At 36.3% G+C, this 72,089-nt stretch overlaps 3 protein-coding genes across 4 annotated transcripts in view; 1 reads left to right on the top strand and 2 right to left on the bottom strand.

Annotated features, from left to right (window-relative positions):
- LOC139143104 (uncharacterized) overlaps window positions 1-3,160 on the top strand; it is a 10,154-nt gene extending 6,994 nt beyond the window's left edge. The window contains exons 4-6 of the mRNA XM_070713260.1: window positions 814-855; window positions 1,195-1,380; window positions 1,812-3,160. Coding sequence (XP_070569361.1) covers window positions 814-855; window positions 1,195-1,380; window positions 1,812-1,901 — 318 coding nt within the window. The 3' untranslated portion in view covers window positions 1,902-3,160. The remainder of the gene's footprint in view (window positions 1-813; window positions 856-1,194; window positions 1,381-1,811) is intronic.
- A 19,583-nt stretch (window positions 3,161-22,743) lies between these two features.
- Window positions 22,744-27,436, bottom strand: LOC139143105 (CD209 antigen-like protein A). Its single transcript, XM_070713261.1, has 6 exons — window positions 27,363-27,436; window positions 26,314-26,393; window positions 25,318-25,470; window positions 24,722-24,807; window positions 23,869-24,028; window positions 22,744-23,261 (listed from the first exon to the last, which is right to left on the bottom strand). The coding sequence occupies exons 2-5, from the start codon at window positions 26,369-26,371 to the stop codon at window positions 23,882-23,884; spliced, it is 444 nt and encodes a 147-aa protein (XP_070569362.1). The 5' UTR covers window positions 26,372-26,393; window positions 27,363-27,436; the 3' UTR covers window positions 22,744-23,261; window positions 23,869-23,881.
- Window positions 27,437-45,155: 17,719 nt separating this feature from the next.
- On the bottom strand, window positions 45,156-48,857 carry LOC139143106 (C-type lectin domain family 4 member G-like). 2 transcript variants are annotated; one of them, XM_070713262.1, is made up of 6 exons: window positions 48,756-48,857; window positions 47,710-47,803; window positions 47,128-47,280; window positions 46,754-46,839; window positions 45,924-46,083; window positions 45,156-45,633 (listed from the first exon to the last, which is right to left on the bottom strand). In XM_070713262.1, exons 2-5 carry the CDS (start codon window positions 47,765-47,767, stop codon window positions 45,937-45,939), a joined length of 444 nt encoding a protein of 147 aa, XP_070569363.1. In that variant the 5' UTR covers window positions 47,768-47,803; window positions 48,756-48,857; the 3' UTR covers window positions 45,156-45,633; window positions 45,924-45,936. The 2 variants fall into 2 exon arrangements, with proteins under 2 accessions (XP_070569363.1, XP_070569364.1); XM_070713263.1 differs by having other exon boundaries at window positions 47,710-47,789; window positions 48,756-48,787.
- Window positions 48,858-72,089: the final 23,232 nt, after the last annotated feature.

The raw sequence follows: 72,089 nt of genomic DNA on the forward strand, positions 1-72,089 counted from the left end.
TTGTACAAACGTATATATAAAATAATAATTAATTATATTTTATCCTTTACGATTACTAATCATGAATCAATACAAACAACAGTTTTAATCCTGGCGCGACACCAAGGGCTGAGCCCTATATAATAATCGCAATCATACCAATCCATAATCCAATAACACTAGGTCAAAATTTGTAAGACAATAGTTGTAAACATAGACACAAAACAGCACAGAACAGACAGTAAATAGACGGTACAAACAAAGTCAAATTCATGAAAGAAAGATATATGGACCTCTGGCCAAAAGACCAAGAAGTGATGTCAGGTGTTTCGAAAATAGTAAGCGCATCCTGCCCCACATGTGGCACCCGCCATATATCAATCTGTAAGTCAGATAGGTAGTGGTCACTAACTAAGGCCCATGTCACCGATGCCATCAGTGATCATTTGTCGAAGAGAGATATTGTATTTATCTACCAGCTTGCGATACCTGCCAAAAAAGCGTTTGAATGTAGAGACAAGTCTTGCTCTGGTGTAACCTTGATTTAAGAGTTTGAAAGAGAGATGGCCATGTCTCTCTACAAAATCACCATATGAACTGCATGCTCTTGCATATCGTATAAGCTGGGAAATGTATACCCATAAGCAGGTGAGAGTGGAATATTACTGATGAGGTGTGGAAAATTAATTATACTAAAGTTGAAATCATCCTACTAATATTACTCTTTCTATATGACTCTATATTTCAATTTGCAATAAGTCTAAAGAATGGGTCAAACTCAGGCCAAATTATATTCTTTGTAAATGGCTAAATACTTTCTATCCTCTCTCACAGGGTTCTGTCATTTTTCTTGGATATGTCGCAACGAATGAAGAGGTTAGTGTCATTAAGTAATGTTTACTTGACATGAATTTGGCTGCCTAAGTCAAATAGATTTTTACATTATAGCCCTCGGCAAACTAAATATCAAACCATTCAAATTGAAATGTGTAGAGAGAAGATGGCTAGTCATATGTATACTACTGCTTAAGACAAGCAATCTTTTAAACAAAAAATCTGATCATATTTACACACTCTTCCAAAATCTGCAATCGCACTTTTCTATTCACAATTTATGTTGTTCTTGAAATAATTCTGCAGTTGAAGACGAAAGTGATGCATACTTAGATTAATTGAGGTCAGGACAGTAGTTTTTATAACTTTTTATACCATCAGATTTTGATTGTATTAAGAGTTCGATACTTTGAAAAAGACGAAGAATACAAACAGGCGTTGCAGGATTTTGAGTTTGAAGACTCTGAAAGACTCAAGATTCAGAAGGACGTATTAAGCGAAAGGGTTAAAGAAGGACGAAGGCGTCTTGAGCTTCGATTACGACGGCCACAGATTGCCGTTGTTGAGGTACGTCCATAGACAGGAAGTTGGTTATCCAAATTTCTAAATGCTCAGAGAGTTTCTTTCTGTCGGTAAACGTGTTGACATTAAAGAGGACAGTAAATAGTTTGTTAACGGGATCATGTGCCATGCTGTATTTTTATTTTAGTGCGTCGACATTAATTGATATAGAGACACGTCTTTGCGAAAGATATTATCAAAACAACAAATACCAATGTCATAGCAGTTCGAAATCATTTCATAATTTAGAGTATATTTTTAACCCACTCAGTCTCCCTTTTGCATTCCTCACTCTAATTGTTTGATAAAACGCCCCACAATATTTAATGCGGATTCCCAATACTTAATGTGAAAACAGTCATTTAGTTTTCGATGTCACTGGTGGATAATGGTTAAAGAAACATGACATATAATGTTTTGATGTTACTGCTGTAAAGGTCGGTTCTGGGACAATAAATCAAGCGTTTGAAGAGGGACACACCAGGAAGAATACCGAAAAGGAGAGAGTTGTACTAGAAGACATCTAGGACTAGAAGCATGACATTCATACCCTATGACCTGGTGATGTATGCGACACTTGTCCGTACAATTCATAGAGTGAACAGAGAAACCCTATGATTAAGCGACAATGTTTTTAACGGTACTATGGTTGAAAAGTATAGCTAATACTTTTCATGACATTGAGAAAGAACATTCAGACATCAGCCTTAGCTGATTCACGTGTTTTTATTACTGACAAAATGTTTTTCGATGAATGCACGGCATATACTATCACAATATATGCTCATATTAACATGCAAAAGAAGAGCAGGCAACAATACCCACAATTTGTTCAGTTAAAGAATATGAGTCAAGCATTATGGCTTATAATCGATTTCTTGAACGTCAATTATGACTACGTCGGCAACATGTGATACAGGTTTAGGTCAAAAATAGTTTTACTGCATTGTCACCGTGATATTGGAATTTTATAAATATTGTTTAAATTCCGACATACCTTGACGTGTAGGATGAACTATTGGCTAATGATTAAGGAAGTGTTTCTAAAGCAAAGGAATACCACTCTTCATATATCACACTGGTTTATGTTATTGACTAAATTATTTGGACGCTTTCGAGATGAATGGAGAAACATTAACAAGATTATCACGATTTCGTTTGCTTTTTCTTCCTTAACAAACGCTCTTAGGAGATCATTTTCAATGATGTACAGAAGAGGCACCGTGGGGAACATCTTGTTTAAAAAATCAATACTCTTGATAAAACCTATAAATACGTCAGTTAATACCATTGTGTTCTGGAAATGCACGTTGTCACTTTAAAGAATTCCTCATTACATTTAAAAAATGATCGTAACTATATGTAGAACAAGTAATCGACTTTTATAACGTTTAAAAAACGATTTGCTTACATGTTTATATTGTTATTCCTGCGAATGTATATTTTCATTTAGATTAGGATTGTTACAGAATGTAATGTATTTTACTTGTTGGATGTATTGTGTTAATTTTTAGCTCACGTGTGTAAACACGTGGGCTAATGTCATAGCGATGTCTGTCTGTCTGTCCGTGTGTGTGTGTGTCTGTCTGTCTGTCTGTTTACACGATAACTCAAAAACGCCTGAACGGATTCAAGTCAGATTTAATACACAGGTACCATATGCTACTTGCAAGAACTGGTTAGATTTTGATTAGTGTGGCTTGCATATTAATGAAGTTATGCAATATCATTTTTTTTCCGTACAATGGTTTCCCTATGGAGACGGTAATGACAGTGTAGACATATATCAAGAAATACTGCACAAATTTCATGAAACTTTTCACAGATGACAATCTCAGAACATTATGACGATACTGTGAGTGTCATGTCAATTATCTTCTCATTTGCATATTTAATGAATTTTTGTTATTAGTGACATAACTCTGAAATTCCTGCACCAAACTTGATGATACTTGCAACAAATATTGATCTGATATATATCTAATTATACTTAGAAGCATTAGGCAGTGTCAAGTTAATAAATAGCTCATTTGCATATTTTATGAAGGTTTGGAATTAGTCATATAACTCCAATATAACTTCACCAAATGTGATGAAATCTGCTGCAGATACTGATCAGATTGATATCTAACTGTAGTGTAAAGCATTTAGTAGTGTGAAATTAATTAAGGATTCATTTGCATATTTAATGAAATTTGTAATTAGGTATATAACTCTGAAATTACGGCACCCAAGTCAGTGAAATTGGGTACAGATATTGTTTTGATAAATATCTAATTGTACTGAGAAGCATTTGGCAGTGTCAAGTTAACAAATAGGTCATTTGCATATTTTATGAAGTTTTGTAATTAGTGATAGAACTCCAAAATAACTGCACCAAATGTGATGAAATCTGCTGCAGATACTGATCCGACAGATATCTAATTGTTGTGTAGAGCATTTAGTTGTGTGAAGTTAATTAAGGGTTCATTTGCATATTTAATGAACTTTGTAATTAGTGATATTACTCCAAAATTACAGCGTTAAATTTGATGAAACTTGCTACAGATGTTGATCTGATAAATATCCAATTGTACTGAGAAGCATTGAGCAGTGTCAAGTTAATAATTAGCTCATTTGCATATTTCATGAAGTCTTATAATTAGCCATATAACTCCGAAATAACTGCATCAAATGTGATGAAAACTGCTGCACATACTGATACGACAGATATCTAACTGTATTGTAAAGCATTTAGTAGTGTAAAGATAATTAAGGGTTCATTTGCATATTTAATAAACTTTGTAATTAGGTATATAACTCTGAAATTTCGGCACCAAAATTTTGTGAAACGTGCTACAGATATTGATTTGATAAATATTTAATTGTGCTATGAATCATTGAACAGCGTCAAGTTAATTTAGAATATATTTGCATATTTAATGAACTTTGTAATTAGTGACATTACTTTAAAATTACAGCATTAAATTAAATAAAACGTTCTACAAATGTTGATATCTAATTGTCTCATAAAGCATTGAGCAGTGTCAAGTTAATGAACAGCTCATTTGCATATTAAATAAAGTTTTGTAATTAGTGATTAAACTCTGAGAGTACTGTGCGAAGTTGAAAAAAACCTGCTACATATAGTGATAACATATATCTCATTGTTCTGTGAAGCGCACTACTATTAATGAACCTGTTGTAAAACACGTGAGCATATTCATGTCTGGTTATACTTTGTGCTTTCCTATCGCTGTTTTTGTATCGATACCGCTTTAAGATTACATTTAAGAGATGCATTATACACAGATCAATACCTAGACAATAATGCACCATCATTTAGCCCAATTAGATAATTTCTAAGTGACTTTTCATTAAATAATTAATGTTACACATGGTGAAAATTATTTTAGAAGAAAGTATTGATTAAACACGATTGGAACTACTTTAGGATAATTGGATTTTCATATTTTTCAAATTTCTCAAAGGTGTGAGGTGCCGTATATCTGAATGTTGCGACATTACAAAATATTCATAAAAACAAGTGTGTAACCGAAAAAGAAAAGCAGATGAGATTTAATTTGAAGATTGAATAGACATTACTTCATCATCCAATTATCCCAAATTAGTTCCAATCGTGTTATTATCATTTTCAACAAATTCGACGATTTGTATACTTGATTTTAGGAACATTTTTACCTTATCATCTCTTTTTACATAGACAAGATATCACTACGGGTACGTAATATTTTGTTAAAATGTCTTACAAGGTATGGAAGAAACAGGTGAAAGGATGCTGAAGTATTTGTTAGAAAGAGGAGACTCTCACGAATATAGCAAACGCTAATTGTGTGAGATAGCAGAAGGAGAAATGCCTAAGTAGGGGAATATTTGGTCGGAAGAAAATATGGAAAAGGTGGAAGTTTTGGGTTTAGGAAATCAGAGATTATCAGGATCGCAGGAGTAGAATGATTGAGAGTACTACATTTTAATTTTTTATGAATGACATGCTCTAATACTTCACTGCATTTAACGTCAAATTTATTAAATTTGGGGATAGGTTAACAGAGCTATTTTAAAGTTTGTCAACAAAATAAAGTCTAGGTATCTTTTGTATCGACTAAGACTTAATCATGTAATCAATACTGTGTTAAAGACCCATTTTCACCGTTTGTCGTGTAATAAAACAAACGCACCAACCAGAATAGTGTTATTTTCCTCTTCTTTCAAGGTCCTTGTACTTCATACAAGTTACCAAAATCTGTTTGACTTAAATTATCGCTCATTGGTACCATAATAGCGTGAAGTCTCGTTTTGCTCTATTTTTGCTTCAATTATTAAAATTGCCTTGCCAACCTTTACCGGAAATCCCTGCATTCATTTGCAATTTAATAATTGTATTGCATTGGAAAGTTCGCCTCGAAAACGTCCTGAATATGCGTCGTTTGCAACACACAGAGAAAATCACTACAAGAGCTTTGTCCCCCATGATTATAACCTAACTCAATATCACCTCGATTAAGGATTTTCAATCCTAATCGGAACCAAAGTTAGCTCCATTCGGTATATTTTTATGTGAAGGGTTGAACTGGCTTCGATTATAGCCAGCGCAGTCATAACCATCCTGCTGAATTTGTCACTTAGAACTGCGTTTAACAGCTGTAACACTATAGCTCGTTACTCGGTGTTAAATCGTTTGCCAACTGTAATTTTCACATAAACGCGATGACATGTACTTCAATTCAGGAGTTTTGCTTGATCACCACAAGATGGCGCTTTAAGTGAATTACGTGATTGGTGTTCCATGGGAATTTTCCAGGCTTATGCCTACTCTAATTTTTACGATAGTAGACCAAGGAAGTATCAAACCCCCACATAATAAGGTGTTTCCAATCAGGTTCGAAATCATAACGCACGGCATCCAGTCATCTACCGAAGAGGCATCAGACAAAACCCCTCGGCAAAATCCCCACTCTCAAAAAGAGTGCTTCAATAACCTAGCTTAAAGTTGTTAGAGTTTATCCACTCCACATGCAAATGCTCTTTTGCGAAAAAGTCCTCGGATTCATTGAACGTAATGTAAATCAGGATATCTTGAAACGGTTTAGCACTCAGAAGGTATTATTTATGAGGGAACATCCAGTATTACATCTTGTAATGCCGAGGCAGAGAAATTCTTCTTTTTTGCTCTGTTCAAAGTTACTAGCAAACCAAATGCACTAAAAATTAGTCTTCTGGTGGAAGAAAAAATTGTCGATATTTTTGTTCTTTTTTGTTGAAATGAGAAAGGTTTTGCATGTTTTGCATGATTTCTATTCTTTCTTATTCCCTTTTGCTGTCATATCCAAACCACATTCAATGAACCCTCTGTTGATCAGCCACTAGGGCTCACTTTTGAACAAAAGTGAGAACTTTCACACAGAGCTCGAGAAGTGTGGCCATGAAGGGCCCATGCAAATACGTCAGTTACGAAGATATAGGTACCTACTGCTCCTGGGTAAGAGAGAAGCGTACGCATGTGCAATGCGTTTGTTTGTTTGTTTTTGGTAAAACTATCCTTTTCCCTAAGTGCCCATGAACTGAATTGAAACAACACAATTTTGACCATAATAATATTATAAATGACGTTTCGGAATGTCATAAGTCAGGTTCGCTCAGCTGTTTAGCCTGCTGTTCAATGATCTATTTGAACATAACCAGCGAAGGTCACGCGTACGCCTTGCTGTACGTAGTTCCGGTTACAGTGAAAGTACAATTATTTGTATTTTAATAAATTAAAATACGGGTTCATATCAGTACCCACTAAACAATAGGAGAATTGCAATACAGGCATAGCGTGTATGATAATTTTGTATATTTTTCCTCGATATGCCGCATAAATTTTAAATTCCAACAACAAAGATATACTGTGACTCACCTTTGATCCATCATTCCACTCCCAACTTCCTTCCATGTCAAAGTCATTTAGACCGATCCAAATGTACTATATGTTCTGTGTGTATTCTAAAGAATAGATGTATTTATAAATATGTAAGTGAAAGACAAAATAAGGAGAAGAACATAGAGTAACATACGAAAGTGACTATATCCTTTCTGCACCTCTTCCTTTAAAAACTTACGTTTCAGAAACAGGTTCTCTTCTGCATCGTCAACTACTAGCAAGTTGGCGCGCATACCTTCACAAGTAGACTGGGCTTCGGCATACAGATTCATAACAAACGGATATCCGAAATAACAACTAGTCAGACTGACATGCTACGGATTGGATGAAGCAAGATGTAAACCTGTTTTGTGATCATTGTTTTTTGAACTCTATCAAAAAAATAGACTGGATTAAATCTCACTCCTACGAGTGTAGGCATTCATGTGGTTAAAACACAATATTCATTTCCTATAGGTCACTTAGGGAGTGCATTGACAAGTGTTAAATCAATTTAATGACCGTGTAAAAAGTAAATTAAATAGTTATGAAAATAGAAATCCCCTTCGAAACACAACAATACTTGACGAAGATGTACTCACTGCCAGCAAAAAGAACATCATGCAGAAAATGAGAGCGACGACTACTCACATATTGCTATGTCAGTTAAGGTTCCAAGAAAAGAAATTTACCTTTTAAGCTAACTATTCTGTAGTGATTAATAAGGTAAGAACCCCCGTAAATTATATATTTTCGGAAAGCCTAGATAGAACTACCATAGTGTCACCCTTGTTTACATAACTATCACGTGACAAGTAATTTGCATAATCTTTCAAAAATTTGTTTTCTCTATGTTTTGTTTCAATGCTTTGAGATATGTGGCTGAAATTTGTGTGAATGCAAGCTGACCTAAGGGTCTTCCGAAGTATGTCTCAGAATATTTTACACCTTCTTAAACAATTTCCATGCCAGAAAAACGTCCAGAGCGGTGACTTTAACCCCTAGTTGATTTCCCGAAAATTGTGCTCCAAAAGACTAAGCAAGATATAATAAATCATAGACACTCTTCGGAAGAGCGTTCTGACAGCTTGCATTCCAGCAAGTTTGAGTCCGATATTTGGACGTATTGAGACAAAACATAGAAGGGGAAAACCGATTTTTGAAAGGTTTTGCCAATTATCTCTCACGTGAAAGTTATATAAACAATGGCGTCACTGAGTTTACGAAACTGTTTTCTTATATCTATGCTGTCAGAAAATATAGTTTACGGGGGTTCTGAGCTTGTTAACCACTAGAGAATTGTTAGCTTTAAAAAGTCAATTTCTTGTCTTGGAATCTTAAGTTCTCTGTTCACTAGAAAACATAAAAACGCTAAGTCAGTGTTTTAAGAAGTCTGGGTATTAGTAGTTATCTCTAAGAAGTCTTGTAATCAAATGTTTTATGGCTCTGACAATTGAATAGAACACAACGTAGTAAACATTGCCCAAAGGAAATGGCCTGCATGATGTTCTCATGCCTGCATGATAATCTCATCTTGTTTTTCTGGCAGTGAGTACAACTTTATTCCACCCTCCTCAAGTGTCATGGTATTTCGAAGGGGATTTTTATTTTTTAGTATATCTGGACTCTGAAGAAAGCATTAAGCTGTCAGTAAAATTGCTAACTACTTGATTTTCTCTCTCTCATATTCTCCAAGATATACTTATTTTGTTATTTTGCATGCGGAAAGCGAACCACTGAGACCTTTTTCGAAAATAATATTTATAAAACAATATTCAAACTTTATCGAATACAAACTAATGATCTTCAAAATTGTATAAATTAATGTAGCTACTTGTTTTTGGGTTTGACAAGTCAAAGCACATTTGATTTTGCATAAAGTATTTGCTTATTCGTGTAAATCGGCCTCTTAAGTACTACAGAAGAAGCTTTTATTTAAAGAAGAAAATCAATGTGTTTTCACATGTCATAACGCACATTTTAATTGGTATACACAATATGATTAGCGTCACCCTCGTTTTGATAAGTCTATAAACTGGATCTTTTATTGACTCAGGCTGTTTCTACAAAAATGTCATTTTGAATTTAATTGGTTGTCGTAATGAAAGACTTTCCAAGCCCTTTGAAATCGAACAAAAGAAATTTCAGAGCATAAACTGTAACAATGCATATGATTAATTTGAGATTTTTCTTGGTCGCGCTAGAATATTATTTCACGGTAAACACGATTGGAACTTATTAGGGATAATTGGATAGTGAAGTAAGGTCGTCTAAACCTGCAAATGGAGCTCAACTGGTTTTCCTTTTAAGTTAGGACTTACACACTTGTTTTTAAGAGTAATTTGTAATATAAAACATTCAGCTAAAGGAAACCTGACACATTAACGAAAGTTGAAAAATATGAAGATCCAATTATCCAAAATAATTTCCAATCGTATTAATTTCGTACTTGATACTTCAAAACGCAAATCGAAAATAATGATTTCCACCGACAAGATTTCTTAAAATATTCGAAAAATGATCTGCTGATAAAAAGTTTATTTGTCTGCTTTCGCGTGCAATTTCAATGTATATGCGGAGAGAAATACAATTAAGTCTTTAAACTCTTGTAAATACCTTGGCTTGAATTCAATCAAAGGGGATCCTTACCCCTTCAAGGTAGATTTTTTTAAAGGCTGGATACAGGTGGATACTTGGGTTTATACTATTTACGTAAGTATCATTTTGCAGAACACTGAATAAACTCACGAAAATAAGCTTTCACATGTACCTTCCCATGTTATAACTCTTCAGTGTTTTTTGTCAGAATTTCTTTAATAATCAAATGCTGTTGTAAAAGTCTTGCAGTGTATGACTCTTATTTTTCATGAGCTGATCTCGTCATACTGTGCCACGTTTTAGACTGGTGATTTTTCCCGAGTCTAACTCCTAAGAGTCCGTATCACAAAATAAGAAAGGTAAAATGTGCGAGCCATACACCTTTCCTGAGTTGCCGTCCAGTGTTCGTGCAAATTTTGGCCAGAAACACTGCAGCATTTGTACAAGGAAATGTAAAACCCAATTTCATGAGATAATCAAAATTCATTGTCAAATGATCATTGTTTAAAACAATTTTAGAAATTCAAAACAGAACATTTGCATATATGTGCTTCCGGAAAATGTGTTCTTTATGGGATTTCTAGCAACGGTTGTGTAACGATATTTCAATGTTTTGAAATGCTTGTACTGGAACATTAAGCGTTAATGGAATTATTCTTTTAAGGTTCCAAAACAAGTAATTGACCTGTTTAAGCTAACAATTCTCTACTGGATAATAAGCTCAGAACTCTCGAACATTATATATTTTTGGGAAGCCTAGATAAAGAGAAACATTTTCGGTGCCATCGTGTCACCATTGTTTACATAACTATCACGCGACAAATAATTTGCATTACCTTTCAAAAATTGGTTATCCCTCTGTATTGTTTCAATGCTTCGAGACATGTGGCTGAAATTTGTGTGAGTGCAAGCTTACCTAAGGATCTTCCGAAGAATCTGTCTAAGAATTTTTTAAACGGTCTAAAAAAATTTTATGCCAAAAAAAATCAAGAGCGGTAAATATAGCCCCAGTTGATCTCTTGAAAATTTTGCTCCGAATGAAACTAAGCAAGACATAAAAAATCTGCGACACGCTTCGGTTGAGCGTTGTGACAGCTTGCTTTCAAGCACGTTTGAGGAGTTTTGTGACAAAACATAGGAAAAACCAATTTTTGAAATGTTACACGAATTACCTTTCACGTGACAGTTATGCAAACAACGGTGGCGCTGTGGTTGCAAGAATGTTCCCCAATATCTAGGCTTAAAATCATAATTTACGGGGGGTTCTGAGCTTATTAACCACCAGAAAATTGATAGATTAAAAAGGTCAATTACTTATCTTGGAATCTTAAACCATTGGTTTATGAGTATGCCATGCGAATGTAAATTTATCCCCTCGAAAGCGACGAATTGTTTCCATATTCGTTGCAGAATTTCAGTTAGTTCAGCGTTGAATGACAGAACACAAAAACCAATCTATGCTAATTCTTTTATGTTTTTTACATTGTAACCCAACCGTAATATTTATTCATTGCCCGAACTCCACCATGCTTGGCTACTGAGACTATATGCATGTCAATTCAAAGGAAAGACAAAACCTCTTCTTCAGGATGAGAGTGCAGAAAACGTGTATGTCAAGATACAACTTTCCTCTGTTTTAAATATAGGGTCGTATGGTGTTATCTGCATTTAAAACTAAACGACTATGCGCTGTCATTGTTCACACATAAAGTAATCAGCTTATACAATATAATTGAAAAAAACTCATGAGCAAATTCCCGATTGTTTACTCTAAAAATTCACATAGCAGTAATTGTGAGGGTTGACTGATTGGACCAAATTTACCGTCTAGAACATAGGGTTACTTGAATTATTCTTTTAAACTAAAAAACATGTTAAGCGTGTCATACAAAATAATTTTGTTTTTGCGAAAGCGAAGAATTCTTTGCAAACTTTCACACTAAGAATTTCATTTACATTATTATTGAATGACAAGCCAAATAGTACTAACGCTTATGTTTTTTACACTGTAGCCCACTCGTAATATTCATGCATCGCTCGAACGCCATCATGCTTGGTTAGTGAGATCATGTTAAGCATGTGAATTCAAAGTAAAGACGAAACCCCCTCCGAAGTGGGAAGATCTGCTTTAGAATAAGAAAACACAGAACGCGGATGTCAAGATACAATTTTTTTCTGCTTTTGAAGAAAGGGTCGTATGATGTCATCTGCATTTACTATTAAACGGCCTAGCACTGCCATTGTTCAGCCATCAAGTAATCAGCTCACACAACATAATTGAAAAAAAAACCTCATGAATAAAATTTCCGATCGTTTACTCTACGAATTCATATAGCAGTATTTGTGAGGGTTGATCGATGAGACAAAATTTACTGTCGCGAACATTAAGCGTTGCTGGAATTATTCTTTTCAAAAAATACAATGAGTATGTCAAGCGAATTTATTTTTTTCCCAGCGAAAGCGACGCTTTCTTTCCTCTCTTTTACATTTAGGAATTTAATTCAGTACAGTATAGCGTTGATTGAGATAACGCAGAAACGAAACTCTGCTAACTCTTATGTTTTTCACCTGTATCCCACCCGTAGTATTTATGCATCGCTCAAACGCCATCATGCTTGGTTACGTGGACCATGATATGCATGTCAATTCAAAGAAAAGACGAAACCGCCCTTGAAGTGAGAGGAACTTATATACAGGATAAGAGTGCATAAAACATGGAAATCAAGATATAAAGTTTCTCTCTTTTGAATATAAGGTCGTATGATGTTATCTGCATTTTAAATTAAACGACTTTGCGCTGTCATTGTTCACCCATAAAGTAATCAGCTTACACGACATAATTGAAAAAAAAAACTCTCCGATCGTTTACCCCTCCGATCGTTTACCCTGAAAATTAATATAGCAGTAATTGTGAAGGTTGATGGATTGGACCAAATCTACTGTCTGGAACATTAAGCATTACTGGAATGATTCTTTTAAACTAAAAAACATATTTAGTATGTCATGCGAATGCAATTTTATCACTGCGAAATCGACGAATTCTTTGCAACATTTCACATCAAGAATTTCATTCGGTTTAGCATTTAATGGCAATCTAAACCGTGCTAACTCTTATGCTTTTTTTAAACGGTAGCCCACCATGTAATCATACGGCGCGCCAAATGTTTCAAAAATATTTATCGATTCAGTGCAAAAATAAACTGTCTTTCTCGATTGAAATAAAAATTAGGTGTCATTACGGAAGGAAATAAGTAAGGAAAGTATAATTAAAAACCAAAAGACAGAAATGTCATTTTATACTTCATTTTAACTTGAGAATATTCTTTAAAGCGTAATTAGGAAATAAACAATTTTCAACGATTTGAAAAAGTCATACATCCATACCTATCGACATAAATACACGTATAATAGTTCGCGTAAAAGGTGCAATTAGTGCTGATTTTACGAAAAAAGAATAAGATGTTTACAGTGGTACGTACACAAAAATCACGGGAAAATCACTAAAAAACCACTAGTACCACTCGGGAAAAAAATTACAAAAAATTAAAATGTGAACCACATACAGAAAATCATTATAAAAGAATCAGACAAAAAAGCCATGCATACATAAAAAAATTATTTATGTACCTAAGAAAATTAAAAAGCAGTACGTCTCATAAAAAACGTATTGAAGATAATCAAAAATATAATATGAACCACCAGCCGCTTTTAACAGTAAAGAGAGAAAATCACAGAAAAAATTCGGCAGTGATGGCTCTAGACAAAAGTGGACATCATCGACTAAAAAATAAATAAATAAATAAATAAAATAAAATAAAAATAAAAAATGCCATGGACACAGCGAATACAAAAAAAAACGCGTGGGCCTGTGGAAAGAAAAAACAAATGAGTACTCGCCACAGCAAAAAAAAAAAGAACAAACGGAAAAAAAAGAAAAAAAAAACAAAAAAAAAACCCGAGCATTCGCCACACAAAAAACGAGCATTCGCCACACAAAAAAAACCCAAACGCGCGAAATTACAATTAATTTATTCAAAAAACTCATGGTTAACGTTTCCTTCGATCGATGACTCCCAAACAGCCGGGAATTCGATCACCACATACTCAAATGTTTGACGAAATATTAATGAGCATTTCAGTGATAACTTTGACATCTTGAATCCTAGTAGCTCTGTTTGGCTAGGCCCAGCCAAGCAGAGCTACTTGAAACCGTACTTGATGAAGTGAAGTGCAATATCACCTAAAGAACGTCCAGGTTAACAGTGAATAGTTCAGAGAGTCAAGTTAACTGAGCCAATTTGAGACAGTCCACAGTTCAGATCACGAGCGAGACGTACAACCCTTGTACCTTCATAGCAACACTGCGAACATATGGATGCCTTAGGTGCGGTACGGCAGGGGGCTCACATGCAGGCCTTGCACCGAGCCGCTCTGTCATCGCCGTTATATGAATTCTACACGGTTACGTGTGGTTCGATACATAGCGGCCGGCGTGTTGAGAGAACGTCCATCGTTTTCCGTGTTCGACAAGACGAGCGACGCAACTATAAACACGCACTATGATGCAAACGCGATCCCTCAGGACCGGCACAAGCCTAACGAGTATGGCGAGAGTGTCCGGCCTTCGCAACGCCAGACACTCTCATTATACTCGCAGGGCTAGACCAGCACATACACGACATGTCGATCCCCACTGCAGAAAGCTTTATTTCCAAACAGTCCAATATATGGAGCTACGATATTTGTGCAGTAGCTTATACATAGCTCTGGGTGCCAGGGCGGTGAGTTACCAGCGTTATACGGTCTGGCCGTGTAACGCCGGTAACTCACAGCCCTGCCACCCACAGCTACATTATCAGTTATACAGAGAAATAGCGGCTGCTTGATCAGTGTTTGTCAAGTCGGGCGCGATCGCGTTCTACATGTACTACTGAAAACGTTGCCTCGAATCTAAACGGAGTGTTTTAGCCTGAGTATTTTTTCCTTTGCCACACTCCGTTTAGAGGCTAAACCCACGGTTACACGTGGTTCGATACATAGCGGCCGCCGCGTGCAATTTTACTATGCAACTATGCATACCCACACGGCGGCCGCTATGTATCGAATCACACACGTAACCGTGGGCAAGCGGCTAGCCATCGTTTTATTGGGGTAGGACTCCATGGCTTTGGCACAGACTGTCTATGGTTTGGGAGAGGCGGCCCTACACTGTACAGCGAGGGGATCGCTGGTCGCCGGCGCGGCGTGTACTGTACTAGCGACGGGACCGCCGGCCGCTAGCTTACCATCTCAAGGGGGTACATTGACGCACGCCATGAGCGAGGGGACCGCTGGCAGCCGACGAACCACCACGAATGTTTTGTCCACTTGTAACTGTTTAATATAGAATGGGACGTGTCGGTAACTTGGACGTCCATGAGATGATATTGAAGACTAGAAGCTGAGAGTCATCGCTGAAATACCCAAAATATCTTGTCCAACATCCGAGTGTGATGATCCAAAACCCTCAGGCACTAAAGTCTAACAATCAGATTAGGAATTATTCAATTTACATGTTTAGCTTTTTGTGCGGGGTGTCCCACTCTAAATTCTTTTCTCGAACGGGCCTCCTTTTTTTCTGTTTTTTTTTTTTTTTTTTTTTTTTTGGTAACCTCGTTTTCGGTTTTTTTTTTTTTTTTTTTGGTAACCTCGTTTTGGTTTTTTTCAAGCTGACCTCGTTTTGGTTTCTTTTCAGCCTCAACGCCAGCGCGATCTCGGTCGACTTTTCAGTTGTGATTTTCTTTCTTTTTTTAGTCAGACCTGATGGTGGTTCGCTTTGTTTTTTTGTAGTAGTGAAAGTACTATTTTTGGTCTTGTTTTTAAGCATTTCAATATTTTTTTTGTGTGTGCTTGATTTTTTTTTTACTTTTTTCCTTTATAATCAGCATTCATTGCACCTTTATATCAAATACACGTGTATGTACGTCAATAAGTATGGGATTGTGGTATTTTCAAATTTTTGCAAACAGTTTATCTTCTCATTACGGTTTAAAGGGTATTTTACAATTAAGTATTACATAACATTCTCCCCTTTTTTGCAATAATACTTTTCTCGTTTATTTTCTTCCGTAATTCCATCGAATTTTTATTTCAATCGAGAACAACGGTTTCACGTCATCTTTATCTGTACAGACACATTCAAATATTTATTGACATATTTTCAAATGAATGTTATTTTTGTGAAAAAGTACATTAATAAAATAAAATGATATGGACGAAAGAATTTTTTTCTTTATTATTCATACACATTTTTACTCTATGACGATAAATATTTTTGAAACGTTTGGCGCGCCGTAGCCCACCATGTAATCATACATCGCTCAAACGCCATCATGATTGGTCACGAACACCATGATACGCACGTCAATTCAAGGAAAGACGAAACTCGCTTTGAAGTGACAAGATCTTCTTTAGGATAAGAGTACATGGAAGGTGGATGCCAAGATAAAATTTTTCTCTCTTTTTGAAGACAGTGTCGCATGATGCATTTACTATTAAACAACCTTGCCCTACTTTTGTGCCCATAAAGTAATCAACTTATACAATACAATTGAAAAAAAAAACCTCATGAATAAATTTCCGATCGTTTACTCTACAAATTCAGTTGGCAGTAATTGTGCGGGTTGACGGATTGGACAAAATTTACTGTCTGGAACATTAAGTGTTACTGGAATTATTCTTCTAACCAAAAAATATAATGAGTATGTCATGCGAATGTACTTTTTATCCCTTTGAAAGAGACGAATCCCCTCCTGCATTTTACGTTGAAGAATTTCATTCAGTATAGCATTGAATGACAGAACACAGAAACCAGTCTTTGCTAATTCTTTTATGTGTTTTACACTGTATCCTAACAGTAATATTTATGCATCGCTCTAACGCCATCATGCTCGGTTACTGAGACCATGATATGCATGTCAATTCAAAGGAAAGACTAAAGCCCCTCTGAAGTCAGAGATCTTCTTTAGAATAAGAGTGCATTAAACGTGGATGTCAAGATCCAACTTTTCTCTGTTTTGAAGATAGGGTGGTATGATGTTATCTGCATTTAAAAATAAACGACTATGCGCTGTCATTGTTCACATATTTAGTAATAAGCTTATACAATCTTATTGAAAAAACTCATTAATAAGTTTCAGATCGTTTACTCTAAAATTTCACATAGCAGTAATTGTGAGGGTTGGTGGATTGGACCTATTTTACTGTCCGGAACATTAAGCGTTACTGGAATTATTCTTTCAATGTAATTGTTTTCCTTTCGAAAGCGACGAATCCTTTCCTCCATTTTACATTGAAGAATTGCATTTCTTGGTTACTGAGACCCTAATATGGATGCCGATTCTAAGAAAATGCGAAACGCTATCCGAAGTGAGAAGATCTTCTTTAGGATAAGAGTGCATAAAACTTGTATGTCAAGATACAACTTTTCTCTGTTTTAAATATAGGGTCGTATGGTGTTATCTGCATTTAAAATTAAACGACTATGCGCTGTCATTCTTCACACATAAAGTAATCAGCTTATACAATATGATTGAAAAAACTCATGAATAAGTTTCCTATCGTTTATTCTGAAAAATTCACATAGCAGTAATTGTGAGGGTTGATGGATTGGACTAAATTTACTGTCCGGAACATTGAGCGTTACGGGAATTATTCTTTCAATGTAATTGTTTTCCTTTCGAAAGCGACGAATCCTTTCTTCCATTTTACATTGAAGAATGTCATTTTTTTGGTTACTGAGACCATGATATGCGTGCCACTTCTAAGGAAAGGCGAAACGCTATCTGAAGTGAGAAGATCTTCTTTATGATAAGAGTGCATAAAATGTGGATGTCAAACTACAATTTTTCTCTGTTTTGAAGATAGGGTCGTATGATGTTAGCTGCATTTAATATTAAACGACTATGCGTTGTCATTGTTCACACATAAAGGTAATCCGCTTACAAAACATAATTGAAAATAATTAATGAATACATTTCCTATCGTTTACTCTAAAATTTCACATAGCAGTAATTGTGAGGGTTTGCGGATAGGACCAAGTTAACTGTTTGGAAAATTAAGTGTTATTGGAATTATTTTTTAATGTAATTTTTCGATGCAAAAGCGACGAATGCTTTCCTCCGTTTTACGTTGAAGAATTTCATACGGTTTTGCGTTGAATGCCAGATACAGAATCCAAACTGTGCTACCTCTTTTGTGTTTTTTACACTCTAGCCCAACCGTAATATTTATGCATCGCTTGAAAACAATCATGCTTGGTTACTGAGACCATTATATGCATGTCAATGCAAAGTAAAGACGAAACCCCCTTCGAAGTGAGAAGATCTTCATTTGGATGGGAGGCATAAAACGTGGATGTCAAGATATAACTTTTCTCTTTTTTAAAGATAGGGTCGTATGATGTTAAATTTTATAATTAAACGACTAAGCGCTGTCATTGTTCACAATAAAGTAATCGCTTTACACAACATAATTGAAAAATACTCATGAATAAATTTCCGATCGATTACTCTAAAAATTCACATAGCAGTAGTTGTGAGGTTTAAAAGATAAAACCAAATGTTATTAAAAATCCACACGCCACACAAATAAAACCATAACCTTAAGTGTTTCATTATCCGTTTTCACACCATTTATTGATCTTTGCTGACTCAGGGTCGTAATGCTTGAAATCGTGTAAACAACAACACTAGTCGTCAGAATCGTGAATATTACCCTGCTATTTGATGAAGGAGGTTGAAATTTAACGTGTTTATTCAATAGTGCAAATTGGTCGAGGATGAATTTTTCAGTCTATGTTACTTTGAAAACAATACATATGGTATCGGTATATTTCCTGCAATGGGCAGCTTTAGCACAGTTTCTCGACAATATATTGAAAAAAACAAAAACTTGTCTATATGATGCATGACCTGCATACAAAAGTCATTCTCCAGTTTAAACATGTAAGAGTTCAAGCCAACGCAATTTGTTAAAAAAAACATCGACTTTCTTGAATGTGCATTTGATAAACACATGTATATTATTTTTAAAATACGTTCTCTTAATAGTCCTTTGTGGTAAGACCATTGGCGTTCACATCCATACTTTAAATGTCAGAGGTTTGCAACTGGCCAACAGTAGCGTTAACAACTGTTTATAAACCCTTGGGCTTAACGTCATGATTTAGGGGTCTGTAAATGCTCACTTAGAGGCCTTGCTGTTGTGTGATCGCTGAAATATTGAAATTGTCAAAGTACGGATTTCAAAGGAACTGTAATGCACCATTTTGTTTGATGAACTAAATTACAACTCTTTATAAGTGAGATGATGTCGCGCGGCATACACAAATCTACACCGCGGCAAGATGTTTCAGTGGAACGCCGTATATTGGCACGCTTCGACATCTGAATACAGTACATGCGAGAACATAAGATTTTTACATTTTTGCCATGCATAACAGATGTCGTCTTTTAGCAGATGTCGAAATAGTAGCAAGACAAAAGTTGGCCTTACAGATACTCTGTCAAGGGACCCTGGCAAAACCGGAGATTGATGAACCACAAAGACGCAGAGATGGACAAGAGTGCAGGCCCTGAAAGTTAAAGTTCTGTTGACCATAACAGAGTTGACTCCTAGGTTGGCTATATATAATGCTGGTCCGTTGGACACTCGTGTGGTAGTTGTCTTCTACTGTAAGACAGTTTTACTATTATTCATAAAATAGGTACGCCTAAGTCAAGATAACGGCAGCCAGAAGTATACTCAATACTGGGTCATACAGTCAGATGTTGTTGCCCTGCTACATACACCTGAAATCATTAATACATCATGTGGTGATCTTAACATGATGGGCCTCACGAGTAATATGGTCATGTTAGCAGCTGTGAATCAGAAGGAGTCGGACATTAGGAGCGATCTTATCGTGTAAGACTGCTGCAGCGTATACCATTACTTGCTAAGTGGGGAAACTTCTTGCGGTGTTGCTAAAGTGAAGTGCAATGATAATCTCTCTTAGAGGTATTGCTAGGGCCTGAGGTAACTAAAGGAAAAAGTAGGGCACTAGGGCAGTAGTAAGAAGAGAAAAAGTTAATCTTTATATACACTTGTGGAATCATCATTGTGTTAAAGTGGGAGGAACATGTATTTTCAAAACTGACCCGTGATGAACTGGCACTGATGGAGAAAGTAAACAGAGAGGATGTGACTCTCATAGCCTTTTGAGAAATTGAAAAATAGAGACGTGGACAGACGTCATATAACTGGACTGGAAGAGGTATACTGAGTGAAACACATGCCTAGAATGTAAGGAAGCCACCAGAGGGTGGCAAAAATGATTGAGGGGAGCGCACATAACTCAACAAGGCTGCCGTGGACCATTGATATACGGATATCACTGCTACCCGGATAATTGCATGTTGGGTGGACGGTATTCTCTCATATATATGTGGAGCAATGATACTCGTCATTTAACTTGCTATAAACGTCAGGGGAAGCTGCAGAATGGGAGGTTTTTGGTAAAGATCCTGGACAGTAATGATAAGCCATAGTTGGGAAAATGGAAGTCAATGAATGATAATCCTCGGGATATCTTGTACGTCACTAAAAATCCTGACTCATGTGGAAAAAGAAACGTGAGCTGTTGCGTTGTATTTTATGTCAAATTGTTTCTGAGTGAATACATTGTGAAAACAATTGTGCTCACTTTAATACTGTTATGCATTTTCACAAAGTTAACAGTATCTCACGTCACGTATTTAAGTAGGAATCAACTGAATGGTTTCCAAAGTTAAGTCATTCTTTCCGCGTGATCAAACTATGCAGCGTATCAAACAGAGTGTTTGTGAACGTCAGCTATAAAGTTTATTCATTTGAAAAAAGCTAATTTAAGGTATTTCCTTTGCGTGTATGCAATGCTGCGGCCGATTCCACCACTATCATGCTTATAATAACTAAATGCTATTGTTGGGTTGAGTCTCTCAGCAATCAAAGCGTTTGATGATTGTGCAAGGCCCTTGTCAAAAAAAAGGGCAAATTATAGGCCTACTCTTCCGCAGAATGCTATGTACAAGAAAACTTAGTGCAGCAGTCATGATTATCTCGTCTTTAAAATAATAATTTAACTCAAGAGTAAACGCACATTCTGAACATGGGAAAATTCCCGAAGTATGGTTTTGTAAAACATCCGTCTATTTGGTTTTCTCAACAAAGCCTACATTACCTAGACTTCGAAGAATTAAGTCTCTTTCAATGCCAAAGTGAGAATTAAGCCTTTCAATGCCGAAATGACGCTTTCTCGCAATTTGTGCGAATATTTTGTTATTCTCACTGATGCCAATAATATATTTTGAAATTACACTGATGACCAGAGAGAAATGCACTGCTTGGTAAGAATCGAGGATGGTAATATAGTCTCACGGATAAGATTGAAAATTCTCATCAAGTCGAATGCTAATATTCTCTGTGCAGACATATCATACTCATCATTTACTAGTGAGAATCAACAAACCAACCGTTCATCGGTGAGAATCGGCTAGACTCATTAATCACTGGTTAGAAATAGCCTGACTAATACTCACTTGTTAACAACTCTGGCTGATTCTCACTAATGAACTGCGAGTCTGGTTGATTCTTACAAGTGAATCTTAAGTATGAAACATTCTCACCGTGAAAAAAAAACATTTTCGTTTTGTTTGGTGAGATTTTTCAGTCTCACCGGTGAGAATCAGTTATCATACTTGATTCTCACCAAGGAGTGCATTTCTCACAGTTAATCAGTGAGTATTAAAAATACTCACTTGGAGCGGTGGGAAGAACGAGAGATTTTCACCGATCGCGAGAAAAGCGTCACTTTCTCGCTTAAGTCTCGCAACTTTTTCCTATAGTGGTTGCTAAAATCGTAAAAAAACTACACATCCTCACATCATGCCTAAACGTGGCGGGCAGCAAACTCAGTATATATATATATATATATATATATATATATATATATATATATATATATATATATATATATATATATATATATATATATATATATATATATATATATATATATATATATATATATATATATATATATATATATAATAACACGGCCAACCCGCAAATATTTTGTGACAGTTAGAGCTCTATCTGCTTTTAAAGTATCGGCGAGGGTAACAATATACAAAGTAATTACACTCGGTTACAAATAAATTACATATTTAACATGGTAGATACTCATTATAGATGTCTCATGCTTGTTTCGCTAAGGGGCAGATTGCCATGTCCATTCACACGAATATGACAAGTCGTACAGGATCTAAGATGATTGCAATCTAAATTTGATTAAACCAAACAGGGTTGACAGTAGACGAATTCTGGTCAATACATATAAATATGGTGGCTTTAAATGTTTGGATAGTAAAATCAGCGAAATGTCTGTCCGTTTTTCTTTATATATCAGCGTTAGTATATCCTCGTTGAATATTTTGCTTCTTAACGACACTGAAGACAGTTGTTTTGTTGCGGATCAAAAGGATGCGTATTTTTTTAATAACTGAGAAGAATTTCCTAGCTTTAGAATTAGCCAAGACACATTGTGTAACTAAGAATTGACCAAGGTTTCTCCGTCTAGAGATTGAGCCGGTCACCCTTTCTGCGACTTAACTTGAGCATGGCATTAACACATCGGCTTCGCGTGCTACAGTAACCGCCTTCCCCTAAACTCCTCATAAAAACAAGACAGCACGCGTCCACATACTGAAGCCACACGATATTTCTCGACCATAAGAGACATGCTATAAAGTTATAAAGAACCCATTCACATGGACATGAGATATAACTCATTTTATTTAGAACCTTTCATGAATAAGACTAATTTAATCATGCACGAAGAATGAACATCCCATTGAAAAACATTTTACGGTAATAAGGTCAGCCAGCTGCACTAGCCTTTAAATGGTGTCATTTTGACATAAACTTGATAAGAATGCACATATTTCGCGCCATCAGAATTCGTCATTTTGGTTGAGATAGGATTTCACAAGCGTTTTTACTATCATTTAACGTTTTCTTAAAAGACTGACACATTTCACCGATGACATCACAAACTGCGAACGCGCGAAGTTGTCCTGTAACGCCTTCAAATACTGCTATCGATAGAAAACAATAATGGTTGACAAGATGAGTCTGAATTATTTTCCGTAATGCACCAACTATTTTGCATTAGTGCTGACCTCTATATCTTACCCAAAACTGTAAAGGAAATTGCAAGGACAAAATTTGATGTAAACGTATCATGAAAAGAGAAAAATCTACGAATAACCAAAACACGCGAGACATACATCCCAATGCAGTCGTTTCAACACGTAAGCGTGCCTGTTACCTGCAAATACAAAATGGCAATTCGTAAGTTTTGTGAGTCATGGCATTAATTTCTATAGTTTGATAATATTCAGGTACATTGAATAAAATAAGAGAACGATTGAAATTCTTTGAAAATACGAATACGATCCTTGCGGAAAATTGACCATTGACAAGAAATATGATGCTCTAATTGACATCATTAAATGATAGAGGCAAACGCCCATGCTATTCTTGTAAGAATTTCCATATGACAAGAACATTGTACGACTTGACAAATATTTTGTAAAAGTTGTAGGTTTGGTTTTTAACCCCAACTTTTTTTATTACTCGGCCTAGTATCAGGGGAGGATACTAATGTGATGTTGACATCACTACTACACGTTTATAGATGAAAGAATCATGAAACTTAAATGCGTGAAAACTGCAGTGCAATGTCACCAAGATCGATATGTCTACTAGAATGACAGCATTTTAGAAGATGCCCTCATGATGGAAAAATCCATCCAAAAACATTTGCGTTGATATCTACCATATACATTACCCCTTTGCAAATGTGCATAGTGAGAAACGAACTATAGCATGGGCGGGTCAATCTTTTTCGACATCTAAAAAGTTTTATGACTTACATAATTCGTTGCTTTAGGAAGCTTTCTCACAGACAAAGCCTCGAAGGTTCTGGCATCCAGAATCGTTCCACTGCCCATCTTTGTTGGCCCAAATGTGAACACAGTTCTCACTTTCACTGACATCGCTTGGTTCGCCATCACTAAAGTTTATATACGATGCCTGGTATTTAAAAAAAATTGCGAGTATTCAACACAGAGGTTATTTTCGCACAAGGAATGTCACGATGTCTTTCACTCAAAATATTAACATAAATTTGCATGGACTCGTTTCTTTTAAATGAATAATAATGCACATTTGACATGATTCAAAGCAAGATGATGGAGTTAATTAAACCATTTTAAATACGTTAATTTCTCTTCACACATACAAATAGTTCTTCCTCCAGAGAATGAAGGACCGAATGATTGAACTGTTGATACGTATCCAGACAAATGAACGTTTGGTGTACTTATTAGGATACATTATAACAAAAAAATAATTAATTACAGTAACGTTGTTGTGAATGCGATAAGGTCATTCCATTACATAATCCATACATACTGACCAAGGAAGGTCAAGGTTCATTATTCGGCCCCAGCCCAGTTACCCTTTCCTCTTCCGGAGTTTTCAAGCATACAAAGTAACATGTCTGAGTTGTAAACCGAAGAGCACTGAAAAGCTATTCTTATGTCTATAGTCCATCATCATCATTATGCATAATTATTGACCACATGCTGTCATATATGGCAAGTGGATAGCAATCGTTGGAGCCATAATATGACAACCTTAAGCGTATCGACTTCCACGCCGAAAACTCCGATCTCTATTTGCATAATATATATCTTAGTATAACAAGTATTTGGGCGAACTTACAGCTGAATTGTCCACCCACACCCAATTTCCTTCTTCAGCTGCGTCAGACAACCCAATCCAGATATGATATTTGCCTAGTGTAAATTCTGAAAAAATAAATCAACGAAAAGTAAGTAATGAAAAGCAAATATATGGCCAATAAATAAATAAGTGAATAAATAAAACGACAGACAGACAAGCGGACTCACATGACAGACAAACAGAGAGACAGAGTTATTGTTATTTTTCAAAGTTCCATGCAACTCTGATATTTACACTTGGCGTACGAGGGGCCAAATGTACAAACAAAATAATTTGCACAATTACGCTTATTTTAGAGACAAAATAGGCGGGAAATGTGAGGACAGACAAGCTTTCACTGTGTTTGCACGAACAAACACAAACACACTGACGCACACACAGATAGATAGATAGATAGATAGATAGATAGATAGATAGATAGATAGATAGATAGATATAAACCATCAACTTTCCACATAATTGCAAAAATACATGCATGCATACATATTTACATACATAAATACATACATACATACATACATACATACATACGTACGTACGTACGTATCCTTTGCATTTTACCCTTCACAACTTACGTTGCAAAAACAAGTTCTCGTCGGCGTCGTCAACGATTGCTAAATCGCTGCTCAGTCCATCGCAAATGGTCCTTGCTTCATCATAGGTATACAGTGCATATATGTATCCATAGTAACAACTCTTGTCAAATTTTACCCAGCCATCTCTACATGCTGATTGTTGACAACAGTTGGGATAAAATACTACTGTCATTTCATTATGTATTAAAACAAATACGACAGTCGACATGACATTCGAGTTGAACAAAGGTTGTACAAAGCGACAACAACAAAAGCATGACATTGTATGTATGTATGTATGTATGTATGTATGTATGTATGTATGTATGTATGTATGTATGTATGTATGTATGTATGTATGTGTGTATGTATGTCTGTATCTATGTATATATCTATGTATCTATGTATCTATCTATGTATGTATAACGTCTCATATTTCCATATATTTACATTTCAAGAGTTAAAACTCAAAACTTGAATTATTGCATTGCCTATCTATCTATCTATCTATCTATCTATCTATCTATCTGTCTGTCTGTCTGTCTATCTATCACCGGGCAAACTGCTTGATATACGTATACAACAATATACACACATATACTGATTCCGTACATGTGTCAAATACGTTAGTATATACGTACGTAAACTAATAAAATGCAAAACGACAGTGTACACTTGATGTGCAAAGCTCTGCATTACCTATACTCATGATCTGCATAGATATATGCTACGCATATCAACGTATTGGAATGTTCCATATACAAAGATATCTATCTATCTATCTATCTATCTATCTATCTATCTATCTATCTATCTATCTATCTATCTATCTATCTATCTATGTGTCTGTCTGTCTGTCTGTCTGTCTATATATTTTTGTGCGTATCTAGATATTTAAGTATGTATGTAAAAACTGACTATATTTTGGTATTAAAGAAAACGTTCAAATAAGACTACAAGACTTCTCCTAAATATAAAGATCGGTACGGAACTTACATCCAGCGAATGCACTCGTGAACATCATACAGGAAACGAGGGCTACAATGGTCAGCATCCTGGCTAATTTATCGACTGTCCTACGTAGTATATATCAAAGACAAATGTAATTTAGCCATTAAAGATACAATATGACTTCGTGTTTCAGTGATTACGAAGTTTGATTTCCAGGATATTAGCCTAGAATGAGTAGCATAACCTCGAAAAAATGCCATCTTGTATGAACAAAAACGAGAGCGTTCATTTAATTCGATAAAAACTCATCATATTTCGATAAAAACTCATCATATTTCTCCAGAGTACAAATACATGCTGGCCATGAGCCTGTGATTGTCTTGTTAACATAGATACAATTGGTCTCTGGATAATTAAACATATGAGAATTATTCAAAATAAAACGAGAAAATGAAGATGTTAGAATAACAGTATTCAATGATTATTGTATATCAAGTTCCGTGTACCATTTTAGTGGACGTATATGCAATTGGGCATATGTATCTGAAATCAATGGAACCATTTACCTAACGAGATTTGAACTAATTTGCGAGAATAGGATCTTTAAATTGTTCAAATTGAATAATGGGGTTAGGTTCCCTTACCCATAAAAACAAGTGAATTGGAAAATAAAGAAGCATGCCTAGATGAGCTTAAATTTGCAGATTAAACCAGCATTGCGACATAACCGATATCACATTCTCCTAAATTAGTTAAAATCGTTTAAATATATGCTATTACGGAAAAACGGAAAGGTACAATCGCTCTTTAGGGTTGTATCTTCGTGTATTTTGAAAATTTGCCATTCAGAATCGCCGTCATAAAAACATTAAGGTCATATAATGTTTTTTTTTCTTATCACGTATACTTGGTAGCCAATTGACCTGCAAGGACGCTATTAAATACAATATGAACTTAAAACATACACAGGTAATTGCTCTTCGACTTGCAAACACCCTGTCTTAGTTTCGACAGGTAGTTTAGCATAATAGGTTTTAAGCAAAGCAAATATCAAACAAAGACAGTTTATGTCTAAAAGATTTTTCAGACCTTACCTCTCTTACTCGTGCAATACAGCGGCGATAAATGTTTTGTGATACCAGTTACGTTCTCTATAAATGCTATGGGCTTTTATTCACTCATGTATCTAAAATTGTTTTTTAATTGCTTTTTTTAAGCTCGTGAAAAGCATTCATCCGATCTCAAACCAATTAAGGAGAAAATGAAGTCATAGATATGAAAACCAAAACACGCAAATTAGCATATTGCTAGATCTATTTTCAATTTACATAATTCACTCACAAAATACGTTTTCAATTGGACAACAATAAAATACAATGGCATAGGCTTCCTTGATCTCAGTTAAGTATGTTTGAATATGCCTAAGTACATAAAATATTAACATTCACTGGGCAAAATGCTTGATATACAACAAAAAATATATACACAAATACTGATTTTGTACATGTGTCAAATACGTAAGTATACATGCACGTATACTAATAGAATGCAAACCTACATTGTACACTTGGTGTGCAAAGATCTGCATTACGTATACCTATGATCTGCATAGATATACGCTACGCATATCAACGTATTGGAATGTTCCATATACAAAGATATACGTTACGTATGCAATTAGTATTATCTTCCATGTACTGAACGTATATCAAGCATTTTGTCCTGTGACTGGAACTTACAGGGGTTTCCACTGAATTTCCTTTTACTCTTAACTTTAGGAGTTTTGGCTGCAACTACAAATAAAGTCATGAAAAACACTCACTTTGCAGACATTGCCAAGATAGTGTTCCAAATGAAATGTGATTAATGTGTGGCATATCTTTATCATAGCAATGTATTGTTTCTCTTAGATCTCATTTTAGACTTTAGTACTGAATGCTAATTTATTCAGTGGATTTTGGAAGCGATTCCGGATCCGTCCACATGTCCAGATAATATCAATAAATGAGACACCGGCAGGTGTACATACGTTTCCCTGTATATTTAGGTTACACAAAGATTATCGGAAACATGAAATAAATAGGAGAACTGAGAACTCTTACAGGCCTAATTTTAAAACAGGGACTCATATCAAAATTCGTTGTTGGAATGGATTTATTGAAGTGCATATGTACATATATATTCACTACAACACAAAGCATACATATTTTCACGAAAATGCAATGACTACATCTCAAAACTGGAAAACTACGAATTTTAAAAGTGTTATCGTGTAAGGGCGTAATTCTCTCGAAAACAGTGCGGATAATTAGTTGTACCACAGGGCAAGGGGAGAAATCCATAAGTAAGTCACGGAAAGAGCATTCCTTAGTTGTCTCAATGGATTGATGAAATGTAGGCGTATTTCGTATCTGCCGCTATCTTACCACACTTACAGTGGAAAAACCGTCGTGACTTATATTGGAAGGTCGATTAAATCATGTCAAATAATACTACAGCATTTGGGAACAACTAAAAACAAATAAAGCCCGTACACAACGAAAGCAATATACATGAAAATTAGCCCGGGGTCCTGATTCACAACGGATTTCTATTACATTAACATGCCATTCAAAAAAGGCATTTACTGTTTACTGCTGTTTTCTCTTCAAATCCAGTAAGAATCAAGTATCTAAGAAATTATTATACAATATACTTGTAAGAATTATGACGGGTGTTTTATTATAAACATTATGTCTTAAACAACCAAGAATTAAAAAAGGGCATATTTGTCTGTATCAACTATCTTGTTATTTTTTGCATCTTAGTCTGTAGAAGCATTTGGCAATGTCAAGTTAACAAATAGCACATTTGCATATTTTATGAAGTTTTGTAATTAGTCATATAACTCCGATATAACTTCACCAAATGTGATGAAATCTGCTGCAGATACTGATCTGACTGATATGTAACTGTAGTGTAAAGCATTTAGTAGTGTGAAATTAATTAAGGGTTCATTTGCATATTTAATTAACTTTGTAATTAGTGATATTACTCCAAAATTACAGCGTTAAATTTGATGAAACTTGGTACAGATGTTGATCTGATAAATATCCAATTGTACTGAGAAACATTGAGCAGTGTCAAGTTAAGAATTAGCTCATTTGCATATTTCATCAAGTTTTATAATTAGTCATATAACTCCGAAATAACTACATCAAACGTCATGAAAACTGCTGCATATACAGATCTGACAGATATTTAACTGTGTTGTAAAGCATTTAGTAGTGTAACGTTAATTAAGGGTTCATTTGCATATTTAATAAAGTTTATAATTAGGTATATAACTCTGAAATTACGCCACTAAATTTTGTGAAACGTGCGACAGAAATTGATTCGATAAATATTCAATTGTGCTATGAATCATTAAAGTGTCCAGTTAATTAACAGCTCATTTGCATATTAAATAAAGTTTTGTAATTAGTGATTAAACTCTGAGAGTACTGTTCGAAGTTGAAAAAACCTGTTACATATAGTGATAGCGTGCGTGAGTGCTTCACGAACTCTACAACTTGTGGAATGGTCTCAGTCAGAAAAATGTAACAACTTAGCCGGCTATTGAACCACTCTTTTTTGGGAGTGGAGATTTAGCCGAGCGGTTCTCTCTGTGGCCTCTCCGCTAGGCGACTGATGCCGTATGTTGTGGGTTCGAACCCGATTGAAAACTAGCCGTATTTTTTACCCTGGGTTGGTAACTCTGCTGGTGGACAGAATTGTCCCCGAGGTTATCGTTCGCCCAGTTAAAGCGATGAAATTCGTTCCTTCGCCTCGATAAAGTTTATATGTGCGATGTGTGATAGTGAGCATGCGTGCGTGAGTGCTTCACGAACTCTACAACTTGTGGAGCGGTCTCAGTCAGAAAAATGTATCAACTTAGCCGGCTATTGAACCACTCTTTTTTGGGAGTGGAGATTTAGCCGAGCGGTTCTCTCTGTTGTCTCTCTGCTAGGCGACTGATGCCGTATGTTGTGGGTACGAACCTGATTGAAAACTAGCCGTATGTATGTTATTGTTCTATGAAGGGATTTATGAACCTGTTGTAAAAAACGTGAGCATTTTCAGTTCATATCTGGTTATTATTGGCGGTAATTTGCATTGTTTGTGGTAACATGACTTCCACGGAGATGCAGGGTCTGGATAGAATTTGACAACATCGAATTCCTGATGGGCAGTTCTATCAGGTTAACATTTCTGTGTTGCGCAGATTGTGCTCAGAATTACTCCAGAAGTAGCGCCACTAGCTCATTAGCGTCAGTATATGTTTTTCCCAACAATTAAAATATCATTTTTCAAGCTGTACAGAGTAAAAAGAGGGCCACATTGAATATTCCAGTTTTATCGTAAAATTACATGAACCGGTCAATCATTGGGTTTCATTTGAAAAAACTCATAGATAGAAATATGCTTTGGTATTTAATTCGTATAATTATGGTCTGGTACCGCACACAGTTATTTTGTGTTAAGTGGGGAGATTGTATTTCTTCGTTTTTTCAGTGATAAACGGCGTCCGTCAAGGTAGTATTCTGTCTCCATACCTGTTTAACGTATACATGGATGAGCTTAGTGCTCGTTTAGACAATTGTAGAAAAGGCTGTTCATTTACATATTTAATAAAATTTGTAATTAGGTATATAACTCTGAAATTACGGCACCACATTTGGTGAAACCTGCAACAGATATTGCTCTGATAAATATTTAATTGCGCTATGAATCATTGAACAGTGTCAAATTAATTTAGGGTTTATTTGCATATTTAATGAACTTTGTAATTAGTTACATTACTCTAAAATTACAGCATTAAATTAAATGAACGTGCTACAAATATTGATCTGATGGATATCTAATTGTCCCATGAAGCATTGAGCAGTGTCAAGTTAATTAACAGCTCATTTGCATATTAAATAAAGTTTTGTAATTAGTGATTAAACTCTGAGAGTACTGTGCGAAGTTGAAAAAAAACCTGCTACATATAGTGATAACATATATCTTACTGTTCGGTGAAGCGTACTACTATTAATGAACCTACTGTACACACGTGAGCATATTCAGTTCATATCTGGTTTACTTTTAAAACAGTCATGTTTCGTGTTTTTGTATCGTTCGTTTTTCACGCTGCTTTTTCTAGTCCGGCTGCTTTATTTGTTGTCTTTAATGTGCATCTATTCATACTTGCCTGTGTTATTTTAATTATTATTTTTTATACCATAGTAAGATATGTATTTTTGATATGGGATGTATAGATTCCTGAACTAAATAAATAATTATTTTTGTGGAGGAGATAGCGCATCTCTTGAGTAGCTTAATGGTCATGCTAAGAACCAAATTACCCTAAATTTGCAACGGTGTTATACATACACACTTTTGAAAATTTCTTTTGTCTGTATAGTGATGTGGCCGTAAAATATGTCGAAGAAAAATAAAATGACATTTGTGGATACCGACGTGAACTTGTTTGTCTTGACTGTTTCTTTTAGATCTCATTTGAGACTTTAGAGAGTGCTAATTTATTCATTGGAATTTGGAAGCGATTCCGGTTCCGTCCACATGTTAAGAATATATTCAATAAATGAGACACCGGCAGGTGTACATACGTTTCCCTGTACATTAAGGTTATACAAAGATTATCGGAAACATGAAATAAACAGAAGAACTCTTACAGGCCTACTTTTAAAAAGGTACTCATATCGAAATTGGTTGCTGGAATGGGTATATTGAAGTGCATATGTTCATATATATTCACTACAACACAAAGCGTACATATTTTCACGAAAATGCAATGACTACATCGTAAAACTGAAAAACTATGAATTTTAAAAGTGTTATTGTTTAAGGGCGCAATTCTCTCGAAAACAGTGCGGATAATTGGTTGTACCACAGGCCAAGGGGGAAATCAATAAATAAGTCACGGAAAAAGCATTCCTTTCTTTCTCGAATGATTGATGAAAACTAAGCGTATTTCGTATCTGCCGCTATCTCACCACACTTACAGTGGAACAACCGCTGTGACTTATATTGGAAGGTCAATTAAGTCAGACATGTCAAATAATACTACAGCTGCTGCATTTGGGAACAACTAAAAACAAATTAAGCCCGTACACAACAAAAGCAATTTACATGAAAATTAGCCTGGGGGTGGGGGTGGGTCATGATTCACAACGGATTTCTATTACATTAACATGCCATTCAAAAAGAAACGGCATTTACTGTTTACTGCTGTTTTTTCTTCCGCCGCTAGGAGGAATAACCAACATAAAACCTTTTTTCCGGGACCAAGGTCACATTACGAGGGTCAAAGCACTATCGATTCACTGGTTTCTCACCATTCCCTTATCACCAAACCACGTTGATCTACTCACTATACCGTATCACAATCAAACGTAGAACCAGTGTGTGAAATTGCCTTCACTTCCTTTATATCGATTCGATTTTTCAAACACAAACCATTTTTAATAATCAATAATCTCATAAGAGTTTTTACTTGTGTTGAACTTATTGGCTAAGTTTTGATACATTTATTTTTTATTTTAAGTTTATGGAATATTAATACAAATTGTACATTACTTTTATACAATCATTTTGTTACGTAAATGGGCTATTGTACCAAGCATAGTAAACTTCATAATCGTCCATTTTGTAACTTTCGGTTGCCATTTTGGTTTTATGACGTCATCTTAATAATTAATTTGCATCAATTATCTGTTTTGTCTGTAATTTGGGGTGTTAATTTCAGTTCGGGGATAAAATGCTGAAAACAGGCTTCATTTACAGTATTTTGACATTTTTAGACAATGTTACTGCGGACAGTTTGAATTTGGTCGGCCATTTTGGCTTTATGACGTCATCATATTGATTAATTCGCGTTAATTCAATGTTTTTATTTATAATTGAGAATGTTTGAGTCAGCTTATTTACATGAATAGTGAAAACTGGCTGAATAAAGTGTATTTTACCATTTTTTAGCGTTATAATGGCGGCCATTTTGAATTTATGACGTCATCGAGCCTTTACGGTGGCCCAAATTTTTGGAGCAATAGCTAATTTTGATCTACACACATATGTGAACCTCTGTAGCAAATTTGGCACTTTTGTCATCCGTGTAACGATCTTGCTGTTTTTTGTTGCTAAGCCACCTGACTATACAGCATTTGGGAACAACTAAACGTGCAAAGTTTTGAACTAGCGAAACAAATTATCCAACATCTTGCGATATTTGAAATTCAAAATGGCCACTATTTCTGTGTTAACTCTTTTGGAAAATTAAATTTCTGATTTCAAGAAAACTAAGCCGGTGAAAGTTTTTCTTTCTCTTAAAGCTTTACAATTAGCGTCCACAAGTGGTAGATTGTAGAGATTTTAGAGTCTGACTATCTGTCCCCGAGGCGCCTTCTACCTTAAGGGATATTTCGCAAACAAAGAAAAACAAACTACGGTTCAGTCAGGATGCCTGGGTTTCCTCTGTTTATCAGCTTGTATATTTTATATTCAGCACATAGTGCACACGAAAGTAGCAATATCATCTACGATATGTATACTAGGGCTATTTCTACATCGAGTATAGTAAATTTGTTCCCTGAAGTCACAGTAGAATAGAGTCTTTTTAAGAAGAGTTATATTTTGTAATAAATGGTAAACCTCATATTTACTGGTACGGAGTATTTTACGGTTAAACCGTCCTGACTTTATTCATAGGTTCAGTATTCACAGATATCCATGTGTGCTAGATGAAATGTCGAAGTAAATTAATTTACATGTGGAAGCGATGACAATAATATGTCACTTTGTGTTTTACGAGACTGCCATGCCATGATGGAAGAAATACTTACCTCGCAGGATGAAGGGGTAATTATTAATTAATTAAATTTAAGTCAAAAGTCAGATACTGCTTTAAAAGTTATTAAATCATATTCAACTGGTGAATACGTAGATAAAAGAATTTTTTTTCCGCATTGTCTACGGTCACTCTTACAGGGAATATTATGTAATTTGGACTATTGCCTATATGTTACGTTTTCTGTACCCCACAGACAACCAGGGCAGGTAACATAGATGATAAAAAAGAACCGACTTAATTGAATGTTTGGATAGGACACCCCACCAAAAATGCTGAATTGCTTATAAAGTTGAATAGATCATCAAGCTGATAAGTAATATAATCTAAATGATTGAAAGAAAATACGAATGACTGAAGTTAAGGGCGTTTTATAGCTCCATCTGACCTAGATATTAATTTACAAATCAATGTCTGTAAAGTCACAACCTAAATGAAACTAAAAATGAATGTTGGGTTGAGCTTGTGGTGCGTAACGGGAATAAAGGATATAGATTGATTTTTCCGAAGGCAGTGTAAATCGAAAGCGCGGTCCATCATCTAATCAAGTTCGACAGCGACTCCTCGGATATTTCCCGATCCAGCACATTTGCTTCCTACACCTACTAACTCGTTGCCTGACTACTCTTTCTTACGTCTCTAACACGCTCAATCATTCATATTGTGCCATTACACTTTACCACAAAGTCCTTTCTTCTTACTATCCAGCTCTACATTATTTACCTTTACCTTATTCTGTAAGTTTATAAATTCTGTTACTCCTATTTCAGTCATACATTTCAGTAATTAAATATCATCGGTTGTGCAAAATGGATCAGAGACAGTTTATTTATAAAGTCGTCAAGTTTGCTTGAAAATTACTTGAAGTAGCTCAAGAATACCGCATCAGCTGAATCTGACCACTGGAAGCGGGATCTTGACTTATTGCTCGTTTTTTTACACAAGTCAATCAAAAAGAGGTATCTGCTTTGGATGTATTGTTGGAGAATTATCTGACATTTCATGTCGTTAACAGTGATTTACATCTCCAGCGAATTGCACCAGAAGTGTCGATGTCAGGAAATGTTGGAATTTGAACAAGGTTATAGAATAATTATTGGCACTGTTTGAATGTAAATGCCTGTGAGTTGTTATATCATTTTTTTCGAAAATAACGGTGTTGATGTGCCTCCTCTTCTTTGAAACAGTCCTCGTACCTCAAAGTCCTTATACTTGCATACGAAAAATACTATCTTCTCTTATGAATGATGTCAAAGTGCACACAAACGCTTAACCTTAAGATGTAGCATTTGTAGAAGTGAACCCACAATTTTCTTCTGTTTCGAAGATAGTGTCGCATGATGTTATCTGCATAAACTATTTAACGACTATGCTCTGTTATTGTCTACCGATAAAGTAATCAGCTAACACGACATCGCTGAAAAAACTCATGAATAAATTTACGATTGTTTACTCTAAAAATTCACATTGTAGTAATTTTGAGGGTTGACGAATAAGACCATAATTTGTACTGGAATATTAAGCTTTACTCGAAATCTTCTCTTAAAGAAATGGTTAATAAGTATGCCAGGCGAATGTTAATCCCTGCGAAAGTGACAAATCTTTTCCCCATTTTATGTTGAAGAATTTCATTTAGTTCAGCGTTGAATGACAAAACACAGAAACTGAACCATGCTAACTTTTTTTTAATGTTGCTAATACATATTATTTATGCATCGCTCGAACGCCATAATGCTTGATTACTGAGACCATGATATGGATGTGTCGATTCAAAAGGAAAGACAAAACTCCCTCTGAAGTAAGAAGATCTTCTGTCATTATTCACCCATAGAGTAATTAGCTAACAGAACATCGATATCACTTAATAAACTCATGAATAAATTAGCGATCGTTTAGTCTAAAAATTCACAAGCAGTAATTGGGAGGGTTGACAGAGGAGACCAAATTTTAATGACAATCCATATGCCATATAAATAAAACCATTACCTTAAGTATTTCATTATCCGTTTTCACACATTTTGTTGGTCTGTGCTGACTCAGGGTAGCAATGGTTAAAATCGTGTAAACAACAATATTAGTCGTCAAAATCGTGAATTTTATCATGCAATTCGATAACGAGGGTTGAAATTACCACTCGCCATCCATTATACTAGACGCAAGCATAAACTACGTGCTTGCACCAAATTATATTTTAAAACGGAGCCTCATGAGCTCGAGTTGATGCATAATAGTATATGAGAGCCACCAGTCCCGCTCCTAAATACTGATCCCTTAGGTAGCGTTGTTTTTGAAGTCTGTATATTCTTATTTAAAGTGCCAAGTGGAGCAATGCCGTTGAACAAAGTCAACCCGATTCGTCATTAAGCATCACGCTGTCCAGAGACAAATTTGATGGTTTGATGTGCAGCTGCAATAGCATTACAAGATGCCTCCATAGCTATTGTTATCAGCTTATTTACTTATTTCTCTTGATATTCGTGGTACTGGCAATTGCCGACGTTTTCACTGTGTAGACCGACAAAGGCTTCGAATATCTACAAGTGCAACAAAAACTAAAGGATCGCAACGTTTGGTGAAAGTTTTTTGTACACAATATAGCTCGCAATTGCAAGCAAAATAGCACAGCTATACCTAGCAGTACAATAATATGCTTTTTAAATTATACACTTTCCAATAAGGCGTCGTTAATATGCTGCTTGTCAAACTGCCATCCCGTCTACTCGCCAACCATACCACTCACATTTGAAATAACAGCGAAAAAACCACAACCTTGTCATTAATCGAGACAAAGAAAATACAGATACGCAAATATTTTTCGGAAACAACTCGCAGATGGTAAACTTGTTTTCCTATCTTTCGATCGGACATGTCGTAAAGGCAAGAGATAATGGTGTGATGTGCCCTCACCATAAAGACTCAGTTGATTGTTAACTTGTTCGTTCAATAGTGCAATTTGGTCAAAGGTGAATTTTTCAGTGTATGTTACTTTGAAAACGTGGCATATGGTTTCGGTAGATTTTCTGCGATTGGCAGCTTCAGCAGTTTTTCACGCACGACATATATAATGAAATAAGTGACAACTTTTCCATATGACGTATGACCGTAATACAAAGACCATGCTGTAATTTAAACTTGAAAGAGTTTGGGCAAAAACAATTTGTTTTGCAAAACATATCGACTTTTTCAGATATTCATGTGATAAAGGCATGTATATTTTTTAGAAATTAGTTTCTCAATCAGTCCGGAATAATGTAATGACGTAACTAGCGTGTTTACAGCCTGCTTCGATTCTTGGTGGCAACACTATATACGTTTACATTGAAAATTTAAATATGAGAGATTTGCCACTTACCAAAAGTGGCGTTAACGACAATTTATAGAAACCATTGGGCTTGACGCCTTGATTGAGGGGTCTGTAAATGTTTACTTTAACGCCTTGCTGTTGTTAAAAAATCTCTGATGTGATCGCTGAAATATTGAAATTGTCAAAATAGGGATTTCAAAAGAACTGTAATGCACCTTTTTGTTTTCCTGAACTGAATTACATCTCTTTATGTGTATGTTGATGTCGTGCGTAATGCACAAATCTACCCAGCAGTAAGATTTTCATTGGAACGCCTGTTCAGTGGCACGCCTTGACATCTGAACACAGTAATTTAGTTTTGCATTTTGTCATGCACAGCAGATGTCATTTCCTCATTTTAGACAGTAACCCCTCGAAATCGATCCGAACACTTTTTAGGTAATTTGGGTATTGTCAGTATTATTCGGGATAGCGATCACAAATACTGTGTCATTTAGGCTGAGAAATCATAGCTGCGTTCTGTGATTTTTGACTAAGTTTGGCAACTTAGCGTAACAGCGTAGTCATTTCAATCAAGTTAATGAGATCATACAAATAGTGAATTAAATCTCGTCAGTTTATTGTGTTTTCACAATTTCTGTTTGACATACATGTAGATTTTTCAAAGTTCAAGTATGTTCGTTAATAGTTGTAAATTAGCACGTTTGACAGAAGAAATCATTTTGCTTGTGTATGAGCCCATCCCTAGTGTAACTGCAGTTTCGATTGAGGATTGATACTCGGGTGAATACAGTATTTTGTTCTCCCACTATTATTATAAGATGTGCAGCGATAATGTCCGAGTGTTCCCAGGGCTTTACTCCTATTATAACTTCATCGACATACAATGTACATTCGTGACAATTCGTGACTGAAGCATCAGCTAATCATATGGAATGTCACAAATGATTTATTCCAAATAATGCACGCATGGAACAGTATCACTGACGAGGTTGAGATAGCCTGTGCGACTACATGTAGAGTGCGCGAAAGACATTTTCTGTATTCGTCCAACCGACAATAAGTGAATATGTCAAGGCCATCACAGAATGCGCTTCTCTCTGAGTGCCTGGAAACATTAAGTGTCACTGAACGCCTTGGGTTTATGTATGTCATACTGTTTCTACAGCCATGTGGTACACTTAAAAGTAAAGCTTGTACAAGGAAATGAGATTCAATTACCTTTATTTAGAACCACAGTGAAATGGAAACGAGTACAGTCATGGTGAGGAATGAACATGCCGTTGTAAAATGGTTCAATAAGGAATTCACTAGGCTACTGTCGACAAATAGTACTATCATTTTGATATCCTTCTAACAAGTAGTTATACAAACGTTGAGGCAGCGGCATCTGTCTGTGTATTTATCGCTTCGCTGAGCGGATAGTAGCAAAGATTTACATGCATTACTGTTTTCACACAGTTCAGAGAGCTTACACTTGGGATATCAAATAGATCTACATTCTATCAATTTTCCGTCAAACTACGCACCGCTTTGACTGATAATGATATTTCAACTGTCCATCTTTGTTAGAAGTGTGAGCAAAATCCTAATTTCCACGTTTATTTGGTTCATTAGCATACCAGTTAGTAAACGGCGACTATAGTATACAGAAAGTATGCTTTACTGTAGTTTAGGAGTGGTACCTTTATTTGTTGCAAACCATGTTTTGTCCATTGTACGTTTCCATTGTTCATAATATAAGATAATATTTAGCAATGATGTATTCCCTCCCGTCCCATAACAGACTTAAGCAAACTGCGCGACTAAATGCACGAGGCGAAGCCGAGTACATTATGATTTGCTTGAGTCAATTGTTGGCCGGGAGGTGGTACATTATTGCTATTATTTTATAATTTTGGCAATGCCAGTGAATTTGTAAATGTAGAAAAAGGGTAAAAATAAAATTTAAACTGAGTTCGAAGCCAGTCAGCATCTTCCGACATGATGTTAAAAGTGATCGCTATGTAACTTCGAACGCAGTAAATATGTTCACATAAGATTATTTGAATATACTTATACGTAAATGAGAGTATTTGTGCAATATATCAGTGGAGTGGAATTTTATGCCTCATGTTAACTTTTACATGTACATTTACTGGTAGAAGAGTATTTCGGGATGAAGATTCCTTAATTTATTCATATGTTTTTTTAGTAATAATATCGTATTAGATGGCTTATCGACGTAAATCTATTACGGAATGTGCCAATGAGAGTAGTGTACGGCTTTATGTTGCAGGAGACTGGAACGCAATACTTTAGAGAACGATAACAATGGCCTGACGTGTGGGTCTTTGATCCGCTTATTTCACTGAAGAGCCATCTGCATTCTTTTTCGTGTTCTGTAAGGGATCAGATAAATCATTGAAACTGTTCAGACTATGAGAGGTCCACCTACAATGGACCTTAAACAGTTAAAGGTTAAAAGTGATAACGTAATGCTTCCAATTTAAAGGGAAAGAAACGTTTGTCCCTTATGGTACCCCATGCTTGAGAGATATTTTTCACTAGACTTTACAGTATATTCCTATATGTCCTAATCATAACGTACTGAACGAATATTAAATCATTTCTAACTCATTTTTATATACTCGTGAAGGGTTCTATATTTACGTTGACATGATATTATTGACTTTTAAGCTTACTATGGTGAATTTAGGAAGCTAAAAGATCTTTGTAACATTTGTAAAGTTAAACGTGGTTGCAAAACTCTTTATACTTACATCGTTTTGATATTTGGATGTTTTCAAAGAATTAAATTAATACCAGCTCATTACGATAACAAGGGTACATGTACAGTTAGTAGGGATAAAGTCTTTTATCTTTTCAAAATACGCAAATTAGATTATATTATTTGTTAGACGCTCGTGACTGATGCATAAGTACTATCCAGAGAGCCATATTAAGTACTACATGGTACTCGCATACGAAATCTTAGAAATATATATCATCCACACAATGTTGTTCCGATAAAAATTCTTTATTTTCCCAAATGCAGTCCATTTTGTTTTGATACATTTTATTAATCTGGCTGTTGTTCAGGCATCTGATCATTACCTGAATTACTTCAGTCACCAAGACTCAGTTTGTTTGTTTTCCTGTGCCTGTTTCCATTTGCACGCTAATGAGGTAAAAGACTTTTTCTTTACAATAAGGTGTTGCCCAACTTTAAATAAAATAGCTGGGACAGGCGTAGGTGCCGAGATATAATGTATTTAGGGGCACAAGCCTATCGGCTCGGCCCTTATTGGTTTTGTTGGGGTTTTTCTTGTTTCCTCTTATTCCGTCAAGTTTTTTTTTGCAGCCTACATCTCGAAAAGCTCTGCATGTATACATCTCAAACTTGGCAAAGTGATCAGGGCCAATGAGAGGTGGTGCACCTTACCTTTGAATTTCAAATTAGTCAAGTGACCTGGCGGCCATATTGGATTTATGAAAATCTGAAATGGCTGTCCCTGGTGACCTGGGGTCTTGTTAATTTGAAACTTGGTGTGTACCCTACATTTTTCCTGTTCTTTAAAATTGGCAAATAAAATCTTTAGCGGTCACGTGACCTTGGCCGCCATATTGGATTTTCAAAAAATACCAATTTAATCTTTAAAAATCTTAAACTCAAAAACTGACAGATCATTTAAATTGAATTTTTTACATGTCATCACATAAGTGAGTAGTCTCAAGTTTGCAAAAGGCTTTTCGATTGGTTACGTTGATTGGCAGCCATATTGGATATTTTCTAAATTCGAATTTAAATTATAAAAATCGATCCAACGCACCATTTGAACTGAAATTTTGCTCATATTATCACTGGTGTAAATACTATCAAGCTTGCAAAATGCTTTTGGATTGTTCTCGTGCTTTGGTCACCATATTGGATTTTTCGTAAAATCAAATTGAATCGACAAATATCTTAAACGCCAGAGCCAAAACACCATTTGAAGTGAAATTTTACACATGTCATCACTGGTGTATATGCTATCAAGTTTGCCAAGGGCATATGGATCGGTCGCGTGGTTTGGCAGTCATACCGGTTTTCATAAATAAACAACAGTAACCACAAGATATATTCAAAATTCTTCTTTAAGAGAACGAAAATACCATTTAGGCTCCAGTTTAGGCCTCAGTGTTATCGGTGCAATTACTGTCAACCATGGCAACAGCTTGGGCCCTTGGACACTCGTGTGGTAGTTGTGTTCTACTGTAAGACAGTTTTACTATTATTCATAAAATAGGTGCGATCAAGATAACGGCAGCCAGACGTATACTCAATACTTGGTTACACAGTCAGGTGTTGTTGCCCTGCTACAAATACCTTAGAAAATCACAAATGCATCATGTGATGATCATAACATGGTTGGCCCCCACGACTAATATGGTCATGTTAGCAGGTGTGGATCAGAAGGAGACAGAAATGAAGGGATTGTCTTATTGCGTAAGATGGTTTCAGCGCATGTAGTACAATATGACAGGCTAAGTGAGGAAACTCCCTAAAGTGTTGATAAAGTAAAGCGTAATCATGATAATCTGCTTCGCAGGCATTGTAAGTGCCTGAAGTAAGTTGTAAGGAAAAACGAGGGAACATCCCTGGCGAGCAACAAGAGGAAAAAGGTAAATCTTTATCTTCTTAATGAATTATAATCCTCGGGATATGTTAGACGTCACTCTAAATCCTGACCCATATGGAAGAAGGAGAAACGTGAGCTGTGGCGTTGTGTTTTATGGCAAATTGTTCCTGAGTGAATAAATGGTGAAAATAATCGTACTTGCTTTAGTACTTTTATGCCATTTCTCAACATTCATAGTATCTCACACTTATTCAGGGGAATGGTTTTGAAAGTTCCCGCTTAATCAAACCATGTAGCGTATCAGAGTGTTTGTGAACCTCATGTATAATGTTTATTCATTTGAAAAAACTGCTATTTTTAGATCCTTCCTTAGCATGTATTCAATGCTGTGGCAAATTCTACCACTAGCGTGCTTAACTGCTTGCTGTTCTTTGGTCGAGTCTCTCAGCACTCAAAGCATTGATGATTGTGCAAGGTCAATGTTAAAGGATGGACCAATTATAGGCCTGCTTTGCCGTAGAATGCCTTGTACAAGAAAAAATAGTGCAGGCATCATGATTATCTTGTCTTTACAATACGACCTTTACGTTAGAATGAACGCACATTTTGAACATGGGGAAATTCCCAAAGCGTGATGTTTTGCACTTTGTAAATCCTCCGTCCATTTGTTTTTTCTCAAATAGCATTACCCAGACTTCAGACAAAAGCTCTTTCAATGCCTGTGACCATAAGCTCATGACAGATGGCTAAATGTGATAGAACCTTTGGAGGGTGCACGAATGCCGCAAGAAAGGTAGAGACGTTGACGAACACAGAAATAGGGATATTATCAACCTGCAAAATGTTTCTAGGCTCAACTGTTTAAGTTTTGAATTCAATATTCTATCAGCCATGCTGAAACAAAAAATAACACATCTAGACATCATGCCTAAAAGTTAAAAACTAACTCAGAGTCAATGACAATAACACGGCCAACCCTCAAATAGTTTGTGACAGTTAGACTTGAACTTGCTTTTAAAGTATCTGTGAGGATCACAACACACGAAGTAATTACACTCGTTGACAAATAAAATAAATTACATATTTGGTTTGGTAGATATTCATTACAGATGTAAACACGCGGTCTCATGCTTGTTTCGCTAAGGGGCAGATTACCGTTTCCATACACACCAATATAGCTTGTTTTACAATATCTAAGATGTTTGCAATCTAAATTTGATTAAACCAAGAAGCTTTAAGAGTAGACAAATTATGATAATCGGATAGAGTCTACACTTGTCCTTCCATATAAGTATGGTGGCTTTAGATATCAAAATAAATGAAAGGTCTCTTCGTTTTTCTTCAAATATCAGAGTTTTTATTTCCCCTATGAATTTTTTGCTTCTAAACGATACTGAAAGCAGTTGTTTTTTTCAGGCATGACAACTTTTCCCCACACAGACTTAGACGGGGTGGCTGCGACCAATCTTGATTGAAATTGGTCTCAGCCACCCCGTCTATTAAAATTCATGAGTTTACTTTTCTTGTGTACGTACATACTTATATCAGATGGAAATCTGAGGATTTGCGATTACATCAGGTTGACAACCCCCCACACAAGAGCAATGAATGTAAAAAGTGTGAAAGAGGCTCCCACCTAACTATCAAAAATGTTTTTGTGTCGAGTTTGTGTTTGATTCGTTTAAAAAATGTGTTCCTACATTCTTATCCGATTGTTTGTGTTAACAAAAATGTTTGTTTCGCCTCGGATATTTGTAGGGAAGTTTGGATCAGTGTGTACGGTAATGTTTTGTTTGTGTGGGGAAAGCTTATGGCGAGACGCAGCCGGACCTATTGTGTTACAGAGTTGATAAAGTGGCCCTTTGACGCTTGCGTTTCGAAACCCGAGTGTGGTTTCTCATCAGTCGCATTGTAGATTCTTTCCTTAGCATTTTAGTGGTCTTGCTCTTCGAGTAGCGAGGCAAGTATATTGATGTTTGGGTCTCGTTGTGAGTCCGTTTGGTGGTTCAGTTTGTTTGTTCTATGTTTCTTTACTTTAGTAAATTTTGTTTTGAATAGTGTGTCTTTTAGAATTTTGCCGAGGTTTGTGTATTTTTAGGCAATAAGTACCACTGCGGGGTACGGATTTTATGTTTTCTGGATCAAGATACTTACAAGTATCATGATCGATGTGTTTGTTCTCGTACATTTTGTTTAATAGTTCGTGTACTTTGTTTACTGTTTGTTCTGTGTCGTCACTGGCTAATTGTGTATAATTCTTAGTGTTGGGTAATTGCCTTTCGCATTCCTGTACGTAATCTTTTGTGTTGACAAAGACAAAACCCGACCCTTGTCGAAGGGTTTTTATGGTAATTGGTCTACTGTTTGCAAGCTGGTTTATCGCGATTCTTTGGGCACGCGACATGTTTTGTTTCCTTGTTTGAAAGGGTATCTCTAGAAGTGCGAGTTTAGCAGCTTCAGATGGCTTTCAGGTTTTTGTTTTTTGTTGTTCGTGGAGTCAAATTTGACTTTTCTTTGAATTGGTGTTGTTGCGATTGTTCGTGTCTCATGATGTCTCCGGTGTTTGGCTTAATTGCTAATGAAACTTTTAATGTTAATTGTTTTCCAAGTCAACTATCCAAGCATTTTAAGAGGGGTGATCAAAAGGGCCAGAACAGCCAATTTTGACCAACCGGGTTCAAGAACCCGGGAAAGGTGTTTAAAGTGTGCGATAGATGTGTTTACGACATAAACATTACGAACAGTAGGATTAAGATAGGTATGAATAATCCAAACTGCCCAGTTTCTGTGTGGGGAAAAGTTGGAATGGATATACAGGATGCGTAATTTTGAAAAAATAAAAGAAGAATGTCGTAGCTGTAGAATTAGTCGAGCCATATTTTGCAACTAAAGTTTCGACCAAGGTTTCTCCATCTACAGATTGAGCCTGTCGCCCTTCCTGCGACTCAACTTGAACATGACATTAAGACATCGGCTTCGCGTGCTTCAGTAACCGACCCCTACTCAACACCTCATGAAAATAAAACAGCACGCGGCCACATGCTGGAGTCACACGATATTTCCCCGTCTTTTAGAGTCATACAATAAAGTTATAAAGAGCCCATACACCATGACATGAGATATAACTCATTTATTGATAACCACAATTTGATAACGACTGCTTCAGTCAACGCATGAAGAATGAACATCCCATTTAAATCCACTTTACGATAATGAGGTCAGTAAGATGCATATAGATGCTATTATTTTGATATTAATTTAATAAGAATGCACATTTTGCGACATCTGAATGCGTATATGTGAATGAGATGGAATTTCACAAGCGTTTTTACCATCATTTGACATGTTCCAAAAACTCTGACACATTTCATCGATGACATGAAAAAACCTAAAGCGCGGTGTTGCTATTCTTAATTCACCATCTATTTTGCATTCCTACTGACCAATACATCTTACCCTAAACTATAAAGGAAATTTGCTAGGAAAAATATGATTTAAAGTATCATCAAAAGAGAAAAATCTAAGAATAATCAAAATCCATGAGAGACGGACATCAAAATCCAGTCGTCTTAACACGTATTTGCGTCTGTCACCTGCAAATACAAAATGGCAACTCGTAAGTTTTGTGAGTCGTGGCATTAATTTCTATAGTTTGAGAATATGCAGGCACATTGAATAAAATAAGAGAACGATTGAAATTCAGTGTCACCAAGATTAATATGTCGTTTTAAAAGATGCCCTCATGAAGGAAAGATGCATCCTTACACATTTGCGTTTACATATACCATATATATTACCCCCTGGCGAATGGTACACAGCGAGAAACGAACTACTGAATGGGCGTGTCACTCTTTTTCGACATTTAAAGCATTTTATGACTCACTTAATTCGTTGCTTTAGGAAGGTTTCTCACAGACAAAGCCTCGGAGGTTCTCGCATCCAGAATCGTTCCACTGCCCATCTTTGTTTTCCCAAATGTGAACACAATTCTCACTTCCACTGGTATCGCTTGGTTCGCCATTACTCCAGTTCGTATAAGATGGCTGTGGTTAAAAAAGAAATGCGAGTACTAAACACACAGGTAATTTCCACACTAGGAAAGTCGCAGAGTCTCTCGCTCAAAATATTAACATCTATTTGCATGGGCTCATTTCTTTTAAATGAATAATATTGCACACTGACATGATTCAATGCAAGATGACAGAGATAAGTAAACCTTGATTTTATATACCTTAATTTCTCTTTACACGTATAAATAATTCTTCCTCCAGAGAATGAAGAACAGAAAGCATAAGCCATTGATACGCATCCAGAAAAACGAGCATTTGATGTACTCACCATCATACATTATAAATACAAAAAATCATTGATTACGATAACGTATAGTAAATGAGGTAAGATCATTGATTACCTCGTCATAGCTATACACAGTGACCAAGGACGATTCAAAGTTCATATCTCGACCCGAGCCCAGTTACTTTATCCTCTTTCAGAGTTTTGAAGCATACCATGTGACATGTATGAGCTGTAAACCAAAGTCCACTGAAAATTCATTCTTATTGTCTATAGCCACAATCATGCATAGTTATTGGTCACTTGCTTTCATACATGGCCAGTAGATAGCAACTGTTAAAGTCATCGTATGACAACCTAAAGAGTGTCACGCTTTGCCTAATATTTATCGTAGTATAACGTGTATTTGAGCGGACTTACTTCTGAATTGTCCACCCATACCATTTTTCCTTCTTCAGCTACGTCAGACAACCCAATCCAGATGCGATATGCGCCTCGTGTATATTCTGATGGAAAACAAAAAAATAAATGAAATCGAAGAAATAAAAAGCAAATAAATAGCCTATAAGAATGAATAAATAAACGGATAAATACACAAACAGACAGAAAGACAGACAGACAGAGTTATTGTTATTTTTCAAAGTTCCATTCATTACTGATCTTTGTACTTCGCGTCTCACAATAAGTGCAACTATGTCTTTTGTATTAACACAAATGGGATAAGATTATGACTATCATCATGCTGAAACAACTTAATTACAACCATCCTTTACATTTTTCCGTTCTCAACTTACGTTGCAAAAACATGTTCTCGTCGGCGTCGTCAACTATCGCTAAATCGCCGCCCATTCCAACGCAAATGATCCTTGCTTCGTCGTAGGTATACAGGGCATATACGTATCCATAGTAACAATTCTTGTCGAATTTTACCCATCCATCTTTACATGCTGATTGTTGACAAGAGTGAGAATTAAATACAGTGGTGTCATTCCATTATGTATAAAGCAACAGTAATCGAAAGAACATGACAGTTGAACAAAGGTTGAAGAAAGGGACAAGAGTAATTATACATGCATGTGGGTATGTACGTAGGTACGTATACATATGTACGTATGTAAGTGTATAAACGTACATGTATGTATGTATGTATGTATGTATGTATGTATGTATGTATGTATGTATGTATGTATGTATGTATGTATGTATGTATGTATGTATGTATGTATGTATGTATGTATGTATGTCTAAGTAGGTATCTCTGCACGTATTATATAAAAAAAGACCAAGTATATTTGTATGTGGGTATTCAAGGAAACGTTCGAATAGGACTAGAAGACTTCTACTAGATATAAACATTGATAAGATGATGAACTCACTTCCAGCGAATGCGCTTGTGAACATCATACAGGAAACGAGGGCGACTGTGGTCAGCATCCTGGCTAATTTATCGACTGTCCTATGCAGTGAAGACTAAAGGTAAATTTAATTACGCTATTAAAGATTGAACATTATTTGCGTGTTTCAGTAATTTCGAAGTTTGATGTCCACGATATTCGACGGGAATTAGTAGTAAAACATCATAAAATGCCATCTTAAGCTTGTATGGACACAAAAGTAAGCGTTTATTTAATTCTGTAAAAACTCATCGTTCTATTCTTATTTCTCGAAAATACAAATACATGCTAACCATGTGCCTGTGATTGTTTTGTTAACATAGATACAAATGGTATCTGGATAATGGAATACAAGTCAATCATCCAATGAAACAAGAAAATGAAGATGTTAGCAAAACAAGAGTCAATGATCTTGGTATATTAGGTTTCATTTACCTTTTCCGTGTACCTATATACATTTAAGCATATGCAAATGAAATTAATTAAAGGCATTTACCCAACACGATTTGAACTAATCTGCGACAAAACGATCTTTGAATTGTTGAAATCGATCAAAGGTGTTAGTGCCCTATTGTTGAAAGTTGTAATACTTCAAATTACCAGCAAAAACAAGTGAATTGGAGAATAGAGAAGTAGATGAGCTTAAATTTGCTGCTTAAAACACTATCACTACACTATCCTATTCTCCCAAATTAGTTTAAATGTCGTTAAATATATGCTGTCACAGAAAAGTGGAAAGGTATAATGGCTCTTTCAGGGTGTATTATGGAAAATTGCCATTAAGAATCGCCATCATTGAAAATTAAATAAAAAATACTGGTCACATAATATTGTTTGCTATCGTTTATACTTGCTAGTCAAGTGACATACAAAGACGCTAATGAATACAGTATGAACTTAAAACATACATGTAATTGTTCGTCGCCTTGCAAATGCCTCTCAGAATTGGCAGGTAGTTTAGCATTTTAAGTAAACAATGCAAATGTCAAACAAGGAAATTTGATGTCTAAAGGTTTTTCAAACCTTACCTCTCTTACTCGGGCAACAGAGCGGCGACGAATGTTTTGTGACAATAGTTACGTTCTCTATACATGCTTTGGCCTTTTATTTATTCGTTGCATCTAAAACTTGTCATTTAATTTATTTTTCTGAAGCTTCTGAATACATTCCTTGGATCTGAAACCAATTAAAGGGAAAAATGAAAGCAAAGATATGAAAATTTAATTACGCAAATAACCGTATTGCTAAAAATATTTTCAATTTATATAATTGATGCACAAAAAATGCGTTTCCAGTTTGGCAACAATAAAAAAGAATAATGGCAGAAGGCTTGCTTTATTTCAGTTATGGATGTTTGAATATGCCTAGTTGGAAAATTATGAATTTGAATATTGTTATTGTGTAAACGATGGAATTGTCTCGAACACCGTGCGGATGATTGATTGTACCAAAGGACAACGGGGAAACCCACAAGTGAGTCAGGGAAAACGCCAATCCTTTAAAGCTAGTTGTCTCAAAAGATTGATGAAAAGTAAGCGTTTTTCGTGTCTGCCGCTGTTTCGCGACATTTGCATTAGAACAACTGCAGTTACTGATATTGCAAGATCGATTGAGTCAGACATGTCAAAGAGTACTACAGCTTTTGAGAAACAATTACAAACAAATTAAGCCCCTTCACAACCAAAACAATTCACATGAAAATTAGTCCAGGGTCATGAATCACAATGGGTTTCTATTTCACAATGTGCCACAGAAATACAAACGGCAAATGTTTACTACGGGTTTCTCTTCAAATTATATAAGCTTAACAATCAAATATCTAAGAAGTTACTACACGACATACTTGTGAAAATAATAGTAACAGTAAACTCAGTTTCACTTTGAGCATTATGTTTGAAACCACGTAAGAATTAATCAAATAAAACACTGTTGTCGGAATCAACTATGTACAAGTTGTTAATTTTGACATCTTAAGCTGTAAGAATTTTTTCTCGATGAGAATTGATTGCAGCTTGTTTAACGCTACGGAAAATTAGGTTTGCGTTTTTGGTGGTCTGACTACTTGCTTGCGTGAACCATCTGTTATAATTTGTGGTAATTTGCATAGTTTGCGGTAATATGGCTTCCACGGCGATGCAGGTTCCAGAGAGAATTTAACGACAAAGATTTTCTGACAGGCAGTTCTATTAGGTAAACATTTCTGGGTTGGTTTAGAATTTCTCTAGAAGTAGTGCCATTAACACAGTAGCGTCAGTTTTTCCGAAACGAATATATCATTTTTCAAGCTGCACAGAAAGAAAAAAGGACTGCAGTGAATATTCCATTTATTGTAAAATTACACGAACGCGAGACTACGTTGTAGTATATCTTTGTTGAGGAGATAGCGCATCTCTTGAGTAGCTCAATGGCGTGCTATGAATCAAATAACACAAAGTTGCAACAGTGTTATCGGTATACACTTTTGCTCATTTCTTATGTCTGGTGAGTGAGATGGCCTTGAAATGTGTCGGAGAAAAATGAACTTACCTTTGTGGTCCTCACTCAAACTTCTTTGTCTTATTATTGATTTGTTTGCATATTATTAATGATTGTCACAGAATCTCTATGATAAAGTCAGGCTCCATTGGTGTATTATGGCACCTACAGATACAGTTGTGGTTATATAAAACAATTTGTTTTATAACTGTTGCCCAACGTACACACACCAACAACCATACGCCTGTCTGAAAAAATGAAACTACAATGACACAAAGTACAGAAACCGAAAAACACTAACAAATAAGTGTTTGTTCAAGACATTTAGTAATGTTAAAGACTGCATGGTGACAGATTTTAGAATTGACAAAAAGAAATTATAGATTCCTTATGAAATACATTTACTGGCAATTTAACGGATAGTTGGTGAACAGACAAAAATCAAACAACTGTTTAACCAAGGTGCTCGGGTTTCCACTAGTTGTCCGATCGTATACAATATAGTGCACACTAAAGCAGCAATATCATTTTACAGAATATGTACAAGAGGGCTATTCTCTAATGAGTGTAGTAAATGTGTTCACTGAAGTCAAAGTACAATATAACCTTGTAAAGAAAATAATTTCATTTTCAAAATGTATCAGCAAGCTGAATTAAATTACCTATGGTAAAGCTCACATTTACTGGCATGGGATTTTATTTAGGGTTACACCGTCCTGACTTTATTAGTAGATTAATTAGACGCAGATACCCATGCGCGTAAGCTGACATGTCGACGTAAATTAATTTCCACCTGGACGCGATGACAATTGCATGAGAGTTAATGTTATAGGAGACTACCGTGCCACACTCCAGAAAACAATAACAACGTTTTGATATCCGAGTTTCAAATCAGCTTACTTTACCGGAGAATGATGTTACAGTATTTAATAAATTGTTACTTTCTGTTTTACACTTTTTGTTAAGATATCGTGTCTAATGCTGTACCATGGTGCTTGTGCTTATTGTGACTATAAGATGCTTTGAAATCTTTGTTTGTTTAAGTGACTAAAAACTGATAATAATAATGATTATGATGATGATAATAATAACAATAGCATGAATACAGCAAAAACAACGATAATAATAGTATTATGTGTAATTAATGTTTCATTGGTTTTGTTGTGAAGAATTGAATGCTTTACGTAATGGTTGATCTCACACAGTGTTGAGAGAATCATCTAAATTAAGAAAAAAATCCTCGCTGCGGGCGAATACACATGAACTTGGAAAAATAGAGTGGCATAGAGTACGGACCTCTAGTGCTATATTGAGCGAACTGTAAGAAGATCGAGAGTACACATGCATGTGGCGGGGATCACTGTAGACCAGGTGGTCAGTCGCTCAAGGACACTCTCTGCGCTCCCCTCCTCTTAGGAGGGAGCATAGAGAGCGCCCTCGAACGACGGATCTTTCAGGCTAGGATCATTGATGCTGCATTTTATCAATTTTGTGCTTATAGCGTTTTAAAATGGTGCAATGGTTTAATCATAGTTTGAGCAACAAAATTCGTAACAGCAATTTTCAAAATTGGGCGACCTTCCTACTTGAAAATTCAGGATCCGGGAACAGGCACTCCACATAATTTGGAAACATCGCACGTGTATCAGTTAGTGATTGTGGTGTACGAGTGGATGACGAACAGCGATAGTCTTTGTACGGGTAACTGCACGTCAAACGATCCAGTCGGGTTGTGGTAAACCACACTGCAAAAATACGCACTGGTTTTTTCAGTTATCACCACACTTGTTATTATTCAATGCATGAAAATAATATACGTAATTGATTTAACTTTTCGAAATGGAAAGTTTTAGTGAATATCAAGCTGATAAAAACAAGCACTGTTTTGTTTGCGTCTTTATGATTGAGTGCATGCCATGACTAAATTCATTTTGATTTCATATGTGACGTTTCGGTATGGTTTTTCAATCATAACTATATTCAGACATGATAGCAAACATATTAGACTAGCTCTTTGATGTAAATAACCACAACCTTCCACGCGATTGAGAACAAAACGTGTTAAATTCTATCTTGCTCCGTTTAACCTTTACGTCAATCACAATGTCTGTCACGTGACAACATAAAAGGAAATAGACAAACAATGCTGAGTGAGCTTGTGGTACATTATCTGAACAAAGAATATTGATTTGTTCGGAAAGCAGTGTAAATCGAGGGCGCTGTCGATCTTCTAATCTAATTCGACTGCACTCGCTTCCTATGTCTGATAGCTCGTTGCTACTACCCTTTTGTATATTCTATACTCTCTTTTATGTCCCTAACACGTTCAATCATTCCAAATGTACCATTACACTTTATCAGAAAATGCTTTTTTTAATATCCAGCTCGACATTCTTTTCATACCTTTACCTTGTTCAGTAAGTTTATAAAATCTGTGACCCCGTATTTCAGTCATACTGATATCATAGGTAGTGCAGAAGGGATCAACGACACTTTAATTATCGTGTCGTCATGTTAGTTTGGAAATTACTTGCAATAGCCGAAGAATGCTGCATTATCTGAATCCAACAAATCGCGCTGAAAGCGGGGTTTTGACTTATTGTTCACATTTTACACAAGTGAATGGAAAGAGGTGTCTGCTTTTGATGTATTGTTGGAGAATGATCCGACATTTCAATATTTAGCAGTGATTTACAGTTAAATTGCATCAGAAGTGTCGATGTCATGAAGTGTTGGAATTTGAACCAGGTTTCAGAATTGACACTATTTGAATGTTGATGACTGTAAGTAATTACATCAAATTTTCTAGAAGTAACGTTGTTGATGTGCCTCCTCTTTTTTGAACCAGTCATGATACCTACGTTTGGTCTAGTCTTAATTACAGTATTGAGATTTGTGAAGCTTTAATGAGAATAAATCTTCCTATGTACTGTCGTAGATCCATGATAAATTAGTATAATATTTCACAGTATCTACAGCCAGAGCAATCGGCTTTGCATAAATCTGTCTAATTTCTACAAAAAAAGTTGGAAACATTTGTCGATGCCCTTATACTTGGATACGAAAACTGCAACCTTCTTTTATAAGTGCTGTCACAGTGACCACAAATATTTTAAGCTGAAGTCGTAGCCTTTGTAGAAGTGAACCAAGGGGAAAAGGTGAGAATCGAACAAAATAGGAAGGGCAAAGTCGAGAGGCTGCTTACAAGAGGGCGCACTAACGCCTGCTATATTCTGGTATTGTAGGTACGACATGTTGGAAAGTGGCTTCCAAGCTCGTGTTGAAGATCTATAAACACTTCGTTTAATTATTTGGATGCGACCTTTACTACTCACAACCTTGCCGTTAAAACATACGCTAACTGATCGCGATATGCATATATTTATTCAAGGGCAACATTGAGTGTTCGGGGCTCATCGATGGAATCTCAAAATCAAAACACGACCAAAATATAACAGAAGGAATAGAAACGCTTCATAGACAAACCCTAAACCCAAATGTAATGAATATGACATGTGTGATTTCACTCATTTTTAATTTAATAGAGAAAAAGTAACTTTCATATGTTGTCAGACTGCTTCTACACGTATGATTGAGTGAATGTTTTGTGCACTCAGTACACTTACACAATAATAAAATGATTGTCGGAAGATACGCGATGTTATATTGCTGGAGGTATAGACTCTATTAATCTTCGTACATTTGGATGGAGATGGTGAATTCAAGAACTTATTGCTGGGCTTGCGGTAGCCAGCAAACAGAACACTAGCCTAGAAAGTTTGAGCGGCTAAGCGCCAGTGATTGGCGGGCTATGACGTATATGTCACATGTCTGGTGACGTAAAAGAAGAAGCTGGAAGACGGCATGGGGCCGGACGCGACTTGTGTACAGTCGAATTTCAAACTTTCCGTTTCGACGTTGTGAACGTTGGAACTGACTCAAACATCACACCGTCTAGTATGGGTGAGACTCAAGAACATTTAGAGAGCATTCATTTGTGGTAAGAGAGACAATTTCTGACAGAACGATCCATCGAGCCCCGACCACGTGTGGGCGAGTGACGTAGCTACGAGTGAAAGGACAGAACGGAAGCTTCGGCGCGAATGGGAACTCACCGGCCTATATGGAACTTCTGTGCACCTTCAACGCTACGCCGCGCTACCGGACCGGACGTCAGGAACAGTAACGATCAGGTTTAGTAGATATACACGCTTGTAGGATAACAAGGATCCTGTCCTCGTCCTTCGAACCGTGTAAACTTTACTTACGAATCCGAACTTCCGGCGGAATCGAAATCGTGCTTTAATAATCTCACACACACGAGTGTAAGTCGATTTTGTATGAGTGATTCTTCGCCGCTTGGAGGGACGTTTATAGTTTGGATCGTGGGTGAAATTGGTTTGAAAAGTGGGCGATTGTTATTTCCCTACAAGAAGGCTTAGAATAGCATGAGTGTTTGTACAAGTTGTCTGACACTGAAATACTGTTGTATTAGTTTGATAGAACTACAACTAAGTTCAGATTGACGTTTAGAGTTTACTGAATTTTACCAAACTGTTGTATTGTTTAAATATCAGTTTTGAGTTAAAGCCTCACTGCTGCAGGCTACTGTTATTTTCTGTACACTTGTAAAATTACTACAGTGTGTTCAAAGTTTGAGATAACTTTTATTTGCCATAGTGACCGGAAATACTGTAGAGTTGTCACTATTAGACTGCTGAGTTTGTTTTGAGTGCACACCATATGAACAGAGAACTGGTGTATTTCTATGTGTTATGAGTAAAGCCAGTTTAAAGACATTAAAGGCGTACTAGCACATAGCTATCATATTTTCAGTGTTATTCAAGCAAATTGTGACGTCACAGAAACAATTTCTTTGATGTGTTACTGTCAGTCTTTGCTAAATTTGTTAGCGAGTTGTCAATCATTGTACCATAGAGGGGTATCTGCGAATACTCGCTGTTGTTGCTGATTTATTCTTTAGTAATAAATATTGTTGTTGGCGGAACTGTTGTGCCAACTGATATGATTGTGAGATCGTTTTCTATTGTACAAGTAGAAATAAATACTGCCTATCTGAGGCGAACTATCGCGACCAGGTTAAGAGGTCTCGGTTGAACAAAAGTGAGGAACATTTTAATTGTTAAATTAGGCACAGACTTTCATGCCGTTTGACAATATATTTTCTTATAGTCACGCCTGGCACAACTTAAACAAATTTTTGTCAACTCTCAGGTGTGACATAATGAATATGTCATTGATTCCCGTAAATGTCAACAACATCACTCTAAAGAAATACGTCAGTGAACAAACACGAAAACATCTAATACTAAGTTTGTAATCAAAAATTAAATTTCATTATTAAAAACTGAAGCTTATAAGACAATGCCAATCAGCACAGCAAGGCATATGGTAAACGAAATGTACAATGTATAAGCTTCCACTTACTTTCAATTAACGAGACTGTGCACAGAATCAGTAGAAAACACTTAATGACTTTGATAAATTGGCAACAGTATTCGAGTGTACGTATAATTTCGAACACTGACTGCTTCTGCTAATTTGTTGCCGAATTGCCTTTTGCATGTCATTTCCTGTGCCATTCGGTCCCTAAAACACTTTATCGGTCACACTGTTATCTTTTCACCGTCTCAATGAACCCTTATACTACCCTACCGGACAGACACCTACTTCGTTAATAACTTCGTTCTTCATGGTGTCAATTCCTCTTCTTCGTTGTATTTCATGCCCATATAACAATACTTTGGACTCCCATTTCACCTCCTTTTGTATACTATAACATTCATGATGTTTGCTTAGTAAACACCTTTATTTAGTATTTCCGGGTATTTGCCATACTAATGTGCCTTTAGACATTTAATCGCGACTTCTTTTTCATTTCAGTATCTCTTGATTGCAAATACCTCGTAAGGCTATTTATGTTTGGCATGTATTTCCAAGTTTTGTCGCTCTAACCCTTATGAGGCACTCACTGGTCATTGCAGTACATGTCACTTCTTCTGTGGGCATAGATAAAGCTACCAAAACAATAGCAGTTTGCTGAGTTTTTAAATAAATCATTTACAAAAAAGAAAACTAAAATGTATGTAGATTTGGGAAAAATAACAACCATACCATACACAGGTCTCCAACATGATTACCCCGGACAATGGTGAACTTGGTACCAGACAACACCTTCGCTACACTCCACCAAGGTGTCCAGCTGCACCACAAGGATTTGTGAAAGGTGGAACTAGAACGTCCACATAATCAGGCGCCCTGAGAATCGTAGTTCTTAATGGTTCTTGAGCTTGTGTACTTTTGCGTGAGGTCCCAAAATTGAAAGTGATGTTCGTATTTTATTGTTTACACGACTCATTCATATCTGTGGTGCTCGTTAGTTATTTATACGCTTCTGTTTTAAGATTGTTAATTTCTGTTGTGGTTTGGTTCGTGTATTAGCATCCGTTGTTAATTTGTGTAGAATCGCTGGCCGCCCAGTTGTCGCTAACCCGCTGTTATGTACATCATCAGCGTCTACAACTGCTATATCCCTCTTTTATCGAACGGTTTGATTGTTAACTTCTTATTTTTGAATAGCGTTTTAACTCTATTTGTTCTGCGAGTGGCATGTTATTTTTGTGATTCTGATGGGGAAAATGACAAGAATCATTTTCGTACCTTAGGTTTCCTAGGTTTGTGTACTATGTTGTCTATGGGATCCGTTTTGACTTTAATTTGAATGGTTATGGTCTGTTTAAGTCTCATAATGTATCAGAGGCTCGTTTACCAGATATATTTGTTTGTATCGGGTAACAGTTGGATTCTTCTCGGACGGTTATGTGTCGGAATGAATTTAAAGCCTGAGCACACTGACTTCGATATTTGTGAGTGACGGTGTGTCAATAAGTTACTTTTTAATCTGAGATAATAGTTTGTAACAGTGTTAAATATCGAAACTCCTGTACAGAAAAAGTATATATCAAATCATTTCAATTTTGTGACGAAAAGCAAAATTGAAATCAGAAAAAAGGAATAACATATGATGACCAATGACTGAAAAACTAAGCAAAGTTGGACACTATAAATAATGGCAAATACTAAATAATGGCAAATACTGAAAAAAACCTGCAAAATGGTCATGTCACTGAAGCCGAGACGAGACTGAGAAAACTAATGAAAAGGCAAACAGACAACTAAGTCACAGCAAAATAAGGACAGATAGCAATTAAATATGAAAAAAGCACAATTTTGTCATTGACAGAAGGGTGAAGCGCATAAATGTAGGTGTGCTCACAACAATATTGGATCAATAGTAGTTAGTCCATCAACGTCGACAGAAGCAATGATGTCATTAACACACCAAATGTTTTTGGAAGTACTTATGTTCAAATTAAACGTAAAGTAATTGTATTCATATTTAACGCAGGGGGAAAAACTCGCCTTTAAAAATCAGAAACAGGCATTTTACTGTTTGAGGGATTATTTCGTCTCGTCACATGAATTGCAATTTTAGCTGCAATAAAGAGAAAAACTAAGAGCTCATAAGTAGTCTTGTCCATTTACGATGTATCAAAGGGTGGGCCTAAAACAAACCACCAGTATAAAATCTTGCATTCCAGACCAAGAAAACGGTGACAGAGTTTCCGAAGGAGAATTAACAAAGGAGAAAAACGAGGGAATTCGAAAAATACGTGTAACGGTCATCTCTGAAATTAAACGATGCACAATCAGAGGATGAGCTATACCCAGAATGGAACATAAACGAGCCGGTTGCATACGCACCATGGATAAGATGCCTTTGAAGATCTCCTTCTTTTTGGGAGTTGGACTGAGATAACAAGTGAATATAAGTTTGATATTTTCAGGAAGTGAGATCAGATTTCTCCAAAACGTAACTTGATGTTTATTATTACAGTGAAAATTAGACATTATCAAGAATAACTATATGCTATCCTTTCCAAATTTATACAGCGGAAAATTCAAAACAATATGGTCATCATTTTTTTTTGCAAATAAGTTCGAAAGAATACAAAGGACAATTACAAGAAAGAACGATATCTAAATCGATCCCCTCTTCAAGAAAACTTTGGGTTTTATTTTTCTAATCGCAAGGGATGGAATCAACCAACGTCATGACCGTATTTGATAAAATTATATCTGAATGAATAGATATAATGTTTTTTATTGGCTTGGGAGCGCCATGGTTTTTGGAAAGGGTAAAAAAGATAACCAACTTTTGTAATTCAAGCACTAATAAAATCATTAACAAGAGTGCTTTCAAGAGAATTTGAATGAAAATGAATATTATCAAAAATGTGTCTACCTGGAACAGTATAGCTTTGATCAACATGAATGATATCTTGCAAAGCTTGTTTCAAGCGAAGTGATAAATCTTCACGCCGTTGATGGCAATTGTCCATTGTTTGGTAAATTCTTGATCAGATGCAACAGATGCTCACTTCAGTGCATCATTCGAATTACCATATGAATGAACGAATACAGGGAATAATGATGTTGGAGTCGAGGTGAGATATTAGCTAGGAGAACAGACGTAATTTGAAAAACTTTCAGACAAATAAAGACCAAAAAACACACAAAACGTCATGCATGGTAGAGTTCCTAAGTTCTACCAAGGACCGCTCAAATCAATGAAAGTTTATAAAGCTGTGAACGCAGAAATAAATTGAAAATATACAGTAAAACTCTGGAGTACAATGTTTCGGTTGCCGGTGAGATGCCAGAAATCATGTTTTAAAATGAGTGTGCCTGTAAAGTGCAACACCATCTTTAATAATGTATGTTATGGGAAAAGTTCCTCCTATCAAACAACAATATATTCTTTATCAATAATGTGTTTGCACTTCAAATTCCTCAAATTAGGCAATTGTATGTCAATAGATTGGAATGTTACTCTTGCATGCGTAGTATAAAGCTAATGTTCGCTTTGCTGTTACCATGCCGACATTTTATTTATTAAGCACATGTGAAGGTCTGTTTGCATTTGAAATGAAAGTACATGTTATTTCTTCTCTGGACCTAATTTATCTCAATATTTTTAGAGGGTTGTGTTTATGCGTTATGTTTTTGCAAACCAAATACATCAAGTTAAGAAGTTGTATGTGGATGGAGTTGAATGTTAGTCTCATAATGCATATATTGCAAAGAATGTTTGCTCCGTTATCATGCCAACATGAACATCTTATTCATAACGCAAATGACTTGTAAATATATGTTTTTTGCTTGTCAAATGAAATTAGTTTCTTTTCTTGGGCTGATTATATCCATTTTCTTCGGGAAACGTTTAGAATGAAGACGATTTTATGTAAGTGTGATGGTTTACACAGTTTGGTTCATAACACGTCATATTCGAGTGATGTCTCCCATTCTGACGAGTTGCAGACACATCATACACGCATATTTTGGTGATGACGATCGTATCTTGACTCTCCAATATAATGAGCGATCCATTTTACTCGCGGCCATGGTTTAAATGGCGTGATGGGTGAAATGATCACTCGATGATATCATTCCGCATGAAAGCAATGTCATTTAATAAGAGCAGTTGTGATAATTTATTAGCGTAATGAGAGGATCAGGCCCTTTGCCGCGGAGGAGATAGCCTACCTAATTACGTTAATTATCGACTAAGTCGAGTTGAATGTCTGCTTTGTGATGCAGGGGTTCAATTACATGTTTGCTTCATGGTTACCATGAAGATAACTTTCACAGCCAGCTGTGTGAACCCCAGTTTGATGAGGAGTGATTCAAAATGAGTAAGAGTTAATGTGAAATTAACATGCTAACGCTTAGATGTAGATTAGTATGACCATTTTATGTATAATTATGCTTATTTTAATTATAATTATTTAATGTATAATGGTTGCCTAATTGCCCCATCAAAATGACTTGTTTGGTCGGACGAGAGAGAGAGAGAGAGAGAGAGAGAGAGAGAGAGAGAGAGAGAGAGAGAGAATAGTCTATTAACGAAGTTAGACTAAGGCCTAGAAAGGGATAGTGGGATAGTGGACAGTGGATATTGCACATTTTCCGTCTAAATGTCGTGAAAGATCTCAACAACCTTGGAACGAAAATAGTCTGCAAAAATATTTTAATGTAGCTGAGTCCAAGTCAGGCATTGCCAATGCAAGTGACCCTTTCTATCCTCTAGTGTTCTCTACGGTGTGTAAGAGTGTCTTAAATCATATCCGACAATACGATCATTACAGTTGAAAGATTGCGTATCAGGTAGACTCATTACGAGCTGATTTAAAGATTTGATGATGAACAACAAAACCCGACTTTATCCACTACCTCTCCAGCCTGTTAAGACTGAGAGGTGATTTAATTAACTCTTCTGGAAACTACGGGGCGCGAACTCCATTTAGACTAATTGACTGCTGTCGGTATGTCATTGCCAACAATTAGAGCACTATTGTTCACATTTACGAGATGAGATGACGAACAAACAGTTTCAAAAAGTAATGGCTGCAACGATGATGCAAATTTTCTTGGCGATCTATTACATATATGTTTTCACTTCAGTGAATCATTCGAATTACCATATGAATGAACGAATACAGGCAATAACGATGTTGGAGTCGAGGTGAGATATTAAGCTAGGAGAACAGACGAAATTTGAGAAGTTTTCAGACAAATAAAGACCAAAAAAAACACAAAACGTCATGAATAGTAGAGTTTCTAAGTTCTACCAAGGACCGCTCCAATCAGTGAAATTTTATAAAGCTGTGAACGCAGAAATAAATTGAAAATATACAGTAAAACTCTGGAGTACAATGTTTCGGTTGCCAGTGAGATGCTATACCGTTGGTAATCAAAACAAGAATTTGCTCAATCTAATTCACCATTTCACATATCCATTTTAGGTGGAGATAAGTTTAAAAGACGAATAAGTATTAAAGAAGAACAGACATAATTATCATAGTTTGATCCTTTAGAAAAGATGTTAGTCAAAATGAGACCAGTAACCTCAGCAAGGTGGATAAGGCGTCAGGTCTTAGTTATTTGTACCTATTTGTAACTAAAGATATTTAACAATTAATCTAAGATATGCCAAAAAATCAGAACTATACTGTACTTCTATATTCACAAGACACTTAGTGATTACGAAGATGTAACTAAAGACAGAGAGGTACACGTACGCATCACGGTATGGACTTACTAGCATTGTAGACATTCATGACATCTCTGTTGCCTTTGATACTACAGGAATATCATGATGAATTGTCACCTGCCCAAGAAAAATACCTGTGAGGTCTGGACTAAAGAACATCGCATTTGAGGTACTATAGAAAAATATATTTCGAAAAAAAGAATCAATGGAAGCTTCTTTGAGGGACAATTTAAATTTCATCCTGAAATTTCAAAGTTTATGTGCGAACGGCAGATAGAAAAAGACATACTAAAAGTCAAGCCATGTTACTGTTATTATTCTTTTATTTTTATAGCAAGATTGTGACACAATTGTTGACTCTGTCTTTATGATCGTCCTTAATTTGAATTTTACTACTAATGTAACTGAAGATAAGACCCTTAGCTGGCATATCCAATATCGCTGGAAATTTCTATGACAGTCGTCAACAGTTTGAATGAGCTCAATTACTCAAATGGTGTTTTATTTTTTTTTTTTCGAAAAGACTGCAAATAAAATGAAGCACATGAATAGATGCCCTATACCACGATACAATGAGCTCATAAAATTATTTATATGGCAATTGGTTGCCATACATGATTATTACATGACTTCTGAATTGTAACACATTTTTACTCACTAATATGTGCAGAGTAGAACGACTATCTCAGCAAATATCTTGAGGTTATATAAGTATCAAACTATTGGAGTTTGATACTTAGTCTAAGAAATGTCCAAGAAATCAGAACTATACTGTTCTTCTAGATTCACAAGACATTTAGTTATTACGTGATTACGAAGATGTAACTCAAATGAGAAAGGTATAGAAAGTCGAGTGATAGCGGACGCTTTACAATGCTCTTAAGAGTTCAGTTACCGTACCGCTCACATAAAGGATTTACTGTCATTGTAGACACTCATGACATCCCTGTTGTCTGGAATACTAAAGAAATATTATGATGAACGGTCGCTTGCGCAACGAAATATACCTGTGATGTCTGGACTAAGGAAAATGGCATTTGAGGTAGTGTAGAAAAATACATTTCGAAAAAAGAATCAGTGGAAGCATCTTTCAGAGACACTAGCTGAAGGAGAAATATTTCCAGTTTCTCATTTCATTCTTATAATTCACAGTTTATCTGAGAACGGCAAATAGAAAAAGAGATACACAAAGTCATGTCATGTTACAGTTATTATTTAGATCTGTTCTTTTTGAAGAAAGAGTGTAACACAATTGTTGATTCGGTCTTTATGTTCATCCTTAAAGCCCCAGTATTTGTAACTTTTAACCTTTTTTTATGTTCGAAATTACATATTATTCTCTTACATCCATCGTGAAATGTTGTTCAGTAAAGAAATAAGCCAAATTTGTGCTCCTGTAGTGACATACAAACGCTAAATATTGCGCGATCGAGTTGGATTGCCGCGCGGTTTGTTGACAATTTGTAGGCTGTGCACGTGATCGAGAACGCCGATACTGATGACATCATCGAGCCTCCAACATTCCTGGGGCCTTGCCATGCCACGCCACACTGCCACACTGCCCGGGTAATCGCCCATGGTCGCCGGATGAATGACCTGCGAGTGGTTTTATTTTGTTCTTCTCCGTTCAAATACGTACTGCTACTGTGTTTCAGAGGATACAGAACTTTGGCAGAGGAGGCTAACATTCTATTCTGGTACCGTGTGCGTTATATACGGATTATTTAAACTGCAGTCGGCAGTGCACCGATGCGAGCCGCCGATGCGCACCCTGCAGTTGGTCACTTAGAACTCCGGGTACCGATGTAAAATCAAGACGACACTATATACACTTGGCTCACTTCTGTAGGCAAATAGCTATCAAAATTGAGTAACTTGAAGTAATAAATTTCAGCTGATCGTCGCTTTAGCGGCAAGGTGATTGCGAAATCGAAGCAACATAGTTTGGCAATGTATTGGTAGGCTGTCGAATGCAGTGAACGCGATGGCCTTTGGTAGAAAGTAAGGGATCCGTCAGTATTTACGACCTGGGGGTCATTCAAAAATTGAAAGTTATAAGGGGGTGCTCAAAATGTTTTTTCTTTGCCTTACTCTGTCCTCGATGACATAATGATTAGTTGATTATATATATTTTACTCTTGATACATATTAAATAAAAAGAAAATAAATACTCTAACAGTACAAATAAATATCAACTAGATGAAGCAAGGCAAAAAACTACAAGTAGGTGCTACTACTAGCAATACTTATTATGAAAGAGAAGATAGTGACGATGAGAATGATATCATTGTTCATGTACGCAAGGACACCAGCGACATTAAAGATGAGGATCAACAGTGGTGATGATGATGTCACACAGTAGTTTTCTGCAGTCGTTACCAGGGTTGGAAGGAGAGGCTGGGTCATGGAGAAATGTTCTCGACAGATATCACTATAAGTGCACAGGATCTAGGACAAAACTGAACTGTTGTGAATTCATCCTTTATATTATCATAGAAATGTATATTTTATTTGACTTGAGTTCAACACCATTTGGACATTTAACCATACCATAATGACATGCTACCCATCCAAATTTAACAATACTATATGGTCGGAGACTGCTTATTAGGTGAGCTTTTATATCTACATATTATAACGTGGGCTCAGGTAAGCCAAACTTTCTGTTAGAGAGGGGGTTACTCAAAGTCATCATGGTTGGCTGGGGTGCGACTCAAAATTTCGGAGTTTCTAATGTAATTCCTCCAACCCCCATATCGTAAATAATGACGGCTCCCTAAACAGCTGTGGACGCCTGAGTCGGAACGATCGGTACCAGTATACGCACTGCTGTATCACAGCGAAAATTTAGAAAAAAACAATGGAGCTACTGCTAAGAAATTTACAGACTCTTGGCTCTTGATGCATCAGTTACTGAGCTTTTATACTGGTAAAAAGGCATTCTGAATACAGCGGTAAATTTCCTCCCAAACGAGAAAGGATAACACGCGGGCATTCTGCAATGGACGCTATCAATTTCACCTTGCTGCAGGCCCCACACCAATCTCGGCCCGGCCCCGCTGCACTTGTACAGTCTACTACCTCCATGTAGTACAGCCTTACAGGACTTGTAGCCGGCCAAACACACAAAAAACAACGTCGCAGTGTAAAATCCGTAGGTCAGAACCGTTGATCATAAATTTTCAGAACCAGTGATGTTTAAAAGTTTTGTATTGATCACTTCATTTAGGTTTATGTGAATGTCTTTCTCATCGAGCTGCGTCTATAATTGTCCCGGGCATTTCCCATGCAAATTTGGGGCCTGCCTTAGCTCCCTCCGATCGTCTGTAGACTACAGCCTGAGCAAATTGTACGGTTGTGAAAGTCAGATATGTATCATGAATTTTATACAAAATATAAACAACAGAATCAAACCAAGAGGTTAGTTTGCTGTCGGGCCGGGTGCGCAGGGGACGACTTTGCAGTGAGGCCGGGATCGGATCTCTCTTGTGTTCGAACTTCCATCACATCGCAGCTGGCCGATACTTGTTGTACTACTGTAGTCCTTGTGAGGATTAGATACCCGTTACGTTCGATATTATTTTGAAATACTTTTAAATTCATTAAGTAAGACTTTTGTACTGCATTCAAGATATAATTTTTCCTTTCTGAGCGTTTTCAATTACGCCCTACGGCAACGATATGCGAAGTTGATAGGCTGTGTTGCCTGCAGCGTAGCCTGGCCGTACACAAAACTTCGTTTGAGTAGACGGAGCAGAATCAGTCCCGTCATTTATTTTCAACGAAATTTTCATTATACTCCATAATGGAAGAAACGACTAGTTCAATGATTACAATGGTGAAGTGTTGAATTTTTATTGATATATGTTTTTCTCTCTCAATTCATTCAGCAAACTTGATCTCCGTACCATCGGTCACAACGTGCAGTGCCTTCCATGAAGCTTACAATCGACTGCCTCCGTCGTTAGTTTAGCTGTTCGAGACGATTGTTTGCACGGCTCATTATAGTCGGAACAATCTGTAAACACTTACATATTTATATCTTTCGGTATTTCACCCAACTTTCGCGCGTTTTTAGCTAAGTCTCCAGTTTCGATGGACCAGACCTTTTCGAAGAGCGTATGGTTTCTACGGACGCCACAGTAAAACTTGCGTAGATGTGGTTGAGCATGCGCGGTGGTGTGATTACGTTTCGTTTCGTGTGTCAACAAAGCTGACTTCTGGTCCGGACAAGAAGTCATTTTTCACTCCTTTACTGTTAATCGTGAGGCGGGCTGGGCATGCAAACCATGCTATCAGTATTAATTATGGTCTTCTTTCACATACTGAGGATGTCATTTTAATCAAAAATATGAAAAAAATTGTTAAAAGTTACAAATACTGGGGCTTTAATTTGAATTTTACTACTTATGTAACTGAAGATCAGATTCTACACTGCATGAAAAGCTAATAATACTTACTGTATTAGCATGTATTATTGCATGTATTTTAGCTGACCAGTGCATATACAGATGAATACTGTCAAGAATCCATAGCTTGTATTCAGTAAGCCTGTATTCATGTGAATTCATGTGAATTTACTTGTATTATTTTACAATACAGGCAACTCATTAATGTGAATTAATCTTTATATTTGTGTTTTGGTGCAGTGCAAATTAGCTGGCATATTCAATATCGCTGAATATTTCTATGACAGTCGTGAACAGTTTGAACTCAATTACTCTAATGGTGTTTTTCTAAAACACTGCAAATAAAATTAAACACAATAAACAGATGCCCAATCTCACTATACACTGACCTCAAAACATTATACTGCAACTGGTTGCCATACATGATAATTACATGACTACTGAATCGTAACACACTTTTACTCACTAATATGTGTAGAGAAGAACATCTCTCTCAGCATTCTTAAAATGGCTTCCAGCCGATACTCACTATCGTGCGGCATATTATATATATTGTGGTTTCTACTTTTGAGTCATGTGACGACTTACAGCAAAGGTAGGCAAACAATCGCTTACTCATCAGTAGGAAGTAGCTATAACTTGTATAGTACTATGTGTGCGTGCCTTGTTACTCATGCATAATGCTGCTTTGTCAAACGTAATACTGCCATGTAAAACATATCATAACACTGCTATGTGTACCCGAAAATAGTTGTGACCCTTGATAATAAGCTAAAAAAACGGTACCTGCATTAAGAAGAATCCTAAAGTCCTGAAGTATTATCAAACGTTTTGAATCAGACAAGAACTTCCGTCAGAAGAAAATCGTAATGAAATTTGTACCATTCTGAGGTTGCTAATTCAGCAAACAACTCAGGCGATAATTGTGTATGTCTCAGTCTTGAAACACTCAAAGCAGAACATCTATACCAAGCAGTGGAAAACGAATTCAATTTTTAAATACCCCAAGTGTAGGTAAAGTTACATCGGAATCAAAAACTATGAAAATACAAAATTGAAAGTGCCTTGATGACGCTGATTTTTTTTGCCGGTGATAATAGGGGCCGCGGGCCTCGAACGGAATGATGTTCAGTTTCAGTCGTAGATAAAGGTTTTTGATTTGGACTTGATGTACTTGAATTTATGGTGATTCGGACTCAGTATTTGCTGCACCAAAGGGTGTAAAGTGTAAGACGAACGCTCATGACTGCGGTATTTACTAACTGGTCATTAAACCATAATTTTGAATCCTCTCTGCGGACGGCAGTGGATCACGTGGTCCATGCAGCTTATCTCTGGCCAAATGCCCTTGGCGAAAGGTTAGATTATGTTTTGTCTAAATAATGCATCAAAAGATTGCAAAATTTGTTGAAACAACATTTGATGGACATTCATGAGGGATTCATGGAGCATGAAAAGGTGTCGAAATTATTCCTCTGGTAGTGATTCGCATGCTTTTTACAGAACTCTCTTTTACGTTGTTAGCCTTTTCTTTTCAAATTAGATAAACATGTTTATGCCAGCATAAGCCGCATAAACGATATAGAAGCGAGGACTGCATTCCTATTTTGAACATAGCTTACAAACTGCAATTTACGTGTGGTACACATTAATTTTTAAAAGTCCCCTTAAGCTAAAAACACAGTGACAGTGACAGTCACAGAAGAAAGACAATTTTTATGAAAACAAGGATATCTCTCAAAGCGAGTTGTCGTTGAAAGGTAACAACGCCAATATCGTAATCCCCATCCTATGTTACTGCAGACATGCCTTTAAAATGACTTAGCTGAAACAGTTTGTGATCATTGCTGATTATTTTAAGGGGATATATGTCACTTTAAAATCATATCATTTCATGGCCAAAACAGTGACCTTGAAGTTTGAATTTCCATTTCCACATTAATGTTGGTATTTTAGTCCTGTTAGTGTAGCATAGCCTCGGTCGATTTTAAATTTCACTGAACGAACGCGGCGAACAATGATTGCTTCCTTTCTCCCTGTTTCCCTTCGTCTCTTTGTCCCTCTACATGTATCTTCTCTGTCTTTATCTTCACACGCAGTCGCTGTCTCCATACGCCCATGCTGTCACACAGAGAATCTATCTATTCATCCTCATGATCTATCTATCGAGCTATTTGTCTGTCTGTTTTTCACTTATTTATGAGAATGGCAAATACTGCTCGAGAGGTGTTATAACTTGTTCCTTTGAGAAAACAACATTCGGAATAACGACCACTGGAAGAAACTGAATGCGAAATGAATTGCCCGGTTAACTTTCGATTCGCCTAATCTCGAGACAAAGACGATCTCACTTTTGTGAAACACTACAATTCTGAAGATACACAACGTTTTGTTTAGATCAGAAGGCATTAATAACCCACTTAATCTCCGCTCCTGCTACATAACAGCATCTCGTTGGCGTGTACACATGGTAAAAATAATCGATCTTTATATCTAAGTTTCTCGAAAGAACTTAAGCATTGTAACAAAGTAAAACTTTGATCATGACACACTACAATAATATCAAGAGATCGTTCGGAAAACAGGTAATGATTGGATCAGGTGATCATAGCCTTGAAGTTCCAGAAAATTATCTGATTACATCCACTTTCTCGTAATCCCATGGAAATTTGAAAAAAAATGTTATAATCTGCTAAGTAGTCGTTTTCGGGGCAAGGATATGGTGAACAGTAGGACGTTCGTTGCTTCATTGCTTGTCAACACTCCACGTGTGTTGCAATTAATCTGCCACTTCGTAATCGACGCTGAAGTCAAAACGTTGAAAAAATAGTGTCCATTGATCATTGATACCAAGACAGATGTTTAAGTTTTTAAAAGCAGAGGGTATGCAGGATCAAAATGTCAGAAAATAAAATCTTCCTGGGATGTTATTTTACTACATTGCAAGTTGTTGATGCTATGCTCGGGCGGCTCGGAGAAGTGTCTTAGCGTTCACAGCAGAACAAGGTCGATTAACACTTTTTAGCAACAGTAAAATTGTGCACATGCACACGTCACTCATTTGAAAACCCAGCTTTGGCTAATGTTTTACGGCTGGGAAGTGTGCCTTAACAATAACTGCAAGTAGAATGTCATTTCAAAAAAAAGGAAAAAAGTCTATGGAAATTTGCCTTGTAAATTTTCTCCTGTAGTACTGTATGATGCTAACCATCGCTGGTGCAGTCAGTCAAAAATAAAATCATGATTTACACCATGGAGCTAGAAACGGATCTGGTTCTATGCTTACACCAATACGTCGTACCGCTGTATAAGCCGCTGATGATCTATACACGTCTAGGTACACATGGCCAAGTGCCAATGTACTCTTGCATTGCACGGCCAAAACCGGTATCGATTTATCACTATGACAGATCCTCCTCCAAGCAAGAGACGTCCTTTCCTAGCTCAATGGGTCAACCAATGGAGGTAAGGGTCAGCAATAGTCCGTATCGTGTTGAGGGATTGAGGGTAAGCATATCATGGTGCTCAGCCATAATGCTGGCCAGAAAATTCATCGTCAATAATCCCCTCATTACCTAATGCTGTGAGCAAACAAACTTTTTTCATTACTTTTTGTTGGTGATATCTTGTTTCGAGAAAAGCCTGTGTATGAATCAGGGATTCCAAAAGTACGAACTTCCTCAAAAAGCTTTTGTTTGAAATTTTAAGGTGTAGTGATGAACTCGTTCAACGCTGTACTGCTCACTTAAAATTCTGTAATCTTTTATTTACATTTATCCCTTGCAAACGCTGTCAATGCTAATTGATGACACACATAGTACAAAACGTGTGACCTTACAATAACTAACCTACTTATACGTGTGATAAAATTAAAGTTGTAATGGTGAGATACATCAGTTGGGCCACAAAATTGGTGACCAATAAACTGACACACAAACAAATTTCCTTACAATGGTTAACATGCTCATAACTATGAAATAGATAAAGTGGGCCACAAATTGGGTGACCAATTAACAGTATAACAAAGAATTCACCTACATAGGTAACTCATTTAATCTTGCCCCAATCTTGTGGGGCCCAAACACAAATCCATACATGGTAAAATGTGATGGAAAGGGGAGGAGGAGGGCGTCGTTAATGTTCAGATGAGGCCCAGCTGCCGAAATGGCAGTCTTGCCTGGAGGACCGTCTCAGGGAAAAGAGGATAGGACAGGTGGCGCTGTATGAACGTTTGCAGGAGATAAAATTCCTTACTTTTGTAACTTCTTATATCCCGCCAATACTGAAAGGAAGAAAACCTATCCTTCTCATTATGCCAACCTTCACAGAATTCCTTAATTAAAGTATAGTAATCTTCATCATGAAAGAGACTAGTATTGGGGCCTTAAACTGGATGTTTGTTGACATACGGATTCATAGTTATAGTAAGAGAAACAAGAGGGTGATCAGATAAATCAGTAGGAGAGTCATTAGACACATCATTAATTTTCAAAGTCAAGTTCTTATTAATAAAGAAAGTGTCAATGAGACATTTTCGCTCTCCTCTCTCCCATATAAAATTTTGAGACCGCTTATGATAATAACACCAGGCATCAGAAAGCTTACAACGATATTGATGGGCAAGCGAAGAAAAGGCTTGTGAAGAATACAAATGTGGTTCAATATGAGACGACCTGTCTAATTCAGGAATAAGAGTACAATAAAAGTCTCCCCTATGACAATATTGTCATTGTCAAGATCAAAATCAAAAAGAAATTTACGAAGACTTTGAAAGAAAAAAAAGCGATCATCTCCATTGGCAGGAGTATAAACATTGAGCAAATGATAGGAAAAATCATCCATCTATCTCAACATGCAAATGCAGTAAAAGACCCTGGACAAGACTTTTGACGGAAATAACATCATTATTTTGTTTCGCAGTTGAATGTGAATAGATTGAAATGCTACTCTTGTATGCGTAGTATAAAGCTAATATTTGCTTCGCTGTTACCATGCCGACATCTTATTCATTAAGCACAAGTGAAGGTCTGTTTGCTTGTAAAATGGAGGTACATGTCATTTATTATCTGAACTGGTTATCTCAATATTGTCAGATGCTATTTTTATGAATAATGTATTTGCAAACCAAATGCATCAAATTAAGAAGTTTTATGTGGAAGGAGTTGAATGTTAGTCTCGTAATGCATATAGATTGCTAAGAATGTTTGCTTTGCCGTTACCATGCCGACATGAACATCTTATTCATCACAAACATGACTTGTGAAGATCTGTTTTTGCTTGTCAATTGGAATTTCTTTCTTCTCTGGGGTTTGTTATGTCAGTATTCTTCCGGGAAATATTTAAAAATGAAGAAGAATTTTTATAAGGTTGATGTTAAACGAAGTTTTTTTTATAACGAAAAGTGATGTGTCACATTCTGATGAGCTGTGTACACATCATACAGGCATATTTTGGTGATGATGATCGCCTTTGGACTCACCGAAATAATAAGCGATCCTTTTTCTCACGGTCATGGTTTAAAAGGCGTGATGGGTGAAATTCTCACTAGATAGTATCATTACGCATGAGGGAAATATCATTCAATGAAAGCAGTTGTGACAAACAATTAGGGAAATGAGAGAATCAGGCCCTTTACAACGGAGGAGAAAGCAATTTTGTTAATTCGTTGACACATATTTTTGACAGCAATACATTCCTTTTCTTGGAAGTAGGGATAAGTTGCAAGTGTGTAGGCAAAAGAAAGGATATTGATTTTTATAATGTTCATGGAAAAACGGAAATTTGAATGTCTGACAGGTGGTGTGATGCAATCGTCTCAGCTGCTGATATCTTCACCTGAAAACTTGTTCAGTTTTAGCACTTACAAATATAACCGTCTTATTTATTTTACTCTTAATTTTAAAACATAATAATGTGTTTCCTGGTAATGATAAAACCCAAAGTATGGCCCCGAAGATGTTGGATCCATCACGTTTTGAGTCAATCTCGTCGGCTGAAAATCCAGAATACGACCCGAAGATCTGTTGTTCTCATCACGCATGAGTCAATCCAATACATTAAAGAAGATCTCTGAACTTTTCAGTGTCAGTGGCAGCATGATTTTCGACATGAATATTGTCGCCGACATTAGTCCGTCTCCCTCTTGAGCGAATGACATTCTCAAGTAGGATGAAAAATCTCCTATGGAGATCATTACACTTTTATAACGATAAGACGAATTTCAAACGATGAAACGAACAGAATACCATGACTTCCAACGATTTAAAGGTTAAAGAGTTATTTGAAGTGTATTTGAGGTTGGATTTGATAAGGACTCTGTAGGTCCACCTCTTTGCTTTAACCGT

The sequence above is a fragment of the Ptychodera flava genome, chromosome 11, assembly GCF_041260155.1.
Source record: "Ptychodera flava strain L36383 chromosome 11, AS_Pfla_20210202, whole genome shotgun sequence".
In the NCBI taxonomy this organism is placed as follows: domain Eukaryota; kingdom Metazoa; phylum Hemichordata; class Enteropneusta; family Ptychoderidae; genus Ptychodera; species Ptychodera flava.

Coding starts and splice junctions, on each gene's coding strand:
- LOC139143106 (XM_070713262.1), bottom strand. CDS start 47,767: ATGCTGACCACAGTCGCCCTCGTTTCCTGTATGATGTTCACAAGCGCA. Junction 46,840..47,127: donor CGAGAACATGTTTTTGCAAC/GTAAGTTGAGAA, acceptor GTTTTCCATCAG/AATATACACGAGGCGCATAT. Junction 46,084..46,753: donor TATGGGTGGACAATTCAGAA/GTAAGTCCGCTC, acceptor TTTTAACCACAG/CCATCTTATACGAACTGGAG.
- LOC139143105 (XM_070713261.1), bottom strand. CDS start 26,371: ATGCTGACCATTGTAGCCCTCGTTTCCTGTATGATGTTCACGAGTGCA. Junction 25,471..26,313: donor CACGAGTGCATTCGCTGGAT/GTAAGTTCCGTA, acceptor GTCAACAATCAG/CATGTAGAGATGGCTGGGTA. Junction 24,808..25,317: donor CGAGAACTTGTTTTTGCAAC/GTAAGTTGTGAA, acceptor TTATTTTTTCAG/AATTTACACTAGGCAAATAT.